This window comes from Ascidiella aspersa, chromosome 2 (assembly GCF_963924565.1).
Source record: "Ascidiella aspersa chromosome 2, kaAscAspe10.2, whole genome shotgun sequence".
Taxonomy (NCBI): domain Eukaryota; kingdom Metazoa; phylum Chordata; class Ascidiacea; order Phlebobranchia; family Ascidiidae; genus Ascidiella; species Ascidiella aspersa.
In genome coordinates, this window is record NC_139448.1 from 30,701,735 (window position 1) to 30,757,419 (window position 55,685).

Genomic DNA, 55,685 nt, shown 5'->3' on the forward strand with positions numbered 1-55,685 from the left:
AATCACATGTATCATTTTCATACGCACATTTATCCGCTTAGCGTTTGTCATCCGCACAAGTGCGTGACTTTATTTTTTTCTTATTGACTTTAATAACGAAATTTCTTATTTGTAGAGGCCACAGTTCTTCCTTGAATTGATGCCAGTTACCCAAACATACTTTTATGGATTATAAAAAACAGTGTTGTAAACAAGTCATTTTGAAATGACTTAAGTCCCAGTCAAGTCATTCGTAAAATAACTTAAGTACAAGTCAAGTCTTTTTGAATAAATAACAAGTCAAGTTCCAGTCAAGTCACAATTAGAGCACGCCACCATTCAAGTCCAGCCCTTGTCAAAAAAATAAAACTTTAAATTATGAAAACCGGCAAACTCCTCCGATTATTATGAGCAACTCAAGTAAAAAATAGCATAAACGCAGAATATAACAAGCAAATTATTTTAAGTGCAAAGATTGGGCTAAATAACACAATTTTATAATTAATTGCTTAATTAAAACAAATTTATTTTAACCCAAAAAGTATTTGAGTCAAGTCTTTTTGCCCAAAAGACTTAGGTCAAGTCAAGTCATTTAAAAACAGTGACTTAAGTGCACTTAAGTCATTACAACACTGATAAAAAGTGCTTCGTGTTTTTTGGCGACAGCTTGAATGCGTTTACTATTGCGACAGCTTGATTGCGTTTAATGACTCAGCAAAAATACATTTTACCGGACTTCACTATAACCTTACAAAAATTGTACCTTAAATCACTCCCGATAGTTGCATTAAATTCCTCAGGAAAATCTCGACAAATCTGACTAACTTTTGCTGAAGACGATTTAGCTTGCTTAGGCATTTTTTGTATTACAGAATATCAGTAGGCAGGGGCGGATCTAGGGGGGGCGATATGGCCATGGCCTCCTCCCCCAAAACTAAAAAATATGTACATTTTTTCACTTAATAGGCAGCTTATTTTCGCGGTTCCCTAAGTTTTATGGCCTATTTACGCCAAAATAAGACATATTTTTAAGCTTTGTAGTGGTGTACGAGCTTATGGCGCCATACAATGATTATTTCAAAAAAATGGTAAATTCGTTTCGCCCACTCGCGCAAAGCGGCGTTTTTCAGATTTGCAGAGACGGCTTAAGTGACCGTACGCTGACCTCGACTATATAATAACTAACTTAAATCCAAGTACAATTAAAAGCTGTTTTGTTGTTAATGCAAATCTGCATCAGAACCAGCCTGCCAATATACTTCATCCGGCCCGCCGCCTCTTTGACAAATTAGACACGAGTCCATTTTAAATACTTTTTGACTATTTTCAGTTTGTGTAAATGCAAAAATTTTCGCGCTTCGCGCTAATGATCTTTATACATCCAGTGTGTTTACGTTTTTATGCTCTTTTTGAACTAAATCAGCGCTTCTTTACTGTTGCGCCGTGAAAAACTGCCAAGAGCGTCACGGACAAACGAAAAACGTCTTAAAACATAATCGACAAATATTTTTTTAACCATTTTTTTTTAAATGTAACAAAAACAAGAAATTTAAAAGAAATACCGGAATACCAAAAAAATCGCGCTCGCTGAGCTCGCCAGGTCTGCCCCAAATGGTTAACAAACACTAAAATAGATTAACTATAAAATTTATCGCGTTTTCTCAAAGTAGTTTATTACACTTTTTTAATAGTAGTAGGGGGATGGCGACGTGTGGACTCGAATTTTAAACCAAGTATACGCTTTTTTAGCGAATTTGCGCCAAGACTTTACTGCCTCCTTAAAAGTAATTATAAACAATCCGAGGCCCACCTGATTCACAATTGTTATAAAGTTGTAATAACACAAAATCTCATTAACATATGTTGTGCGGCCCGCAGAGACCTTTCTGAGTTTGGTTTTGGCCCGCGACTACTGCACAAAGGTTGCCAACCCTTGTGTAAGGAGTTGAATAACCTGTCCAATGTTATGATTAACTCTGCATAGAGTTTTGAGTTTTGCTCATTTCAGCAACCTTATTTGGCAAAAAAAAAATTGAGAGAAGTGTCATGAAAGGACCACTGCTGACCGCAGCAGACAACGCTATGGTTTTATTGCGACGTGGCCTCGGCGCTTTTTCGGTGGCATGTGCGGTTGCTCTCGCCTTTTCGGGAAAAAGCAAGATGTGTAGACAATAGACATGGTAGCGTCTTTCAGCGATATTCTTCATACCGGGTCAAACTAGGAAACCGGCCCACTGTAGAGGCTAACCTTATTACTTTTTCGTGCTTTCAAAAGGTCTGTTTTTCGCGTTATTTTGCAGGAGTTACTTTATTCGGCCAGCCGATGTTATTTTTACCTGAATTATGACGTCACACAATGGACGTCATATCTGAAAAAACTCATGGCCCTCCCCAAACTGAAATCCTAGATCCGCGCCTGTCAGTAGGCTATTCCTAAAATCCAAACTGTTGATCTTCGAATAGACCACCTTTTTCGAAAACGAAGTGTTTTAAAAGAATTATTAAAATACGTAACAATGAATAAACAGTAGACAATTTGCAATAAAACTTACTGCTGATCCAAGTGGGCATTGTGACATATTTCCTGCTTGTAGGCCTATGAGTTAATATGGTTTAATTGTGTCGCAGTTCCCGATTTACAATGCTTTCACGACGATTTTTTCGAAAATTACTCTCAAGAAACACAGAAACTATGTCAAAAGCCATAGTTTGGCAAATTTTGACTTTAGTTAAATTTTGACTTTAACTTTCTGAAAACAGTCCCCTGGGTGCTAAAAACAACTTTATATTGGTGAAAAGACGAGGTCCTTTGACTTCATTGACTTTTGCGGGCCCTGATAATAATTATGACAAAGAGTGTGTTTGTGTTGTAGGAACCAAAAGGCCTCATGTTCGCCATTTGCCTCGCTGTACCCTGCTCCGCTGTCGTATAACGGTTAAAGTGTTTGCGGCGAATCGACTAATCGCTACAAATGATTGTCACGGCTGAGTTCAAGCCTAAATCGTGATGGGTAAAATAAGCAGATTTTTGTTTGTTGCGGCACGTTTTAGTTACTACACTGACACTGCAGTCAGTCGAATTAACTTCACAGTTGATGGGACTGATGGCATACGATAAAAGGCTACTTTAGTTTCGCTTGACAATTACGAAATAAGCTGACTGAATGGGTGAACTTGGAATTGCTGTTTAGTAGAGAATTATTTTCAGTTTATTGTATTAATTCTGCAAAGTTATTTATTCTGGGTAAAGTGATAGAGTATCTACTCAAAAACCCTAAACAAAGATCGTTAAATGTAAAAGTTATAGTATTGACTCCAATTCGAAACAGTTTTCTACGAGGGTTGTAAGATTGTTAAGACCAAGTGTTTTAATGAGCAATTCGAAATCGTACAAAGTAAAGCAAATAAGGAAAAAGGTCAAAAAAGTTGATAAAGTGTCACCTATTGTGACGCTACAAAACTTTACTCAATTTGTAGCTATACTTCTGTTTCCATGTGCAGGCAAGCCATTGTTTTTAACAAACAAATATAATTATTATTGTTTAAGTAGACTGTAGAACAACGGAATAGCACAAATCTAACCAAACATTTCCGCAAGTAGGCAACGAATAAGTTTTTTGGTTTGTTGAGAAGTCACACTGCAAGCTTGATATGCAGCCAGGGCATGAGCGCCCGCACGGAGGGCAAGGGGGGGGGCACTTGCCCACCCCTGGAATTTCAAAATGCGATTATTAGTATTATTTGTAAGTGTATTATGTATCACTTATGAATTAAAAAAATATTATACATTATCCATTAAAAAATATTATACATTATCCATCACCTACAGTGGCGTATCCAGGGGAGCGTGAGTTATTACCCCCTCTTTTTGTAAGTGATATTATCGTTTTTTGTTCGATTTTGTCGTGGTTTAACAAACTGCTAGAAGCGGCGTGCCGCTAATATGCTATGTTGGTGTAACATCGACATTTGTTTAACTGAAGCAGATTCTTAAAAGGAGGTACAATGGTGACTGTCGTGCGCGTTTCAAAGTTTCCACTTTTATGTAATGATGGTTAACGCAAAATTATACTCTTTAAGCATATTTTGAGACCACGTGCTAAGTGTGCAATGGACTTTTTTCCCCTCAACCACAGCTTGTAATTTAGCTGACTTGGTACACAGCTCGGCGCAATTGTTGCGCTAAACGTGGCATGATAACAACCGGGAAAACCGATCTTCGTTTAGTATTGCAGGTGGTGAAAAGCGTGCTTGTAATTCAGCGCTAGTTCCGTTCATGGAACTTGAAAACTGTGCTGCTGATAGTCCAATTATGTATGATTCTACCACAATTAATCAAACATATTTCACGGTCTTGGTTTATTTTTTCACCTGAAGTTAACGATTGCACACTGTGGTTTCGCAGCTGGCACCTGACAGGAATGTTAACGACGCACGTGGTCGCTTTGCTGGACGCATTTGGCTGTTTCTGATTAGTTTTTTTACGACGTCTTGCAATCACCGCTCTATGACGTCATACTGTCACTGTTTGATGACGTCATTATTCATTAATGTCAGACGAAAAATAGGGGAATTACCTAAGTTGAAAATTCATGACCCTCCTTTTTGATTTTCTGGTTACGCCACTGATAGCCCACCCTTGAAAATTTTCTGCGGGCGCCCCTGAGCCAGGGATAGAATTTTTTACAATTTTTTCAGCAAAGTTGGTCTCAAATAAACCCTCAGCCAACTTTAAACGTTTACTTTTCTTTATAAGAACAATTACGTAGCAATATTGACAGAAAAGCTATATACTTTGAAAACGTAACGGATATTTGTAGTCCAAACTTTACAACACTTGTCATTATAGTTTGTGTAAATTTGTGGCAAACACTACATTACTGCATACATTACAGTCGCTATTCTTTAAGCAGACATGAGCTGTTTTAAATTGTCATTTGGTGGTATTCGTACCAACAGGAAATTTGCTTTTCCTATACGCATAGTATTCGAAAATAATTGTTGTGTGCTATATTTCTGCGCTAAATTAATAATGTAACGTCATGTCAGTAGGGCTATAGAATTGGTGACGCCTTCTTGATGTTATAACTTGCAACACTTAACTTGGAAAAATTTACTATTTTATTGCAATTCGTTTGAACTAGGAACCATTTCCAGGCCAAGCTTGTATATTTGTGCTAGTGTTTTCCACCTAATGGCCGAGTCATGCAAATAAATATTAGTGTAAAGTTGACTGGTTGAGTTGTCGAAATTCACATGCGAGTTTGGGCATGCCCGAGATGGCACAAAAGCGTGAAATGTTTAAACATAACTTTGCGTTTCGTAAATCGTTTGTTTCAACGAAATATCTAACAGGCCAAGGCGTTTGATTTATGCCGCTGTATTCCACTGCACGGCCGGTTTCGTGTTTTTAACAATTGTTTTCCTTCACTGAAAAAGCTTATTTATTGATAAATTTAACTTGATCACCTTTTGTCAATCTGTTGTGCTAGATATATATGGAAAGTCACATAGCGCCGCGATATATAAGTTTACATATTCGTCGTAATACCATGACTGTTTTTTATTTGGTTGAAGGTGTTGATTGTTTAGGGACATTTTGGAATATGGGCGAAAGGAATTGCAACCTAAAATATCTTTGTGATTGAACTATGGTTCATAGTAAACAATTTAAAATAGCTTGGGTTTTATAAGATGTGTCGATTACTACAAACGAACTGTTTTAATGGTGTCACTGAGTATGCAAATTGTTATTCTAGTATGCAAATTATTTTTCTATATTTCAAATGGTAATACTTAGTTTGAAATTGCTAACAGTATAGTAAATTACTTTTTGCAATCACTTTGTGAATGTATGTCTTGAGTTCTCGGATTTCATACGCAGATCTTTACATGTACACTCCGGTAGACAGTATAGACTTCTTACAGTTAAAGGGTATAACAAACCAGGCTAATACATGCGCCCAATAATGTTAGCTGCAATTACGAAAGTGTGCACCAAGCATTTCGGATTGTTGGCGAATATTTAATACTTAGTATAGAAATGATTTAGTAGCAACAAAATCTCTCTCAAAATGTCAGATTGTGGAAAAGTTAGTTTGAATAAAAAAATAAAATTAGCTTTATGTGGTGTTTAGGATTTCTTTTAAGAATTACGTCACAAAATTACGACATAACGTGACGTTATAATTAGCGAAACTTAAAAAAGGACAGGCGACACATTAGGTACAACAATATTTGCATATGGCTCGAAATAACGCAATTAATAGTCGTAACTTTTGAACATTTTCATTCCTTTACAAAGAAAATCCTAGATCTGTCCAGCTACAAAATTTCATGCAACCTAGCATGTATATATGTATCATGCTGACGTAGGCATTGGAAAAACTGTTTCGATATTTGGCTATTAGTTTCGCGAAGATAATCGAAAATTATCGTAATTCAATCCCATAACTGCTGAACAAAAGCTGTTTTGCAAAGCAAAATATTTGTATTGGAATCTTAATTGGCCTTGAAATGGTCTTATAAAATTAAAAAAATCTGATGCCACCGAAACACTGTATTCGTGGTTAACACCTTAGATTTGTTATTAGATTTTAATTATATGTAAAAGCAAACGTTACCAAAAAGTGATGTCGATTGAATTGACAAATGAAAGCGTTCAAGGTTGGAAGTCAATCACAGCAACCTTAAACTTGGTTGAAGAGCACTACAGATGCAAACTCGACGAATACAAGCAATACCTGCACGCTCTGCGGTCGAACACTCCAAAACCAGTCGAACGAAATGGTCATTATCTGTTTCCCGGTTCTGAATTTGACACAGCCCAGTACGCATACGACGAATTGGAACTCGGTAAAGGCGATGTAGTTGTGGTGACCTACCCAAAGACAGGTTAGTGATATTGGATTTTATCGGGTGCTACTGTTGCAAAAATTGGGTGTTTTCAGTAAACTGTTTTCAGTACACGCACAAGTACCCCTGTAAACCCCTGTAAAGCAGGGGTGGGCAACGTGCGGCCCGCGGGCCGCATGCGGCCTTTTTTCATTTTTGTGTAGCCCTTCACCTCCTTACAGCTATTTTTCCCTAAATAAGGCTATGAGTGTGCACCATGTTGGGACTTTTGCTCTATCAGTTTCCTGTTTGAAGTGCGATGTAACCCATATGCTACACCGCTACATTAATGCAGTCGAACTCAAGTAGCATCTATTACAAAACAATCTTTCATTCATAAAGTTTTTTACATGTTGTGTTTAACAGCTGGTGTTGAATTAAGGCTGTTAATTAAATGCCTTCATGTAAGCATTGCATTTCCTTACTGGCCTTTGTGTTAAAAAAGGTTGCCCACCCCGGCTGTAAAGCATGTTGTATTGGTCCGTAAGCCTTAAGACCCCAATGTATTATCTCTTTTTACAGGTTGTCTAATCTATTCGAGGAAACCCACGCTTTCTTTCAGCGAGTCTTAATCGAAATGTATTAGTTATTTTAGTCGCCTTGTGAAATATATTCTGCAGTTGGCAGAAACAGATCTAAGCAGACCAAAGGGCATCAGGCCATTAGACCATGGTCCGGTTCCTAATGTAGGCCTATATTTTGTCAACGTTAACTTTGGAAATCCTAAATAAATATATTTTAGAACATTTTGACGACAGAGTTTTGCTGAGTCAATTTTCAAGCAAGCGAAAATCTATTTCACTGAATCACCCTTCTGATTCTCGATATTTATGCAGATAAAAAGCGGTTGTTCTTGTGTGTCATAAAAGTACTTCAGTATATATGTTGCGACCAAAAATCAGTGTTGTAAACAAGTCATTTTGAAATAACTTAAGTCCAAGTTAAGTCTTTTGCAAAAATAACAAGTCAAGTCCCAGTCCAAGTCATCGGTTGCCCAAGTCAAGTCCCAGTCAAGTCATTATGAGAGCAAGTCAATTTTAAGTCATGTCATTGACATAAAAGTAAATTGTTAAACTATTAAAATTGGTAAACTCGTCCGATTACAAGCAACAATTTAACTAAAAAAACACACAAACGCAATATACAGTAATAAGAGTGTTAAATGTGCAAAACTTGAGATAAATTTAAATGAAAAACACTTAATTTACTCCCAAGTTATTTGACAAAATGACTTAAGTCCAAGTCAAGTCATTTGTCCAAAATACTTAAGTCAAGTCAAGTCATTTTGGTCAAAGAACTTAAGTCAAGTCAAGTCATTTGAAAACAGTGACTTAAGTGCACTTAATTCAAGTCAATGACTTAAGTCATTACAACACTACCAAAAATTAAAGCCTTTATTACGGGTCACATATTCTTCAACCGGGTTTAGGGGACCAAACCTTTACAACAAAATAAATATAAAACATAATAAAATTAAACTAGGCTACTTATACAAAATATTAATGAGGACGCATTAATAGAAGTGTTTCTTGGATTAAATAGTTTGATAAAATAAAAAGTTTAAACAAAAATATTATCCGAATTTTACAAAATCCTAAAAAAAATGATTTTATTCGCCAGTACCTAACAAAACACTGTTCACGTTTAACCTAAAAACAAAACAAGATTTTTTACAAAAGATAGCCTAACCATATCTGCCTACGACTTTTAGACTATAGTCACGCCTACTACAGCTTATTCATTACAAGCAGGAACCCACTGGGTCATGGAGATCGTCAGGAGCATATTTGGTCGGAAAGATGCGGAACTACAGCAGAAATACTCCTCACTGCATTACATATTTACCTTTTTGGAATGTGGACCAGGTTTGTCAAACACTGTGCACCCCTATATCTGTATTGTCACTTGAGGTTACGATTGACAAAATCGCCCTCTACTTATGTCTCTAACTCTTACCCTACACTTCCTCCGAATGTTTCTCCAACTATACCCTCCGAATCGTACATCAACACTTTTCCCGACTCTTCTTCCGACATTTCTTTCACCAATCCTGCCTTTCAATCTTTCTCCAAACTACAACTCTTACTATAATTCCTTCACCCCTTTCTCCAATTTTTCGACCAATGCCTCTGCGACTTTCTCCAAACTTTCTGACTCTTTCTCCAAGTTCTAACTTAAACTCTAATTCGAACTCACATTTTTAAAGTTGTTTAAGATGTGCGCACATTCTGAATAAAGTGCGCACATTTTTTTGAGCACTCTGTGCAAAACAACGGCACGTCCCGTGCTGCGCAATGTAATAAGTTGGAACAAAGTCAGTTTAATGCCGCGTGCTACTTTCAGAGATGCATTTCTGAAAACAGCCAGTTGGCAGGTTTACTATGAATTTGAACAAAAGAGTAAAAATGTAAGCATAACTAAAGCAATTTCATACCAGCTTGAGAAACTTTTTTAGGATAGCATTACATAAATAAAGAAACGGCCATAACTTAAAAAAGAAACTACCAGAACTAAAAAATAAGATACCTTGCTTTCTAAGCTTTGTGACTAATGCAATTTTCTATAATTTTTTTAGACTTGTGTTTCTGATTTGTTGCTAGTTTGCAAGCACATCGTAATGGAAAACCTTCCCTTCAAACGAAACGTTTTTGTAACTCATCTTCCGCCATCTCTCATTAACCTGAAGAAGTACCGGGAAAGTGGGGTAAACGTAAATAGGAAATTATGTGTAGGATATGTATTCTACCGGCTTAGCTTGAGCACATTTGGCATATTCTGTTATTAGTCAACCCTTCACTGGTAGAAATATGGGTAAAACAAAAAATATTTGTCTTCCTTTGAGGTGATTTACGTGATCCGCAATCCAAAGGACCAAGCTGTATCGTGGTACAACTACGTAAAAAAACGACCGGTGTGGCAGAGCGCAAACTGGAAACATATTTATCCTCAAGAAGAAAAGCGATTTTATGATCTCTACATTGCTGGTAAGTATTTGCAGTCTGAAACCTGCTGCTATACTAACTGCACGAAAAGTTTTATCTTAAACGTCACAACGTTAACATTTTATAATTTCGCAGGAAAGACTCTTTTACATTCCAAAGAGGGCGAGGGGTATTTGGAACACGTTCGCGCTTGGTACGAACACAAAATCGATTCCAATCTGCTTTGGCTGGCATACGAAGATCTAAAGAAAGTAAACATGAATAAACATGAATTTTAAGATAAAACAACAAAAGTATTCTGGGCCACTTTTATTAATAACGATGACAATAGCAGTGCACCTCTTTTTTAGGCTGGGAATAAAACACGATACAGATTCAACAAATCAATGGGTTTCTTTTTGTTTGGAATTACGACATTGATCGCACCCTAATCCAACTGCTTACTTTTTTCATTAAAGTTTTAATCTCATTGCATTTACGCGGATTTTGTCAACAATCTCGCAACTATTTATAAAACAGCATAACTCCCAAACTACATTTTTTTTACCTTTAGAAGCCTGAAGAGGAAATCAGCAAGCTGGCAGAGTTTATTGGGGAATACCCGACCGCAAATGAGCTTGATTGGATCGTTAAGAAGACTTCGTTTATTTCTATGAAAAAGGAAGCGGAGAATTGTCATTTGATGAAAACGATTGTCGGAAAAGGTAAGCATTCAGTTATGTATCAACCAAATACGAAAATACCAAATAAACCAAGTAAGATTTTTTCAGGTGAAGTAGGAGATTGGCGGAATCATTTAAGCGATGAACAAAGCGCAGCGATTGATCGAAAAGTCGAAGAAATACTTGGAACAACCGACATCAAGTTTACTTACGAATAAACATGAAACTAGAAAACCAAAATTTTTAAATATTCAGTTTATTTAAAAACGCTCGTGATGTGTCCGATCAAACCTTGATAAAACATTTATTTCTGTTAATACCATGTTCACTTTGTTCAGTGTATACGCATCTTAGACTTGTTTTCTACAGTTATATACAATTAATATTGCCTACAAATATCTGTACATTTTTGCGTTTTTAGCAAATATTGTATTAGGCTATAATATTTTGCTCCTAATTTTGTTTGGAGTTGCTAGGAAAGTTGTCAGACTTGACGTCATATTGTGACGTAATAAAACGAAACCTTTAAATCTGTTCACTCTGCCCTGTATAATTTGTACGCTATTGTTAATGGCTATAAATCGCAAATATAATTTTTGCAGCACAGTGCTGTACACAATAAATCTTAGAGGCAATAAAATTGGGTCAAATATAATTCTAATATATTTTTGTCATGTTCTTTCGATGTGCTGCATCTCCCCCATATTTGATATGTTCTCCACCAAGCTGCTGAATAAAATACATATTTTGTTTTGAAATATACAGTTCAAATAGGCACTTAGCCTAAGTATTACTACAACTTTAAAGGAAGAAATAAATTTTTATAGTAACGGATTTCAATGTCATGTGCATTTTTATTACTGCTATGCATTTATAAATACAAAAAGCCTAAACCCACTGATCTAATAACTACACGAAAAAACTTATTTTTTGACAATACAAAACAACCCAAATTAGCCGATTCTTTTGAATTACACTTTTACAAAGATGACTATATTTGTGTTGTAGGAACTAAAAGGCTTCATATTCGTCATTTGCCTCGCTGTACCCTGCTCCGCTGTCATATAACGGTTAAAGTGTTTGCGGCGAATCGACTAATCGCTACAAATCTGACACTGCAGTCAGTCGAATTAACTTCACAGTTGATGGGACTGATGGCATACGATAAAAGGCTACTTTAGTTTCGCTTGACAATTACGAAATAAGCTAACTGAATGGGTGAACTTGGAATTGCTGTTTAGTAGAGAATTATTTTCAGTTTATTGTATTAATTCTGCAAAGTTATTTATTCTGGGTAAAGTGATAGAGTATCTACTCAAAAACCCTAAACAAAGATCGTTAAATGTAAAAGTTAGTATTGACTCCAATTCGAAACAGTTTTCTACGAGGGTTGTAAGATTGTTAAGACCAAGTGTTTTAATGAGCAATTCGAAATCGTACAAAGTAAAGCAAATAAGGAAAAGGGTCAAAAAAGTTGATAAAGTGTCACCTATTGTGACGCTACAAAACTTTACTCAATTTGTAGCTATACTTCTGTTTCCATGTGCAGGCAAGCCATTGTTTTTAACAAACAAATATAATTATTATTGTTTAAGTAGATTGTAGAACAACGGAATAGCACAAATCTAACCAAACATTTCCGCAAGTAGGCAACGAATAAGTTTTTTGGTTTGTTGAGAAGTCACACTGCAAGCTTGATATGCAGCCAGGGCATGGGCGTCCGCACGGAGGGCAAGGGGGGGGAGGCACTTGCAATTGTTGCGCTAAACGTGGCATGATAACAACCGGGAAAACCGATCTTCGTTTAGTATTGCAGGTGGTGAAAAGCGTGCTTGTAATTCAGCGCTAGTTCCGTTCATGGAACTTGAAAACTGTGCTGCTGATAGTCCAATTATGTATGATTCTACCACAATTAATCAAACATATTTCACGGTCTTGGTTTATTTTTTCACCTGAAGTTAACGATTGCACACTGTGGTTTCGCAGCTGGCACCTGACAGGAATGTTAACGACGCACGTGGTCGCTTTGCTGGACGCATTTGGCTGTTTCTGATTAGTTTTTTTACGACGTCTTGCAATCACCGCTCTATGACGTCATACTGTCACTGTTTGATGACGTCATTATTCATTAATGTCAGACGAAAAATAGGGGAATTACCTAAGTTGAAAATTCATGACCCTCCTTTTTGATTTTCTGGTTACGCCACTGATAGCCCACCCTTGAAAATTTTCTGCGGGCGGCCCTGAGCCAGGGATAGAATTTTTTACAATTTTTCAGCAAAGTTGGTCTCAAATAAACCCTCAGCCAACTTTAAACGTTTACTTTTCTTTATAAGAAAAATTACGTAGCAATATTGACAGAAAAGCTATATACTTTGAAAACGTAACGGATATTTGTAGTCCAAACTTTACAACACTTGTCATTATAGTTTGTGTAAATTTGTGGCAAACACTACATTACTGCATACATTACAGTCGCTATTCTTTAAGCAGACATGAGCTGTTTTAAATTGTCATTTGGTGGTATTCGTACCAACAGGAAATTTGCTTTTCCTATACGCATAGTATTCGAAAATAATTGTTGTGTGCTATATTTCTGCGCTAAATTAATAATGTAACGTCATGTCAGTAGGGCTATAGAATTGGTGACGCCTTCTTGATGTTATAACTTGCAACACTTAACTTGGAAAAATTTACTATTTTATTGCAATTCGTTTGAACTAGGAACCATTTCCAGGCCAAGCTTGTATATTTGTGCTAGTGTTTTCCACCTAATGGCCGAGTCATACAAATAAATATTAGTGTAAAGTTGACTGGTTGAGTTGTCGAAATTCCCATGCGAGTTTGGGCATGCCCGAGATGGCACAAAAGCGTGAAATGTTTAAACATGACTTTGCGTTTCGTAAATCGTTTGTTTCAACGAAATATCTAACAGGCCAAGGCGTTTGATTTATGCCGCTGTATTCCACTGCACGGCCGGTTTCGTGTTTTTAACAATTGTTTTCCTTCACTGAAAAAGCTTATTTATTGATAAATTTAACTTGATCACCTTTTGTCAATCTGTTGTGCTAGATATATATGGAAAGTCACATAGCGCCGCGATATATAAGTTTACATATTCGTCGTAATACCATGAATGTTTTTTATTTGGTTGAAGGTGTTGATTGTTTAGGGACATGTTTGGAATATGGGCGAAAGGAATTGCAACCTAAAATATCTTTGTGATTGAACTATGGTTCATAGTAAACAATTTAAAATAGCTTGGGTTTTATAAGATGTGTCGATTACTACAAACGAACTGTTTTAATGGTGTCACTGAGTATGCAAATTGTTATTCTAGTATGCAAATTATTTTTCTATATTTCAAATGGTAATACTTAGTTTGAAATTGCTAACAGTATAGTAAATTACTTTTTGCAATCACTTTGTGAATGTATGTCTTGAGTTCTCGGATTTCATACGCAGATTTTTACATGTACACTCCGGTAGACAGTATAGACTTCTTACAGTTAAAGGGTATAACAAACCAGGCTAATACATGCGCCCAATAATGTTAGCTGCAATTAAGTGTGCACCAAGCATTTCGGATTGTTGGCGAATATTTAATACTTACTATAAAAATGATTTAGTAGCAACAAAATCTCTCTCAAAATGTCAGATTGTGGAAAAGTTAGTTTGAATAAAAAAATAAAATTAGCTTTATGTGGTGTTTAGGATTTCTTTTAAGAATTACGTCACAAAATTACGACATAACGTGACGTTATAATTAGCGAAACTTAAAAAAGGACAGGCGACACATTAGGTACAACAATATTTGCATATGGCTCGAAATAACGCAATTAATAGTCGTAACTTTTGAACATTTTCATTCCTTTACAAAGAAAATCCTAGATCTGTCCAGCTACAAAATTTCATGCAACCTAGCATGTATATATGTATCATGCTGACGTAGGCATTGGAAAAACTGTTTCGATATTTGGCTATTAGTTTCGCGAAGATAATCGAAAATTATCGTAATTCAATCCCATAACTGCTGAACAAAAGCTGTTTTGCAAAGCAAAATATTTGTATTGGAATCCTAATTGGCCTTGAAATGGTCTTATAAAATTAAAAAAATCTGATGCCACCGAAACACTGTATTCGTGGTTAACACCTTAGATTTGTTATTAGATTTTAATTATATGTAAAAGCAAACGTTACCAAAAAGTGATGTCGATTGAATTGACAAATGAAAGCGTTCAAGGTTGGAAGTCAATCACAGCAACCTTAAACTTGGTTGAAGAGCACTACAGATGCAAACTCGACGAATACAAGCAATACCTGCACGCTCTGCGGTCGAACACTCCAAAACCAGTCGAACGAAATGGTCATTATCTGTTTCCCGGTTCTGAATTTGACACAGCCCAGTACGCATACGACGAATTGGAACTCGGTAAAGGCGATGTAGTTGTGGTGACCTACCCAAAGACAGGTTAGTGATATTGGATTTTATCGGGTGCTACTGTTGCAAAAATTGGGTGTTTTCAGTAAACTGTTTTCAGTACACGCACAAGTACCCCTGTAAACCCCTGTAAAGCAGGGGTGGGCAACGTGCGGCCCGCGGGCCGCATGCGGCCTTTTTTCATTTTTGTGTAGCCCTTCACCTCCTTACAGCTATTTTTCCCTAAATAAGGCTATGAGTGTGCACCATGTTGGGACTTTTGCTCTATCAGTTTCCTGTTTGAAGTGCGATGTAACCCATATGCTACACCGCTACATTAATGCAGTCGAACTCAAGTAGCATCTATTACAAAACAATCTTTCATTCATAAAGTTTTTTACATGTTGTGTTTAACAGCTGGTGTTGAATTAAGGCTGTTAATTAAATGCCTTCCTGTAAGCATTGCATTTCCTTACTGGCCCTTGTGTTAAAAAAGGTTGCCCACCCCGGCTGTAAAGCATGCTGTATTGGTCCGTAAGCCTTAAGACCCCAATGTATTATCTCTTTTTACAGGTTGTCTAATCTATTCGAGGAAACCCACGCTTTCTTTCAGCGAGTCTTAATCGAAATGTATTAGTTATTTTAGTCGCCTTGTGAAATATATTCTGCAGTTGGCAGAAACAGATCTAAGCAGACCAAAGGGCATCAGGCCATTAGACCATGGTCCGGTTCCTAATGTAGGCCTATATTTTGTCAACGTTAACTTTGGAAATCCTAAATAAATATATTTTAGAACATTTTGACGACAGAGTTTTGCTGAGTCAATTTTCAAGCAAGCGAAAATCTATTTCACTGAATCACCCTTCTGATTCTCGATATTTATGCAGATAAAAAGCGGTTGTTCTTGTGTGTCATAAAAGTACTTCAGTATATATGTTGCGACCAAAAATCAGTGTTGTAAACAAGTCATTTTGAAATAACTTAAGTCCAAGTTAAGTCTTTTGCAAAACTAACAAGTCAAGTCCCAGTCCAAGTCATCGGTTGCCCAAGTCAAGTCCCAGTCAAGTCATTATGAGAGCAAGTCAATTTTAAGTCATGTCATTGACATAAAAGTAAATTGTTAAACTATTAAAATTGGTAAACTCGTCCGATTACAAGCAACAATTTAACTAAAAAAACACACAAACGCAATATACAGTAATAAGAGTGTTAAATGTGCAAAACTTGAGATAAATTTAAATGAAAAACACTTAATTTACTCCCAAGTTATTTGACAAAATGACTTAAGTCCAAGTCAAGTCATTTGAAAACAGTGACTTAAGTGCACTTAAGTCAAGTCAATGACTTAAGTCATTACAACACTACCAAAAATTAAAGCCTTTATTACGGGTCACATATTCTTCAACCGGGTTTAGGGGACCAAACCTTTACAACAAAATAAATATAAAACATAATAAAATTAAACTAGGCTACTTATACAGAATATTAATGAGGACGCATTAATAGAAGTGTTTCTTGGATTAAATAGTTTGATAAAATAAAAAGTTTAAACAAAAATATTATCCGAATTTTACAAAATCCTAAAAAAAATGATTTTATTCGCCAGTACCTAACAAAACACTGTTCACGTTTAACCTAAAAACAAAACAAGATTTTTTACAAAAGATAGCCTAACCATATCTGCCTACGACTTTTAGACTATAGTCACGCCTACTACAGCTTATGCATTACAAGCAGGAACCCACTGGGTCATGGAGATCGTCAGGAGCATATTTGGTCGGAAAGATGCGGAACTACAGCAGAAATACTCCTCACTGCATTACATATTTACCTTTTTGGAGTGTGGACCAGGTTTGTCTAACACTGTGCACCCCTATAACTGTATTGTCACTTGAGATTATGATTGACAAAATCGTCCTCTACTTATGTCTCTAACTCTTACCCTACTCTTCCTCCGAATGTTTCTCCAACTATACCCTCCGAATCGTACATCAACACTTTTCCCGACTCTTCTTCCGACATTTCTTTCACCAATCCTGCCTTTCAATCTTTCTCCAAACTACAACTCTTACTATAATTCCTTCACCCCTTTCTCCAATGTTTCGACCAATGCCTCTGTGACTTTCTCCAAACTCTCTGACTCTTTCTCCAAGTTCTAACTTAAACTCTAATTCTAACTTAAACTCCGAACTCACATTTTTAAGGTTGTTTAAGATGTGCGCACATTCTGAATAAAGTGCGCACATTTTTTTGTGCACTCTGTGCAAAACAACGGCACGTCCCCTGCTTCGCAATGTAATAAGTTGGAACAAAGTCAGTTTAATGCCGCGTGCTACTTTCAGAGATGCATTTCTGAAAACAGCCAGTTGGCAGGTTTACTATGAATTTGAACAAAAGAGTAAAAATGTAAGCATAACTAAAGCAATTTCATACCAGCTTGAGAAACTTTTTTAGGATAGCATTACATAAATGAAGAAAGGGCCATAACTTAATAAAGAAACTACCAGAACTAAAAAAATAAGATACCTTGCTTTCTAAGCTTTGTGACTAATGCAATTTTCTAAAAATTTTTTAAACTTGTGTTTCTTATTTGTTGCTAGTTTGCAAGCACATCGTAATGGAAAACCTTCCCTTCAAACGAAACGTTTTTGTAACTCATCTTCCGCCATCTCTCATTAACCTGAAGAAGTACCGGGAAAGTGGGGTAAAGGTAAATAGGAAATTATGTGTAGGATATGTATTCTACCGGCTTAACGTGAGCACATTTGGCATATTCTGTTATTAGTCAACCCTTCACTGGTAGAAATATGGGTAAAACAAAAAATATTTGTCTTCCTTTTAGGTGATTTACGTGATCCGCAATCCAAAGGACCAAGCTGTATCGTGGTACAACTACGTAAAAAAACGTCCGGTGTGGAAAAGCGCAAACTGGAAACATATTTATCCTCAAGAAGAAAAGCGATTTTATGATCTCTACATTGCTGGTAGGTATTTGCAGTCTGAAACCTGCAACTATACTAACTGCACGAAACGTTTGATCTTAAACGGCATACCAACGTTAACCTTTTATAATTTCGCAGGAAAGACTCTTTTACATTCCAAAGAGGGCGAGGGGTATTTGGAACACGTTCGCGCTTGGTACGAACACAAAAACGATTCCAATCTGCTTTGGCTGGCATACGAAGATCTAAAGAAAGTAACGTTGACATGAATTTTGACATAAAACAACAAAAATATTCTGGGCCACTTTTATTAATAACACCTCTTTTTTAGGCTGGTAATAAAACACGATACAGATTCAACAAACCAATGGGTTTCTTTTTGTTTGTAGTTACGACATTGATCGCATCCTAATCCAACTGCTTACTTTTTTCATTAAAGTTTTAATCTCATTACATTTACGCGGATTTTGTCAACAATCTCGTAACTATTTATAAAACAGCAATTACTCTCAAACTACATTTTTTTACCTTTAGAAGCCTGAAGAGCAAATCAGCAAGCTGGCAGAATTCCTCGGGGAATACCCGACTGAAAATGAGCTTGATGGGATCGTTAAGAAGACTTCGTTTATTTCTATGAAAAAGGAAGCGGAGAATTGTCATTTGATGAAAACGATTGTCGGAAAAGGTAAGCGCCAGCATTTTTTTAGTTATGTATCAACTAAGTACGAAAAGTACCAATTGACCAAGTACGATTTTTTCAGGTGAGGTAGGAGATTGGCGGAATCATTTAAGCGATGAACAAAGCGCAGCGATTGATCGAAAAGTCGAAGAAATACTTGGAAACACCGACATCAAGTTTACTTACGAATAAACATGAAACTAGAAAAACAAAATTTTTAAATATTCAGTTTATTTAAATGTGTCCGATCAAACATTGATAAAACATTTATTTCATAAGGGACGCCGGAGCGATTTCAGGGCAAGGGGGCGACTTTTTTGGTAAGGGCAACATAGACCGCAGGCGAGCGTAGCGAGCCTACATATTGGGGGGTCTGGGGGTCCTCGGAAACTCCCCCGGAAACAACACTGCTTTATGATTTCCGTCGCATAATATTTAACGTTGTGAAAGCAATATATTATTTTTCATGAAAACGGCACTTTTGCACCCGCCTTTCCCCCCTTAGCAAAGGGCAGAAGGGGCGCTTGTAATAAAACGAAAACCTTTAAATCTGTTCACTTTGCCCTGTATAATTTGTACGCTATTGTTAATGGCTATAAATCGCAAATATAATTTTTGCAACACAGTGCTGTACATAATAAATGTTAGAGGTTATAAAATTGGATCAAATATTATTCTAATATATTTTTGTCATGTTCCTTCGATGTGCCGCATCTCCCCCATATTTGATATGTTCTCCACCAAGCTGCTGATATAATACATAATTTGTTTTGAAATATACAGTTCAAATAGGCAAAACTCAAGTATTACTACAACTTTAAAGAAAGAAAGAAATTTTTGTAGTAACGGATTTGTATGTCATATGCATTTTTCTTACTGCTATGTATTTACAAATACCAAAAGCCAAACCCACTAATAACTACACGGAAAAACTAATTTTTTGACAATAATAAACAACCAAAATTAGCCGCCTCTTTTGAATTGCACTTCCTCAAAGATGACTATAGCTACAATTTAATTAATAAATAATAACTATAACGAAGAGTGTATTTGTGTTGTAGGAAATATAAGGCTTCATATTCGTCATTTGCCTGGCTGTACCCTGATCTGCTGTCATATAACGGTTAAAGTGTTTGCGGCGAATCGACTAATCGCTACAAATGATTGTCACGCCTGACTTCAAGCCTAAATCGTGATGGGTAAAATAAGCACATTTCTGTTTGTTGTGGCACGTTTTAGTGATACACTCACACAGCAGTCAGTGGAATTAACTTCACAGTTGATGGGACTGGTGGCATACGAGAACATGCTACTTTAGTTTCGCCCGACAAGGCAACTGAATGGGTGAACTTGGAATTGTTGTTTAGTGACGAATTATTTTCAGTTGATTGTAATTTTGCAAAGTTAAAGAGATAGAGTATCTACACAAATACCCAAAACAAAGATTGTTAAATGTGAAAGTCAGTATTTACGTCAATTCGAAACAGTTTTCTACGAGGGTTGTAAGATTGTTAAGATCAAGTGTTTTAATGAGTAATTAGAATTTGTACAAAGTAAAGCAAACAAGAAAAGGGCCAAAAAGGTTGATAAAGTGTCACCTAGTGTGACGCTACAAAATTTTACTCAATTTGTAGTTATATTTTTTTCCATGTGCAGGCAAGCCATTGTTTTTTACAAACAAATATGATTATTATTGTTTATGTAGATTGTAGAACAACGGAATAGCACAACCCTAACCCAATATTTCCGCATGTAGGCAACGAATAAGTTTGTTGGTTTGTTGAGAAGTCAGACTACAAGCTTAATATGCAGCCAGGGATAGCATTTTTTACAATTTTTTCAGCAAAGTTGGATTCAAATAAACCCTCAACCAACTTTAAACGTTTACTTTTCTTTAAAACAACAATTACGATATTGACAGAACGGCTATAGACTTTGAAACCGTAGCGTATTTTTGTAATCCAAACTTAACAACACTTGTCATTAAAGTTTGCGTATAAATCCTGATATCTTAATAAAGGTTATTACGGTACTTTTACATTTTCTATTGGAAATAACTAATATCTTAACTTTACATCGCAAAGATGTCAACTGAAGCAAATAAATACATCATTGAAGGTTGGAAACCAATCACAGCAACCGTTAATATGGTGAAAGCACAATACAGAAGCAACTTGGAAGAATATAAAAAATACTGGCACAATCTAATGTTTACACAAGTGGACACCGTGAAACCAGTTGAACGGAATGGTTATTATTTGTTGCCTGGGTTCGAATTTGATACGGCCCAGTACGCTTACGACAGGTTGGAACTTAGTGAGGGCGATGTAATTGTGGCAAACTATCCAAAAACAGGTATATTCTCATATTTATTTGAGGCATGTACCTTCAACATTACTTATGTTGCATATAACTTCGAAGTCGGTTAGATTACAGCACTTTTCTTTCAAAAAGGAACGACGTGGACAACTTCGATTGTTGCAAACTTGTTTGCTCGGAATAAACCGGAAATGGAGCAAAACTATGCAACTGTGGATAGAATGTTCAAGTATTTGGAATGTGGTCCAGGTTTGCCAGAACATCAAAACAACATGTCGATATTCTACCATGTTAACCAAACAGCAATAACGTTTACGTTCTTTATATTATTTGTAATTTTGCAGTTAGTAAATTCGTCGTGAGTGAAAATCTTCCCTTTAAACGAAGAATTTTTGGAACTCATTTACCATCCACTCTTCTCAACTTGAAGAAGTACCGGGAAAATGGAGTAAAGGTAAACAAAAATAAGCTGTTCTTGCAGAATAGCAAACCGCGGTTTAAGGATTGCATAACCTCTTTGCCTCAACACTGGGTTCCACCCCTGGTTATCAACTGCTTTGCTTGAATAATGCTTACTTCCATGATATATATAGTGCAATGCTGCTATAGAATACAGCATGCCAAACTATGAGGATGGTATCTACCCTTTGTTGGATCCAGGGTCTTACCAAATAGTTTAAGCCTAAGGAAAATTAAAAATTCGTAGAATATTTTTTTTTTTCAAATCAAAAATACAGACAAAGTCAAGTAAAATAATAAGTATATATAATGGCACTCTATCAGGTGATTTACGTGATTCGAAACCCAAAGGACCAGATTGTGTCGTGGTACAACTTCACAAAGACACTCCCGTTGGCACGAGCTGCCCATTGGAAACATACTTACCCACAAGACGAAGCGCTATTTTACGATATCTCTATCGCCGGTGAGACCATGCATTTTTTTACCCTCTTTTCGCAATTTAACGTGGTTTGATCGCTGGTCCGGTCATTGGTAATTTACTTGTTCGCTACTTGTGTTTTCAACAAAACAATCCTAGACAACTCTTAAAGTCATCAAGAACGATCCAGAATCGGTCTATTAACTTTGCTTATGGCGGAACATTGTGTCGTAAATCTATTCTACATACCCACGCTTCTAGTCGGCAATCAAGTATATGGGCCATATAATTAATTAGTCTCGTTCAGTACGTTACTTTCCTTTTCACCTGTATCACAAAAAGTACAAGAAATAGTCGGCGGCATACCGACAAACAATTATCTAAATTACAATAGTCACACCAGAAAACATACAAATTGCGTAGCACGGCTAGCATATAGCTTCTTTTAACCCACCCAAGTTTGTTAGGTGTGTTTAGCTATGATCTGCTTCTAAATACGCAGGAAAGCATCTTCTATTTTCCAAAGAAGGCGAGGGGTATTTGGAACACGTTCGCGCTTGGTACGAACACAAAAACGACCCAAATTTGCTTTGGCTGGTGTACGAGGATCTAAAAAAGGTAATGCTTTCATACCGTGGTAATATAGCATTTAAAGAAAGCCATAAAACTATTCTTGACCAGTGGTGTCATGCATAATGAAGTAAATTACGCCGCCTCACTCTAATAGGGGGTGTGGCGTTTTTTTATTGCACATTTTTCGTCAAAATATATGCACGTTCAAATGTGCCAACATTACTTCATATGTGATCATTACAAAATGTGCACTTTAAATTAAGATAGGTAGAGTTAGATCGTTATCTAAAACATAATGACAGTCTCAATAAGTCCGAATATTACTTGCTTTAAAGTGGGCATTTTTAATAGGTGAGCAAATTATGTTTTTTAAACCCAGTTCCAATTTTTGCACATATATGGCTTTATGCGATTCAGTTACTCAGTCCAACTCTAACCAGTAACGAAACTTCACAACTATCAAAACCCTATATTTTATATTGTACAATAATCAGAGTTTTTTCGGAGACCAAAATTCCAGTTTTTATCGCGTGTTATGACATTTATTTCATACACTAACCAGTATACGCTCCAAAACTAAAAATTTATTGTACTTAGAAACCTAAAGAGGGAATCCTCAAGTTGGCAGAATTCCTCGGGGAATACCCTAGCGAAGAAGAGCTTGAGCGGATCTTGGATAAAACTTCTTTCAGCTCCATGAAAAAGAGAGTAGAAGATAAGCCTTTGGAGAAGATATTTATTAGAAAAGGTAACTGTTGAGATTTGTTTTTTCTTTATTTTGCAGAGGCTACTCGCTGTATAGGCACATTGTTCTTACAGGTAAAATGTACAGTTTAGTAGCGCGTGAGTAAAAATTCATCTAAAATTTCACAGTAATATTAAATTGCATTAAAAAGCATTTTAGTTTAGCTATTAAAATTTATTGCTATTGATCTGCTTGTTCTCTTATTTACGCCCCCTTTAAAATTGAGCTTTTACCTTCGGCCCTGATGCTAACAAAGATTGAGAACCACTAGCTGCTATATAAGCAAGTTGTTTTTACAGGTGAAATAGGAGATTGGCGGAACCATTTAAGCGATGAGCAAAGCAAGGCGATTGATAGAAAAGTCGACAAAGTACTTGGAGACACCGACATCAAGTTTACTTACGAATAATCGCAAAACTAGTTTTTTTTAAACTAGTTTTTATAATGTTTAGTGATTTACATAGAAAAAACTTTTAACTTTTGTCTTGCTTTAAGATTTACTAAGTTTAACTCGATGATTTCCGGACGCTTGACTCTGCCTGACGGCGAGGTAAAAATTCCGGAAAATTTAATTTTGATTGGGATGAAATGCATATATTAATATTTTAAAAACATCTTACTTAACGATAAGTATATTTTAACCAGGTCTAGTATATGCACCAAAGCCATTGATGTTGTCAGTTAATTCATAATGATCGCTGTTTTTTTAGACTTTTAGGCTGTTATATTAAAAAACAAAAATCTATCTGGAAAATAATTTTTAAAAAGAAATGTTACTCGTCAATAAAACTTTGATAATAAAACGATAATTGTAGATACTTCGGTTCACATAATTTGCTGTACGTTAATATTGCTTGAAACAATGTTTTCCCAAACCTAGAAAAATTCATAGGAAATTAGTCCAATTGTTGTTTGAGAAATCTTTATGTTTTAGGTCAAAAAATAATTATCACAGCTATGAATTAAAACAACACAATTCTATTAGCAAATACTGGTACATATAATTGAATTAACCACGAGTGTATAAAAAGGGGAATTGAGAAAATTGTAATTGCAAAATATAACAAAACGAAACACTATGTACATTTCTACCGAGATTCTGCATTCGTGTCACCAATGCCTTAAGTAGCCAAATCTTGCAGAGATTAACTGAAGCACAAGAATGCTAAGGTTGAGTTGCAAACTTAACCGTGACGGAAAAAATGCGTTTGTTCGTTTTGCGTTGCACGTTGCCAAATACGGCTTGTTTCAACGCACACTTTCCGTGAGACAGTATAGATTTCTTAAAGGGTATAACAAACTGCAGTGGAAAAGCGTGCACAAAGCATTACGGTTTGGTCGCGAATATTTAAGATTAGTTATAGAGATGATTTAGTAGTCACATAATATCTTAAACATGGATCAGGTTGTGGAAAGTTTAGTTTGGACAAAAAAATAAATTAGGTTTATTTGATGTTCAGGACAGATTCAGGATTTTTGTTCGGGGGGCCATGAGTTTTTTTAAGAATGACGTCACAAAGTTTCGTCGTAACGTGATGTCATAAATACAAAAAAGGGTTTATTTGATTTTAATTGGCGAGACTTTTAACAAAGGACAGGTGACGCATTATTCACAATAATGACATTCACATATGGCTTGAACCAGTGTTCCCTCTAAGGTGCGCAACTGCGCAATTGCGCAGCCACACCAGGCAAAAGTAAAATTTGCTTTTGCGCACTTACATCATTCCCAATTCAAAACTAAAATATCTTCACAATTTTGTCACAACAGTTTGGGCATTTTTCGGTTTCATTATCCATGCTGTGTATGTATTTTTTTTTAACTCGCACAGAATTAAATGTCTTCTCAGGAAAATAAAGCTTAAAGAATAATTGAGTTTAGAACAGTGCCGAACACAGCAGTGGAGTCTTTGACAATAATTCGGGATCAATAAACCGAAATTCATACTTAAATTTTTACCACAAGTGCAGTTTTTACACGATTTCTGTGCAGATACAAGTTATCTTGATCAATGCAAATGAGCAAATATATCGCAAAAAAACAAAAAAAATACATCACGCAAAATTGAACCCGAATGTTCAGATATTTTTCGCGCGACCGCTTTGTTGTCATATCTCTGAACGTATTTAACAGAATTGCAGTTGCACATTCAAGTTTATTGAAAATAGTTGTTTCATAACGTCACGCTTTGTGACGTCATGTCAAAAATATTTACGTCCTCGCCCCAATACAAAAACATTGATCTGCCGCGTGCCCCTGCCAACGCAGCCTTAAAATATTCTTAAATATTTTCGCAGTAAAAAATTTCTTAGAGGTAACACTGGCTCGAATGGATTTATGTTTTAATGTAACAGAAATTTACTTAAAAAAAAATTTTGCCAATTTCAACCAAATTTAAGCTTCTTTGTGCGCGATCAGTTCGCTAAAAAACACCAGGTTTCAAAAGTTTTTAAGATTATCTGTTATATGAAGTAGCGTTGTGACGTCACTTTTGAGAGTTTTTATGCCTCCACGAACAAAAGTTTTGGATCCGCCCCTGGTACAAGGTCTTACAAAATTTCATGACACGTATATAGCATGCATGTGTGTATCATGCTGAAGTAGCCATTAGGCAAACTGTTTTACAATTTTGCATAATAGTAGCACGTTTCTGCTGTCTGCAGAAATGTTTTGAAATTTACAAGGTTTAATTAGGATATTTTGTCATTAGTTTCGCGAAGTAATCGAAAATCGGTAATTCAATCCCATAACTAACGAACAAAATCTGTTTTGCAAATCAGAATATTTCTATTGCAGTCCCAACGGACTCCAGCCATAAGACCGAGATAAGAACAACACCAACTTTAGAATACAATTCGGAATAAGGCAAAAATAGCACTAATACCCAGTGGTGGGATTCAGCCGGTTCGCACCGGTTCCATAGAACCGTCTCATGAAATTTTATGAGATCAGCGAACCGGTGAGCATTGCTGGTTACTGTTTTAGGATTTTTGCATCTTATCTCATACATTGATTTTTGAGATCCCAGTAGCTCACGTGATTGTTTTTTCAAATGTTCCATGGTAAAGGTCGCACGTAACACTAACAGTCATACAGTGTGTTCATTTTTATAATTTTATAACTTTCCTATTGTAATTGTTTGTCTGAAAGTCTAATTTTTGCGTCATAAGTACAAGTCAAGAGACGACTGCTGCTTTTTAGTGTGGTTGTTAGCAGTAATGGGATTCAGCCGGTTGGCAGTTCGTAACATTCGTTGGAACCTGGGGTTGCATCCTGTTCTTGCAACTACATTAGTTATTTGCTGAAAAATATGACATTTTGTAAGAGAACCGGCTGAAATATATGACTTTTGTGATAGAACCGGCTGACATAAAAATTAAATCCCACCACTGCTAATGGTATTAGTACCGTCTAAATCGAAATAAGTCCTAAATTCGTCGGAATAAAATCTAAAAGGTCAGAATAAGGCCTCAACAACATTTTAACTATCCCAACCCCACCCCTAAGTACATCACTAACTCCTCTAATAATTTCAACACTAACTCTTTTTCCAACCCCACCCATTTCCCACCGATAAACCCAAACAAGAGCAAAAATCCGGTGCCCAAACAGCGGCGACCTGACGGCGCCCGTCAGACTAGGGCGTCCATAAGGTAGTCACCAAATCGCCCGATGCCAGATCGATCGCCCCATACCTTCCACCCACAGGTTCGGGCGTTATTTTGGCAATTCTTATGTCATCAAAAACTATGTGTTCGGTTAATACCCATTTTGTTATTATAGAATTAATTGTAAAAGCAAACGTTACCAAAGGGCGATGTCAACCGAATTTAAGAATGAAGGTATTCAAGCTTTGGACTTACTCACAGCAACCTTAAACATGGTTGAAGTGCAATATAGATGCAAACTGGACGAATACAAGCAATACTTGGATACTTGGCGGTGGAACATTCCCAAACCAGTCGAACGAAATGGTTATTATTTGTTCCCCGGGTTTGAATTTGATACAGCCCAGTACGCATACGACGAATTTGAACTCGGTAAAGGCGATGTAGTTGTGGCCAACTACTCAAAGACAGGTGAGGTATTATATACGCTGTTGCTACCAGGCATAGAATACTAAAAATAAGTTTTTTCTGGTATATATTTGTTTGTCCAACGTTTCGGCTAACTATTCAGAAAGCCTTCACCAGGGAAAACGCGTGGTGAGTTACCACAGTTGCAAAAAAGTGTTTCCTTAAACTGTTGTTAAACACGCACAAGCCCCTGTAAAGCATGTTGGATTGGAACGTAACCCTTACGACCCCAATATTATATACGTTTTTACAGGTCGTATATTCTTTTTAAGTAAACCCATGCTTCCTTTCAGAAAGTGTTCATCAAATTGTATTAGATGTCTTGAATGCCTTGTGAAAACTGGCAGAAGCAGAGACAGACAGATCAAGGGCTACCGGGCCGTTTGACTATAATCCCGGTTCCTATAATGTATACTCAAAATAATATTTTCAAAACATTTTGACGACATGAGTTTTTCTGAGGCAATTTTTAAGTAAGCGAAAACCTATTGAGCACAATCACCCATTTGCTTCTCTATACTTATGCAGATAAAAACGTGTTTTCTTCAATGTGTCATAAAACTACTTCAGTAATTAGGTCGCGGCCGACATTTAAAGCTTTTTGCCGGCCACGTATTCTCCAAACGGCTGAAACCTGCACACACCTGGTGAACGTTCTAACAACAAAATTAATATAAAACATACCGGTAATAAAAATAAACTTTTAAGGATGCTTTAATAGAAGTGTTCTAGGATATAATAGTTTGGTAATAAAGTATAAATAAAAAACAATTAACTAAAGTTTACAAAATCCTTAAAAAATAGATTTTATTCACCCGAGCCTAACTATACACAGTTCACGTTTAAACTATAACACAAAACAGTTTTTTTCACGAGAGACATAGCCTAACCACATGCATGCGACTTTGAAACTATTGCCAGATATGCTAAACTTATGCATTACAAGCAGGAACCCATTGGATGCTGGAGATTGTCCGGAGCATATTTGGTCGAAAAGATGCGGAACTGCTGCAGAAATACTCCTCCCTACATTACATGTTCACCTTTCTGGAATATGGACCAGGTTTATCAAACGTTTGTGAAACCGTGTACATCCCTATAACTGTAATGATACTGCGTGTTATGATGGACAAAATCCATCCAGAATAGTCGTCCAGGTTAAACAAGGTGCTAAGTAGTGGGACGCATAAAACAGCCAAAACGAACTTTGCTAAGCGTCAATCTTATCCTACGCATTGAATATATTTTCGTTTCCGATGTTTTGTAGGACAATGAAACGCAAAGCAAATTGCTGAATGTTCTTTAATAAGCGGAAGAGCAACTTGCCTATGTCCGAGCAATGCGAGACAGAGATGCGACTATTTTTTTGCAAAATGTGTGCAAAAATGTGCAAAAAATGTGCACACATTTTAAATTCAGTTAAAATATCTCACTTCAAGATATTAATGCGGGCACCATTTGAAGCCTCTTATTCTAACTGTTTTCCTCTTAGTCTTCATCCTTAAACTTTACTCGTTTAACTCTTCTCCACTAACTGTACTTCTCTAAATCTTCTTCTGCAAATCTTCTTCTCCTAATCCCCTCCTCTAACCCTAGTCCTAACTACTACCCAACTCTTTCAACTACTTTTTCACCAAGTCATATTTTTTCTCCAAACTTCAACTCTAACTCTCATTCCTTTAACTCTTCTTCCAACTCTTTAACCAACTCTAACTCTGATTCTTTCGCCAAACTCTAACTTTGACTCGCACATTCTAGAATAAGTGCGGGGATTTTTGAAGGCATTTTAACATTTGCGCATATTCTGAACTAAACGAACATTTTTAAAACCATTTTAAAAGTGCGCACATTGTGCAAAACAACGCCACGTCCCCTGTTGTGCAACGCCGTCTCGGCCACAAAAGATACTGCTAAAGTTGGAACAAAGTCAGTATAATACCACGTGCTACTTTCGACGATGCATTTTTAAAGGCAGCCGGTGGCAGATTGACTGACAAACAAGTAAAAATGTTCAAACATAACTAAAGCAACTAAATACGCCTTGTGAAAAACTTTTTCAAGATAACATTTCGTAACTAAAGAAACGGCCACAATTTAAAAGATAAACGACCATAACTGAAAAATACATTGCTTTCAAGCTTTTTGACTATAGATGTTTTATAATTTCCTTTAAAACTAATTTTTCTTACATGTTGGTAGTTTGCAAGCACATCGTAAGTGAACCCCTTCCCTTCAAACGAAACGTTTTTGTAACTCATCTTCCGCCATCTCTCATTAACCTGAAGAAGTACCGGGAAAGTGGGGTAAAGGTAAATATGAAATTATGTGTATACTTTATACTTTACAGGCCTAGCGTGAGCACATTTGGCATAGTCTATGATTAATCAATCCATTAATGGTAGAAAAAAATTGACATTCTATCAGGTGATTTACTTGATCCGCAATCCAAAGGACCAAGCTGTATCGTGGTACAACTTCGTAAAAAAACGTCCGGTGTGGAAAAGCGCAAACTGGAAACATATTTATCCTCAATAAGAAAGGCGATTTTATGATCTCTACATTGCTGGTAAGTCCTCGCAGTCTAAGACCTGTAACTATACTAACTATGGAAACCCTCTAAAAGAGCGTATATTTATGGAATCCAAAACAATTGGCAGCAGGTTTCTGCTTGTCGATCACTGTTCCGCTGACGCGTATATCAAGAATAAAACTCAAAGTTTAACAACTAGAGTAAAACCAGCATCAGACATTTTTTGGAACATACTGTATAGTTTGCATGTACTGGAATTGTCAGTTCATGAAATTAAAGTAAAATACATAAAACAGCAGAACAGATTAGGTAAAACGTTTAAAAATAGTTTGTGCAGCTGTAAGAGTGGCACTGAACCCTAAAGAAACCATTAAAATCACTGCAAAAAATTGAAATATTAAAGTAGAGCTCACGCCCCAATGCCTAACAAATAAAAGTCGGGTCATATGACCGAAAAAAAGTCATTTTACGTAATGGCTTATGTCAAGTAAAGAAGTTTGTAAACAGAGACTGAGTACACTTAACAGTGTCGTCTGGAATAATTTGTTATTTCTAACGAATAGATATGTAGGCCTGAGATAAGAACATTAGCTTAGAATACAAATTGATAGCCATTCTATTCTTCACTGGCCAAAGGTAAGATGGTAGCAAATAACGTCAGGAAACTTGGTAACATGGCCTTAAGAAATCCCTCTCTATAATTGTCAGTAAGTAATCATAAGTGACTTAAACCCAAGTCAATTCGTTCGCAAAATACATTCAGCCCAAGTAACCTCATTTTTAATTCAAAGCGAGCTTACGAAGTTACAAAGGCATAGCGAATCAACCAATTTAAGTCATTGCATCAAGTTCAATTCAGAAGCTTTTGAACATGTGCACGTTGGATCAATCTCACAATAGATGCACAGTCGCATAGAAACACGTGGCCGGCGTTTTCACACAGCACAGTCATTACAACACTGTTTCTGTATAAGTTTGTTAGATGTGTTTATTGGACAATGGACATGGTACTAATTTCGTAGGAAAGCCTCCTTTGTATTCAAAAGAGGGCGAAGGGTATTTGGAACACGTTCGCGCTTGGTACGAACATAAAAACGATTCGAATCTGCTTTGGCTGGCATACGAAGATCTAAAGAAGGTAAAGTTGATATGAGATAAAACATCAAACGTACTCTTGTCCACTTTTATCAATAATAATGACGATAGATATATACCTCTTGTATAGGCTGGAAATGAAACAAGATGCAGATTCAACAAACAATTTATTTTTGTTTGTAGTTCCGACATCGATCGCACCATAAGCCAACTGCTTACGTTTTCCATTAAAGCTCCAATCTGTTTAAAATTACGTGGATTTTGTCAATAACTTCGCACGTTTTTATAAAAACAACAATATAGTTTCTCAAACTACAATTTGTTTTCACTTCAGAAGCCTAGAGAGGAAATCGGCAAGCTGGCAGAGTTTATCGGAGAATATCCGACTGAGAATGAGCTGGATTGGATCGTTAAGAAGACTTCGTTTATTTCCATGAAAAAGGAAGCGGAGAACAATCATTTGATGAAAACGATTGTCAGAAAAGGTACTCGTCCGGATTTTTTTTTACTTCTGCATCAATCGATTTTTTTTAGTTTCTGTATTTTTTTGAATTTCTGTATCAAAGTACGAAAAGTATCCATTAACCAAGTACGATTTATTTTCAGGTGAAATAGGAGATTGGCGGAATCATTTAAGCAAAGAACAAAGCGAAACCATTGATCGAAAAGTCAACGAAATACTTGGAGACACCGACATCAAGTTTACTTACGAATGAACAACTTATTTCGAAAAGTTTTAAGAATTCAGTTTAGAAAAAAACGCACGTGATGTAGACCAAACCCTGACAAACCATTTATTTCTGTTAAAACCATGTTCAGGGTATAGCCTAATCTTCTTAACTTTGTTCTATACAGTTATTATAGAATTAATATTGCATAAAAATATATGTGCAATATGGCTTTCTCACATTTTGTTGTATTATAATATTTTGCTCCAACTTTGTGTTTAGAGAGGACAGTTATCAGACTTGACTTCTTATTGTGACGTATTAAAACGAAACCTTTAAATCTGTTGAATTTGCCCCTGTCTAACTTGTACGCGTTTGCTAATGATCTATAAATCACAATCATAATTTTTGCAACACAGTCCTGCACCTTTTTGACAAATAAAAAACAACCAAAATTAACCGCCTTTTTTAAATTACACTTCTTTGAAAATGAATAGCAATAATTTAATACAGTGCTTTTCAACCTTTAAAATTTCCATCCGCACTTTTTGATTGCGAAAAATTTCCATCCGCACGGAACAAGCACAGTAAGTTTGCAAACTATAGCTTTATTTGTGAAATGTACCTAAGCCTTGACCGATATAAAATAGATAGCTTAATCTGCAATGAACCACTATGCGAGACTATATTACTGTAACTGTAACGGGTGCCATAGCTTATTTGATTACTGTATTACACCTACTAAAAACTAATCACATGTATCATTTTCATACGCACATTTATCCGCTTAGCGTTTGTCATCCGCACAAGTGCGTGAATTTATTTTTTTCTTATTGACTTTAATAACGAAATTTCTTATTTGTAGAGGCAACAGTTCTTTCTTGAATTGATGCCAGTTCTCCAAACATACTTTTATGGATTATAAAAAGCAGTGTTGTAAACAAGTCATTTTGAAATGACTTAAGTCCCAGTCAAGTCATTCGTAAAATAACTTAAGTACAAGTCAAGTCTTTTTGAATAAATAACAAGTCAAGTCCCAGTCAAGTCATAATTAGAGCATGCCACCTTCAAGTCCAGCCCTTGTCAAAAAAATAAAACTTTAAATTATGAAAACCGGCAAACTCCTCCGATTATTATGAGCAACTCAAGTCAAAAATAGCATAAACGCAGAATATAACAAGCAAATTATTTTAAGTGCAAAGATTGGGCTAAATAACACAATTTTATAATTAATTGCTTAATTAAAACAAATTTATTTTCACCCAAGTCATTTGTCCAAATGACTTAAGTCAAGTCAAGTAATTTGCCCAAAAGACTTGAGTCAAGTCAAGTCTTTTTGCCCAAAAGACTTAGGTCAAGTCAAGTCATTTAAAAACAGTGACTTAAGTGCACTTAAGTCATTACAACACTGATAAAAAGTGCTTCGTGTTTTTTGGCGACAGCTTGATTGCGTTTACTATTGCGACAGCTTGATTGCGTTTAATGACTCAGCAAAAATACATTTTACCGGACTTCACTATAACCTTACAAATATTGTACCTTAAATCACTCCCGAGAGTTGCATTAAATTCCTCAGGAAAATCTCGACAAATCTGACTAACTTTTGCTGAAGACGATTTAGCTTGCTTAGGCATTTTTTGTATTACAGAATATCAGTAGGCAGGGGCGGATCTAGGGGGGGGGGGGGCGATATGGCCATGCCCCCCCCCAAAAAAACTAAAAAATATGTACATTTTTTCACTTAATAGGCAGCTTATTTTCGCGGTTCCCTAAGTATTATGGCCTATTTACGCCAAAATAAGACATATTTTTAAGCTTTGTTGTGGTGTACGAGCTTATGGCGCCATACAATGATTATTTCAAAAAAATGGTAAATTCGTTTCGCGCACTCGCGCAAAGCGGCGTTTTTCAGATTTGCAGAGACGGCTTAAGTGACCGTACGCTGACCTCGACTATATAATAACTAACTTAAATCCAAGTACAATTAAAAGCTGTTTTGTTGTTAATGCAAATCTGTATCAGAACCAGCCTGCCAATATACTTCATCCGGCCCGCCGCCTCCTTGACAAATTATACACGAGTCCATTTTAAATACTTTTTGACTATTTTAAGTGTGTAAATGCAAAAATTTTCGCGCTTCGCGCTAATGATCTTTATACATCCAGTGTGTTTACGTTTTTATGCTCTTTTTGAACTAGATCAGCGCTTCTTTACTGTTGCGCCGTGAAAAACTGCCAAGAGCGTCACGGACAAACGAAAAACGTCTTAAAACATAATCGACAAATATTTTTTTAACCATTTTTTTTTTAATGTAACAAAAACAAGAAATTTAAAAGAAATACCGGAATACCAAAAAAATCGCGCTCGCTGAGCTCGCCAGGTCTGCCCCAAATGGTTAACAAACACTATGTTGTGCGGCCCGCAGAGACCTTTCTGAGTTTGGTTTTGGCCCGCGACTACTACACAAAGGTTGCCGACCCTTGTGTAAGGATTTGAATAACCTGTCCAATGTTATGATTAACTCTGCATAGAGTTTTGCTCAATTCAGCAACCTTATTTGGCAAAAACCAACTACAGTAACTTAAAAATGGAGAGAAGTGTCATGAAAGAACCACAGCTAACCGCAGCAGACAACGCTATGGTTTTATTGCGACGTGGCCTCGGCGCTTTTTCGGTGGCATGTGCGGTTGCTCTCGCCTTTTCGGGAAAAAGCAAGATGTGTAGACAATAGACATGGTAGCGTCTTTCAGCGATATTCTTCATACCGGGTCAAACTAGGAAACCGGCCCACTGTAGAGGCTAACCTTATTACTTTTTCGTGCTTTCAAAAGGTCTGTTTTTCGCGTTATTTTGCAGGAGTTACTTTATTCGGCCAGCCGATGTCATTTTTACCTGAATTATGACGTCACACAATGGTATACTATTGTGACGTCATTTCTGAAAAAATTCATGGCCCTCCTCAAACTGAAATCCTAGATCCGCGCCTGTCAGTAGGCTATTCCTAAAATCCAAACTGTTGATCTTCGAATAGACCATATTTTTCGAAAACGAAGTGTTTTAAAAGAATTATTAAAATACGTAACAATGAATAAACAGTAGACAATTTGCAATAAAACTTACTGCTGATCCAAGTGGGCATTGTGACATATTTCCTGCTTGTAGGCCTATGAGTTAATATGGTTTAATTGTGTCGCAGTTCCCGATTTACAATGCTTTCACGACGATTTTTTCGAAAATTACTCTCAAGAAACACAGAAACTATATGTCAAAAGCCATAGTTTGGCAAATTTTGACTTTAGTTAAATTTTGACTTTAACTTTCTGAAAACAGTCCCCTGGGTGCTAAAAACAACTTTATATTGGTGAAAAGACGAGGTCCTTTGACTTCATTGACTTTTGCGGGCCCTGATAATAATTATGACAAAGAGTGTGTTTGTGTTGTAGGAACCAAAAGGCCTCATGTTCGCCATTTGCCTCGCTGTACCCTGCTCCGCTGTCGTATAACGGTTAAAGTGTTTGCGGCGAATCGACTAATCGCTACAAATGATTGTCACGGCTGAGTTCAAGCCTAAATCGTGATGGGTAAAATAAGCAGATTTTTGTTTGTTGCGGCACGTTTTAGTTACTACACTGACACTGCAGTCAGTCGAATTAACTTCACAGTTGATGGGACTGATGGCATACGATAAAAGGCTACTTTAGTTTCGCTTGACAATTACGAAATAAGCTGACTGAATGGGTGAACTTGGAATTGCTGTTTAGTAGAGAATTATTTTCAGTTTATTGTATTAATTCTGCAAAGTTATTTATTCTGGGTAAAGTGATAGAGTATCTACTCAAAAACCCTAAACAAAGATCGTTAAATGTAAAAGTTATAGTATTGACTCCAATTCGAAACAGTTTTCTACGAGGGTTTCAAGATTGTTAAGACCAAGTGTTTTAATGAGCAATTCGAAATCGTACAAAGTAAAGCAAATAAGGAAAAAGGTCAAAAAAGTTGATAAAGTGTCACCTATTGTGACGCTACAAAACTTTACTCAATTTGTAGCTATACTTCTGTTTCCATGTGCAGGCAAGCCATTGTTTTTAACAAACAAATATAATTATTATTGTTTAAGTAGATTGTAGAACAACGGAATAGCACAAATCTAACCAAACATTTCCGCAAGTAGGCAACGAATAAGTTTTTTGGTTTGTTGAGAAGTCACACTGCAAGCTTGATATGCAGCCAGGGCATGAGCGCCCGCACGGAGGGCAAGGGGGGGGCACTTGCCCACCCCTGGAATTTCAAAATGCGATTATTAGTATTATTTGTAAGTGTATTATGTATCACTTATGAATTAAAAAAATATTATACATTATCCATTAAAAAATATTATACATTATCCATCACCTACAGTGGCGTATCCAGGGGAGCGTGAGTTATTACCCCCTCTTTTTGTAAGTGATATTATCGTTTTTTGTTCGATTTTGTCGTGGTTTAACAAACTGCTAGAAGCGGCGTGCCGCTAATATGCTATGTTGGTGTAACATCGACATTTGTTTAACTGAAGCAGATTCTTAAAAGGAGGTACAATGGTGACTGTCGTGCGCGTTTCAAAGTTTCCACTTTTATGTAATGATGGTTAACGCAAAATTATACTCTTTAAGCATATTTTGAGACCACGTGCTAAGTGTGCAATGGACTTTTTTCCCCTCAACCACAGCTTGTAATTTAGCTGACTTGGTACACAGCTCGGCGCAATTGTTGCGCTAAACGTGGCATGATAACAACCGGGAAAACCGATCTTCGTTTAGTATTGCAGGTGGTGAAAAGCGTGCTTGTAATTCAGCGCTAGTTCCGTTCATGGAACTTGAAAACTGTGCTGCTGATAGTCCAATTATGTATGATTCTACCACAATTAATCAAACATATTTCACGGTCTTGGTTTATTTTTTCACCTGAAGTTAACGATTGCACACTGTGGTTTCGCAGCTGGCACCTGACAGGAATGTTAACGACGCACGTGGTCGCTTTGCTGGACGCATTTGGCTGTTTCTGATTAGTTTTTTTACGACGTCTTGCAATCACCGCTCTATGACGTCATACTGTCACTGTTTGATGACGTCATTATTCATTAATGTCAGACGAAAAATAGGGGAATTACCTAAGTTGAAAATTCATGACCCTCCTTTTTGATTTTCTGGTTACGCCACTGATAGCCCACCCTTGAAAATTTTCTGCGGGCGCCCCTGAGCCAGGGATAGAATTTTTTACAATTTTTTCAGCAAAGTTGGTCTCAAATAAACCCTCAGCCAACTTTAAACGTTTACTTTTCTTTATAAGAACAATTACGTAGCAATATTGACAGAAAAGCTATATACTTTGAAAACGTAACGGATATTTGTAGTCCAAACTTTACAACACTTGTATTATAGTTTGTGTAAATTTGTGGCAAACACTACATTACTGCATACATTACAGTCGCTATTCTTTACGCAGACATGAGCTGTCTTAAATTGTCATTTGGTGGTATTCGTACCAACAGGAAATTTGCTTTTCCTATACGCATAGTATTCGAAAATAATTGTTGTGTGCTATATTTCTGCGCTAAATTAATAATGTAACGTCATGCGAGTAGGGCTATAGAATTGGTGACGCCTTCTTGATGTTATAACTTGCAACACTTAACTTGGAAAAATTTACTATTTTATTGCAATTCGTTTGAACTAGGAACCATTTCCAGGCCAAGCTTGTATATTTGTGCTAGTGTTTTCCACCTAATGGCCGAGTCATGCAAATAAATATTAGTGTAAAGTTGACTGGTTGAGTTGTCGAAATTCCCATGCGAGTTTGGGCATGCCCGAGATGGCACAAAAGCGTGAAATGTTTAAACATAACTTTGCGTTTCGTAAATCGTTTGTTTCAACGAAATATCTAACAGGCCAAGGCGTTTGATTTATGCCGCTGTATTCCACTGCACGGCCGGTTTCTTTTTTTAACAATTGTTTTCCTTCACTGAAAAAGCTTATTTATTGATAAATTTAACTTGATCACCTTTTGTCAATCTGTTGTGCTAGATATATATGGAAAGTCACATAGCGCCGCGATATATAAGTTTACATATTCGTCGTAATACCATGACTGTTTTTTATTTGGTTGAAGGTGTTGATTGTTTAGGGACATGTTTGGAATATGGGCGAAAGGAATTGCAACCTAAAATATCTTTGTGATTGAACTATGGTTCATAGTAAACAACTTAAAATAGCTTGGGTTTTATAAGATGTGTCGATTACTACAAACGAACTGTTTTAATGGTGTCACTGAGTATGCAAATTGTTATTCTAGTATGCAAATTATTTTTCTATATTTCAAATGGTAATACTTAGTTTGAAATTGCTAACAGTATAGTAAATTACTTTTTGCAATCACTTTGTGAATGTATGTCTTGAGTTCTCGGATTTCATACGCAGATCTTTACATGTACACTCCGGTAGACAGTATAGACTTCTTACAGTTAAAGGGTATAGCAAACCAGGCTAATACATGCGCCCAATAATGTTAGCTGCAATTACAAAAGTGTGCACCAAGCATTTCGGTTTGTTGGCGAATATTTAATACTTACTATAAAAATGATTTAGTAGCAACAAAATCTCTCTCAAAATGTCAGATTGTGAAAAAGTTAGTTTGAATAAAAAAATAAAATTAGGTTTATGTGGTGTTTAGGATTTCTTTTAAGAATTACGTCACAAAATTACGACATAACGTGACGTTATAATTAGCGAAACTTAAAAAAGGACAGGCGACACATTAGGTACAACAATATTTGCATATGGCTCGAAATAACGCAATTAATAGTCGTAACTTTTGAACATTTTCATTCCTTTACAAAGAAAATCCTAGATCTGTCCAGCTACAAAATTTCATGCAACCTAGCATGTATATATGTATCATGCTGACGTAGGCATTGGAAAAACTGTTTCGATATTTGGCTATTAGTTTCGCGAAGATAATCGAAAATTATCGTAATTCAATCCCATAACTGCTGAACAAAAGCTGTTTTGCAAAGCAAAATATTTGTATTGGAATCCTAATTGGCCTTGAAATGGTCTTATAAAATTAAAAAAATCTGATGCCACCGAAACACTGTATTCGTGGTTAACACCTTAGATTTGTTATTAGATTTTAATTATATGTAAAAGCAAACGTTACCAAAAAGTGATGTCGATTGAATTGACAAATGAAAGCGTTCAAGGTTGGAAGTCAATCACAGCAACCTTAAACTTGGTTGAAGAGCAATACAGATGCAAACTCGACGAATACAAGCAATACCTGCACGATCTGCGGTCGAACACTCCAAAACCAGTCGAACGAAATGGTCATTATCTGTTTCCCGGTTCTGAATTTGACACAGCCCAGTACGCATACGACGAATTGGAACTCGGTAAAGGCGATGTAGTTGTGGTGACCTACCCAAAGACAGGTTAGTGATATTGGATTTTATCGGGTGCTTCTGTTGCAAAAATTGGGTGTTTTCAGTAAACTGTTTTCAGTACACTCACAATTACCCCTGTAAACCACTGTAAAGCAGGGGTGGGCAACGTGCGGCCCGCGGGCCGCATGCGGCCTTTTTTCATTTTTGTGTAGCCCTTCACCTCCTTACAGCTATTTTTCCCTAAATAAGGCTATGAGTGTGCACCATGTTGGGACTTTTGCTCTATCAGTTTCCTGTTTGAAGTGCGATGTAACCCATATGCTACACCGCTACATTAATGCAGTCGAACTCAAGTAGCATCTATTACAAAACAATCTTTCATTCATAAAGTTTTTTACATGTTGTGTTTAACAGCTGGTGTTGAATTAAGGCTGTTAATTAAATGCCTTCCTGTAAGCATTGCATTTCCTTACTGGCCCTTGTGTTAAAAAAGGTTGCCCACCCCGGCTGTAAAGCATGTTGTATTGGTCCGTAAGCCTTAAGACCCCAATGTATTATCTCTTTTTACAGGTTGTCTAATCTATTCGAGGAAACCCACGCTTTCTTTCAGCGAGTCTTAATCGAAATGTATTAGTTATTTTAGTCGCCTTGTGAAATATATTCTGCAGTTGGCAGAAACAGATCTAAGCAGACCAAAGGGCATCAGGCCATTGGACCATGGTCTGGTTCCTAATGTAGGCCTATATTTTGTCAACGTTAACTTTGGAAATCCTAAATAAATATATTTTAGAACATTTTGACGACAGAGTTTTGCTGAGTCAATTTTCAAGCAAGCGAAAATCTATTTCACTGAATCACCCTTTTGATTCTCGATATTTATGCAGATAAAAAGCGGTTGTTCTTGTGTGTCATAAAAGTACTTCAGTATATATGTTGCGACCAAAAATCAGTGTTGTAAACAAGTCATTTTGAAATAACTTAAGTCCAAGTCAAGTCATTTGAAAAATAACTTAAGTCCAAGTCAAGTCTTTTGCAAAAATAACAAGTCAAGTCCCAGTCCAAGTCATCGGTTGCCCAAGTCAAGTCCCAGTCAAGTCATTATGAATTTCAAGTCATGTCATTGACATAAAAGTAAATTGTTAAACTATTAAAATTGGTAAACTCGACCGATTACAAGCAACAATTTAACTAAAAAAACACACAAACGCAATATACAGTAATAAGAGTGTTAAATGTGCAAAACTTGAGATAAATTTAAATGAAAAACACTTAATTTACTCCCAAGTTATTTGACAAAATGACTTAAGTCCAAGTCAAGTCATTTGTCCAAAAGACTTAAGTCAAGTCAAGTCATTTTGGTCAAAGGACTTAAGTCAAGTCAAGTCATTTGAAAACAGTGACTTAAGTGCACTTAAGTCAAGTCAATGACTTAAGTCATTACAACACTACCAAAAATTAAAGCCTTTATTACGGGTCACATATTCTTCAACCGGGTTTAGGGGACCAAACCTTTACAACAAAATAAATATAAAACATAATAAAATTAAACTAGGCTACTTATACAGAATATTAATGAGGACGCATTAATAGAAGTGTTTCTTGGATTAAATAGTTTGATAAAATAAAAAGTTTAAACAAAAATATTATCCGAATTTTACAAAATCCTAAAAAAAATGATTTTATTCGCCAGTACCTAACAAAACACTGTTCACGTTTAACCTAAAAACAAAACAAGATTTTTTTCAAAAGATAGCCTAACCATATCTGCCTACGACTTTTAGACTATAGTCACGCCTACTACAGCTTATGCATTACAAGCAGGAACCCACTGGGTCATGGAGATCGTCAGGAGCATATTTGGTCGTAAAGATGCGGAACTACAGCAGAAATACTCCTCACTGCATTACATATTTACCTTTTTGGAATGTGGACCAGGTTTGTCAAACACTGTGCACCCCTATAACTGTATTGTCACTTGAGGTTACGATTGACAAAATCGCCCTCTACTTATGTCTCTAACTCTTACCCTACTCTTCCTCCGAATGTTTCTCCAACTATACCCTCCGAATCGTACATCAACACTTTTCCCGACTCTTCCGACATTTCTTTCACCAATCCTGCCTTTCAATCTTTCTCCAAACTACAACTCTTACTATAATTCCTTCACCCCTTTCTCCAATTTTTCGACCAATGCCTCTGTGACTTTCTCCAAACTCTCTGACTCTTTTTCCAAGTTCTAACTTAAACTCTAATTCGAACTCACATTTTTAAAGTTGTTTAAGATGTGCGCACATTCTGAATAAAGTGCGCACATTTTTTTGAGCACTCTGTGCAAAACAACGGCACGTCCCGTGCTGCGCAATGTAATAAGTTGGAACAAAGTCAGTTTAATGCCGCGTGCTACTTTCAGAGATGCATTTCTGAAAACAGCCAGTTGGCAGGTTTACTATGAATTTGAACAAAAGAGTAAAAATGTAAGCATAACTAAAGCAATTTCATACCAGCTTGAGAAACTTTTTTAGGATAGCATTACATAAATGAAGAAACGGCCATAACTTAAAAAAGAAACTACCAGAACTAAAAAATAAGATACCTTGCTTTCTAAGCTTTGTGACTAATGCAATTTTCTATAATTTTTTTAAACTTGTGTTTCTTACATGTTGGTAGTTTGCAAGCACATCGTAATGGAAAACCTTCCCTTCAAACGAAACGTTTTTGTAACTCATCTTCCGCCATCTCTCATTAACCTGAAGAAGTACCGGGAAAGTGGGGTAAAGGTAAATAGGAAATTATGTGTAGGATATGTATTCTACCGGCTTAGCTTGAGCACATTTGGCATATTCTGTTATTAGTCAACCCTTCACTGGTAGAAATATGGGTAAAACACAAAATATTTGTCTTCCTTTGAGGTGATTTACGTGATCCGCAATCCAAAGGACCAAGCTGTATCGTGGTACAACTACGTAAAAAAACGACCGGTGTGGCAGAGCGCAAACTGGAAACATATTTATCCTCAAGAAGAAAAGCGATTTTATGATCTCTACATTGCTGGTAAGTATTTGCAGTCTGAAACCTGCTGCTATACTAACTGCACGAAAAGTTTTATCTTAAACGTCACAACGTTAACCTTTTATAATTTCGCAGGAAAGACTCCTTTACATTCCAAAGAGGGCGAGGGGTATTTGGAACACGTTCGCGCTTGGTACGAACACAAAAACGATTCCAATCTGCTTTGGCTGGCATACGAAGATCTAAAGAAAGTAACGTTGACATGAATTTTGACATAAAACAACAAAAATATTCTGGGCCACTTTTATTAATAACACCTCTTTTTTAGGCTGGTAATAAAACACGATACAGATTCAACAAACCAATGGGTTTCTTTTTGTTTGTAGTTACGACATTGATCGCATCCTAATCCAACTGCTTACTTTTTTCATTAAAGTTTTAATCTCATTACATTTACGCGGATTTTGTCAACAATCTCGTAACTATTTATAAAACAGCAATTACTCTCAAACTACATTTTTTTACCTTTAGAAGCCTGAAGAGCAAATCAGCAAGCTGGCAGAATTCCTCGGGGAATACCCGACTGAAAATGAGCTTGATGGGATCGTTAAGAAGACTTCGTTTATTTCTATGAAAAAGGAAGCGGAGAATTGTCATTTGATGAAAACGATTGTCGGAAAAGGTAAGCGCCAGCATTTTTTTAGTTATGTATCAACTAAGTACGAAAAGTACCAATTAACCAAGTACGATGTTTTCAGGTGAAGTAGGAGATTGGCGGAATCATTTAAGCGATGAACAAAGCGCAGCGATTGATCGAAAAGTCGAAGAAATACTTGGAAACACCGACATCAAGTTTACTTACGAATAAACATGAAACTAGAAAACCAAAATTTTTAAATATTCAGTTTATTTAAATGTGTCCGATCAAACATTGATAAAACATTTATTTCATAAGGGACGCCGGAGCAATTTCAGGGCAAGGGGGCGACTTTTTTGGTAAGGGCAACATAGACCGCAGGCGAGCGTAGCGAGCCTACATATTGGGGGTCTGGGGGTCCTCGGAAACTCCCCCGGAAACAACACTGCTTTATGATTTCCGTCGCATAATATTTAACGTTGTGAAAGCAATATATAATTTTGCATGAAAACGGCACTTTTGCACCCCCCTTTCCCCCCTTAGCAAAGGGCAGAAGGGGCGCTTGTAATAAAACGAAAACCTTTAAATCTGTTCACTTTGCCCTGTATAATTTGTACGCTATTGTTAATGGCTATAAATCGCAAATATAATTTTTGCAACACAGTGCTGTACATAATAAATGTTAGAGGTTATAAAATTGGATCAAATATTATTCTAATATATTTTTGTCATGTTCCTTCGATGTGCCGCATCTCCCCCATATTTGATATGTTCTCCACCAAGCTGCTGATATAATACATAATTTGTTTTGAAATATACACTTCAAATAGGCAAAACTCAAGTATTACTACAACTTTAAAGAAAGAAAGAAATTTTTGTAGTAACGGATTTGTATGTCATATGCATTTTTCTTACTGCTATGTATTTACAAATACCAAAAGCCAAACCCACTAATAACTACACGGAAAAACTAATTTTTTGACAATAAAAAACAACCAAAATTAGCCGCCTCTTTTGAATTGCACTTCCTCAAAGATGACTATAGCTACAATTTAATTAATAAATAATAACTATAACGAAGAGTGTATTTGTGTTGTAGGAAATAAAAGGCTTCATATTCGTCATTTGCCTCGCTGTACCCTGCTCCGCTGTCATATAACGGTTAAAGTGTTTGCGGCGAATCGACTAATCGCTACAAATGATTGTCACGGCTGACTTCAAGCCTAAATCGTGATGGGTAAATTAAGCACATTTTGTTTGTTGCGGCACGTTTTAGTGATACACTGACACAGCAGTCAGTGGAATTAACTTCTCAGTTGATGGGATTGATGGCATACGAGAACAGGCTACTTTAGTTTCGCCCGACAAGGCAACTGAATGGGTGAACTTGGAATTCCTGTTTAGTGACGAATTATTTTCAGTTGATTGTAATTTTGCAAAGTTAAAGGGATAGAGTATCTACACAAATACCCAAAACAAAGATTGTTAAATGTGAAAGTCAGTATTTACGTCAATTCGAAACAGTTTTCTACGAGGGTTGTAAGATTGTTAAGATCAAGTGTTTTAATGAGTAATTAGAATTCGTACAAAGAAAAGCAAACAAGAAAAGGGCCAAAAAGGTTGATAAAGTGTCACCTAGTGTGACGCTACAAAATTTTACTCAATTTGTAGTTATATTTTTTTCCATGTGCAGGCAAGCCATTGTTTTTCACAAACAAATATGATTATTATTGTTTATGTAGATTGTAGAACAACGGAATAGCACAACCCTAACCCAATATTTCCGCAAGTAGGCAACGAATAAGTTTGTTGGTTTGTTGAGAAGTCACACTGCAAGCTTAATATGCAGCCAGGGATAGCATTTTTTACAATTTTTTCAGCAAAGTTGGTTTCAAATAAACCCTCAACCAACTTTAAACGTTTACTTTTCTTTAAAACAACAATTACGTAGCTATATTGACAGAAAGGCTATAGACTTTGAAAGCGTAGCGTATATTTGTTATTCAAACTTAACACTTGTCAACACTTGTCATTAAAGTTTGCGTATAAATCCTGATATCTTAATAAAGGTTAATACGGTACTTTTACATTTTCTATTAGAAATAACCTATATCTTAACGATACATCGCAAAGATGTCAACTGAAGCAAATAAATACATCATTGAAGGTTGGAAACCAATCACAGCAACCGTTAATATGGTGAAAGCACAGTACAGAAGCAACTTGGAAGAATATAAAAAATACTGGCACAATCTAATGTTTACACAAGTGGACACCGTGAAACCAGTTGAAAGGAATGGTTATTATTTGTTGCCTGGGTTCGAATTTGATACGGCCCAGTATGCTTACGACAAGTTGGAACTAAGTGAGAGGGATGTTATTGTGGCAAACTATCCAAAAACAGGTATTTTGTCATATTTAATTGAGGCATGTAACGTTACTTATGTTGCATATAACTTCGAAGTCAGTTAGATTACAATGCTTTTCTTTTAAAAGGAACGACGTGGACAACTTCGATTGTTGCAAACTTGTTTGCTCGGAATAAACCCGAAATGGAGCAAAACTATGCAACTGTGGATAGAATGTTCAAGTATTTGGAATGTGGTCCAGGTTTGCCAAAACATCAAAACAACATGTCGATATTCTACCATGTTAACCAAACAGCAATAACGTTTACGTTCTTTATATTATTTGTTATTTTGCAGTTAGTAAATTCGTCGTGAGTGAAAATCTTCCCTTTAAACGAAGAATTTTTGGAACTCATTTACCATCCACTCTTCTCAACTTGAAAAAGTACCGGGAAAATGGAGTAAAGGTAAACAAAGATAAGCTGTTCTTGCAGAAAAGCAAACCGCGGTTAAAGGATTGCATAACCTCTTTGCCTCCACACTGGGGTTCCACCCCTGCATGGTTATCAACTGCTTTGCTTGAATAATGCTTACTTCCATGATATAGCCTATATAGTGCAATGCTGCTATAGAATACAGCATGCCAAACTACGAGTATGGTGTCTACCCTTTGTTGGATCCAGGGTTTTACCAAATAGTTTAAGCCTAAGGAAAATTAAAAATTCGTAGAATATTTTTTTTTTCAAGTCAAAAATACAGACAAAGTCAAGTGAAATTTTAAGTATATATAATGGCACTCTATCAGGTGATTTACGTGATTCGAAACCCAAAGGACCAGGTTGTGTCGTGGTACAACTTCACAAAGACACTCCCGCTGGCACGAGCTGCCCATTGGAAACATACTTACCCAAAAGACGAAGCACTATTTTACGATATCTCTATCGCGGGTGAGACCATGCATTTTTTTACCCTCTTTTCGCAATTTAACGTGGTTTGATCGCTGGTCCGGTCATTGGTAATTTATTTGTTCGCTACTTGTGTTTTCAACAAAACAATCCTAGACAACTCTTAAAGTCATCAAGAACGATCCAGAATCGGTCCATTAACTTTGCTTATGGCGGAACATTGTGTCGTAAATCTATTCTACATACCCCCACTTCTAGTCGGCAATCAAGTATATGGGCCATATAATAAGTTAGTCTCGTACAGTACGTTACTTTCCTTTTCACCTGTGTCACAAAAAGTACAAGAAGTAGTCGGCGGCATACCGACAAACAATTATCTAAATTACAATAGTCACACCAGAAAACATACAAATTGCGTTGCACGGCTAGCATATAGCTTCTTTTAACCCACCCAAGTTGGTTAGGTGTGTTTAGCTATAATCTGCTTCTAAATACGCAGGAAAGCATCTTCTATTTTCCAAAGAAGGCGAGGGGTATTTGGAACACGTTCGCGCTTGGTACGAACACAAAAACGACCCAAATTTGCTTTGGCTGGTATACGAAGATCTAAAAAAGGTAATGCTTTCATACCGTGGTAATATAGCATTTAAAGAAAGTCATAAAACTATTCTTGACCAGTGTCATGCATAATGAAGTAAATTACGCCGCATCACTCTAATAGGGGATGTGGCGTTTTTTTTATTGCACATTTTTCGTCAAAATATATGCACGTTCAAATGTGCCAACATTACTTCATATGTGATCATTACAAAATTTGCACTTTAAATTAAGTTAGGTAGAGTTAGATCGTTATCTAAAACATAATGACAGTCTCAATAAGTCCGAATATTACTTGCTTTAAAGTGGGCATTTTTAATAGGTGCGCAAATTATGTTTTTTAAACCCAGTTCCAATTTTTGCACATATATGGCTTTATGCGATTCAGTTACTCAGTCCAACTCTAACCAGTAACGAAACTTCACAACTATCAAAACCCTATATTTTATATTGTACAATAATCAGAGTTTTTTTCGGAGACCAAAATTCCAGTTTTTATCGCGTGTTATGACATTTATTTCATACACTAACCAGTATACGCTCCAAAACTAAAAATTTATTGTACTTAGAAACCTAAAGAGGGAATCCTCAAGTTGGCAGAATTCCTCGGGGAATACCCTAGCGAAGATGAGCTTGAGCGGATCTTGGATAAAACTTCTTTCAGCTCCATGAAAAAGAGAGTAGAAGATAAGCCTTTGGAGAATATATTTATTAGAAAAGGTAACTGTTGAGATTTGTTTTTTCTTTATCTTGCAGAGGCTACTCGCTGTATAGGCACATTGTTCTTACAGGTAAAATGTACAGTTTAGTAGCGCGTGAGTAAAAATTCATCTAAAATTTCACAGTAATATTAAATTGCATTAAAAAGCATTTTAGTTTAGCTATTAAAATTTATTGCTATTGATCTGCTTGTTCTCTTTTTTACGCCCCCTTTAAAATTGAGCTTTTACCTTCGGCCCTGATGCTAACAAAGATTGAGAACCACTAGCTGTTATATAAGCAAGTTGTTTTTACAGGTGAAATAGGAGATTGGCGGAACCATTTAAGCGATGAGCAAAGCAAGGCGATTGATAGAAAAGTCGACAAAGTACTTGGAGACACCGACATTAACTTTACTTACGAATAATCGCAAAACTAGTTTTTTTTAAACTAGTTTTTATAATGTTTAGTGATTTACATAGAAAAAACTTTTAACTTTTGTCTTGCTTTAAGAATTACAAAGTTTAACTCGATGATTTCCGGACGCTTGACTCTGCCTGACGGCGAGGTAAAAATTCCGGAAAATTTAATTTTGATTCGGATGAAATGCATATATTAATATTTTAAAAACATCATACTTAACGATAAGTATATTTTAACCAAGTCTAGAATATGCACCAAAGCCATTCATGTTGTCAGTTAATTCATAATGATCGCTGTTTTTTTAGACTTTTAGGCTGCTATATTGAAAAACAAAAATCTATCTGGAAATTAATTTTTAAAAAGAAATGTTACTCGTCAATAAAACTTTGATAATAAAACGATAATTGTAGATACTTCGGTTCACATAATTTGCTGTACGTTAATATTGCTTAAAGCAATGTTTTCCCAAACCTAGAGAAATTCATAGGAAATTAGTCCAATTGTTGTTTGAGAAATCTTTATGTTTTAGGTCAAAAAATAATTATCACAGCTATGAATTAAAACAACACAATTCTATTAGCAAATACTGGTACATATAATTGAATTAACCACGAGTGTATAAAAAGGGGAATTGATAAAATTGTAATTGCAAAATATAACAAAACGAAACACTATGTACATTTCTACTGAGATTCTGCATTCGTGTCACCAATGCCTTAAGTAGCCAAATCTTGCAGAGATTAACTGAAGCACAAGAATGCTAAGGTTGAGTTGCAAACTTAACCGTGACGGAAAAAATGCGTTTGTTCGTTTTGCGTTGCACGTTGCCAAATACGGCTTGTTTCAACGCACACTTTCCGTGAGACAGTATAGATTTCTTAAAGGGTATAACAAACTGCAGTGGAAAAGCGTGCACAAAGCATTACGGTTTGGTCGCGAATATTTAAGATTAGTTATAGAGATGATTTAGTAGTCACATAATATCTTAAACATGGATCAGGTTGTGGAAAGTTTAGTTTGGACAAAAAAATAAATTAGGTTTATTTGATGTTCAGGACAGATTCAGGATTTTTGTTCGGGGGGCCATGAGTTTTTTTAAGAATGACGTCACAAAGTTTCGTCGTAACGTGATGTCATAAATACAAAAAAGGGTTTATTTGATTTTAATTGGCGAGACTTTTAACAAAGGACAGGTGACGCATTATTCACAATAATGACATTCACATATGGCTTGAACCAGTGTTCCCTCTAAGGTGCGCAACTGCGCAATTGCGCAGCCACACCAGGCAAAAGTAAAATTTGCTTTTGCGCACTTACATCATTCCCAATTCAAAACTAAAATATCTTCACAATTTTGTCACAACAGTTTGGGCATTTTTCGGTTTCATTATCCATGCTGTGTATGTATTTTTTTTTAACTCGCACAGAATTAAATGTCTTCTCAGGAAAATAAAGCTTAAAGAATAATTGAGTTTAGAACAGTGCCGAACACAGCAGTGGAGTCTTTGACAATAATTCGGGATCAATAAACCGAAATTCATACTTAAATTTTTACCACAAGTGCAGTTTTTACACGATTTCTGTGCAGATACAAGTTATCTTGATCAATGCAAATGAGCAAATATATCGCAAAAAAACAAAAAAAATACATCACGCAAAATTGAACCCGAATGTTCAGATATTTTTCGCGCGACCGCTTTGTTGTCATATCTCTGAACGTATTTAACAGAATTGCAGTTGCACATTCAAGTTTATTGAAAATAGTTGTTTCATAACGTCACGCTTTGTGACGTCATGTCAAAAATATTTACGTCCTCGCCCCAATACAAAAACATTGATCTGCCGCGTGCCCCTGCCAACGCAGCCTTAAAATATTCTTAAATATTTTCGCAGTAAAAAATTTCTTAGAGGTAACACTGGCTCGAATGGATTTATGTTTTAATGTAACAGAAATTTACTTAAAAAAAAATTTTGCCAATTTCAACCAAATTTAAGCTTCTTTGTGCGCGATCAGTTCGCTAAAAAACACCAGGTTTCAAAAGTTTTTAAGATTATCTGTTATATGAAGTAGCGTTGTGACGTCACTTTTGAGAGTTTTTATGCCTCCACGAACAAAAGTTTTGGATCCGCCCCTGGTACAAGGTCTTACAAAATTTCATGACACGTATATAGCATGCATGTGTGTATCATGCTGAAGTAGCCATTAGGCAAACTGTTTTACAATTTTGCATAATAGTAGCACGTTTCTGCTGTCTGCAGAAATGTTCTGTTACAAATTTACAAGGTTTAATTAGGATATTTTGTCATTAGTTTCGCGAAGTAATCGAAAATCGGTAATTCAATCCCATAACTAACGAACAAAATCTGTTTTGCAAATCAGAATATTTCTATTGCAGTCCCAACGGACTCCAGCCATAAGACCGAGATAAGAACAACACCAACTTTAGAATAAAACACAATTCGGAATAAGGCAAAAATAGCACTAATACCCAGTGGTGGGATTCAGCCGGTTCGCACCGGTTCCATAGAACCGTCTCATGAAATTTTATGAGATCAGCGAACCGGTGAGCATTGCTGGTTACTGTTTTAGGATTTTTGCATCTTATCTCATACATTGATTTTTGAGATCCCAGTAGCTCACGTGATTGTTTTTTCAAATGTTCCATGGTAAAGGTCGCACGTAACACTAACAGTCATACAGTGTGTTCATTTTTATAATTTTATAACTTTCCTATTGTAATTGTTTGTCTGAAAGTCTAATTTTTGCGTCATAAGTACAAGTCAAGAGACGACTGCTGCTTTTTAGTGTGGTTGTTAGCAGTAATGGGATTCAGCCGGTTGGCAGTTCGTAACATTCGTTGGAACCTGGGGTTGCATCCTGTTCTTGCAACTACATTAGTTATTTGCTGAAAAATATGACATTTTGTAAGAGAACCGGCTGAAATATATGACTTTTGTGATAGAACCGGCTGACATAAAAATTAAATCCCACCACTGCTAATGGTATTAGTACCGTCTAAATCGAAATAAGTCCTAAATTCGTCGGAATAAAATCTAAAAGGTCAGAATAAGGCCTCAACAACATTTTAACTATCCCAACCCCACCCCTAAGTACATCACTAACTCCTCTAATAATTTCAACACTAACTCTTTTTCCAACCCCACCCATTTCCCACCGATAAACCCAAACAAGAGCAAAAATCCGGTGCCCAAACAGCGGCGACCTGACGGCGCCCGTCAGACTAGGGCGTCCATAAGGTAGTCACCAAATCGCCCGATGCCAGATCGATCGCCCCATACCTTCCACCCACAGGTTCGGGCGTTATTTTGGCAATTCTTATGTCATCAAAAACTATGTGTTCGGTTAATACCCATTTTGTTATTATAGAATTAATTGTAAAAGCAAACGTTACCAAAGGGCGATGTCAACCGAATTTAAGAATGAAGGTATTCAAGCTTTGGACTTACTCACAGCAACCTTAAACATGGTTGAAGTGCAATATAGATGCAAACTGGACGAATACAAGCAATACTTGGATACTTGGCGGTGGAACATTCCCAAACCAGTCGAGCGAAATGGTTATTATTTGTTCCCCGGGTTTGAATTTGATACAGCCCAGTACGCATACGACGAATTTGAACTCGGTAAAGGCGATGTAGTTGTGGCCAACTACTCAAAGACAGGTGAGGTATTATATACGCTGTTGCTACCAGGCATAGAATACTAAAAATAAGTTTTTTCTGGTATATATTTGTTTGTCCAACGTTTCGGCTAACTATTCAGAAAGCCACTTCACCAGGGAAAACGCGTGGTGAGTTACTACAGTTGCAAAAAAGTGTTTCCTTAAACTGTTGTTAAACACGCACAAGCCCCTGTAAAGCATGTTGGATTGGAACGTAGGCCTTACGACCCCAATATTATATACGTTTTTACAGGTCGTATATTCTTTTTAAGGAAACCCATGCTTCCTTTCAGAAAGTGTTCATCAAATTGTATTAGATGTCTTGAATGCCTTGTGAAAACTGGCAGAAGCAGAGACAGGGAGATCAAGGGCTACCGGGCCATGGGACTATAATCCCGGTTCCTATAATCGTATAACGTATACTTTTTCAACTTTACCTTTGCAAATACAAAAATAATATTTTCAAAACTTTTTGACGACATAAGTTTTTCTAAGGCAATTTTCAAGCAAGCGAAAACCTATTGAGCACAATCACCCCTTTGCTTCTCTATACTTATGCAGATAAAATCGTGTTTTCTTCAATGTGTCATAAAACTACTTCAGTAATTAGGTCGCGACCGACAATTAAAGCTTTTTGTCGGCCACGTATTCTCCAAACGGCTGAAACCTGCACACACCTGGTGAAGGTTCTAACAACAAAATTAATATAAAACATACCGGTAATAAAAATAAACTTCTTGTACAGAATATTAGTAAGGATGCTTTAATAGAAGTGTTCTAGGATATAATAGTTTGGTAATAAAGTATAAATAAAAAACAATTAACTAAAGTTTACAAAATCCTTAAAAATTGATTTTATTCACCCGAGCCTAACTATACACAGTTCACGTTTAAACTATAACACAAAACCGGTTTTTTAACAAGAGACATAGCCTAACCATCTGCCTGCGACTTTGAAACTATTGCCAGATATGCTAAACTTATGCATTACAAGCAGGAACCCATTGGATGCTGGAGATTGTCCGGAGCATATTTGGTCGGAAAGATGCGGAACTGCTGCAGAAATACTCCTCCCTACATTACATGTTCACCTTTCTGGAATATGGACCAGGTTTGTCAAACGTTTGTGAAACCGTGTACATCCCTATAACTGTAATGATACTGCGTGTTATGATGGACAAAATCCATCCAGAATAGTCGTCCAGGTTAAACAAGGTGCTAAGCAGTGGGACGCATAAAACAGCCAAAACGAACTTTGCTAAGCGTCAATCTTATCCTACGCATTGAATATATTTTCGTTTCCGATGTTTTGTATGACAATGAAACGCAAAGCAAATTGCTGAATGTTCTTTAATGAGCGGAAGAGCAACTGGCCTATGTCCGCGCAATGCGAGACAGAGATGCGACTATTTTTTTGCAAAATGTGTCCAAAAATGTGCAAAAAATGTGCACACATTTTAAATTCAGTTAAAAATATCACACTTCAAGATATTAATGCGGGCACCATTTGAAGCCTCTTATTCTAACTGTTTTCCTCTTATTCTTCATCCTTAAACTTTACTCGTTTGACTCTTCTCCACTAACTGTACTTCTCTAAATCTTCTTCTGCAAATCTTCTTTTCCTAATCCCCTACTCTAACCCTACTCCTAACTACTACCCAACTCTTTCAACGACTTTTTCACCAAGTCATCTTTTTTCTCCAAACTTCAACTCTAACTCTCATTCCTTTAACTCTTCTTCCAACTCTTTAACCAACTCTAACTCTGATTCTTTCGCCAAACTCTAACTTTGACTCGCACATTCTAGAATAAGTGCGGGGATTTTTGAAGGCATTTTAAAAGTGCGCACATTGTGCAAAACAACGCCACGTCCCCTATTGTGCAACGCCGTCTCGGCCACAAAAGATACTGCTAAAGTTGGAACAAAGTCAGTATAATACCACGTGCTACTTTCGACGATGCATTTTTAAAGGCAGCCGGTGGCAGATTGACTGACAATGTGAACAAACAAGTAAAAATGTTCAAACATAACTAAAGCAACTAAATACGCCTTGTGAAAAACTTTTTTAAGATAACATTTCGTAAATAAAGAAACGGCCACAATTTAAAAGATAAACGACCATAACTGAAAAATACATTGCTTTCAAGCTTTTTGACTATAGATGTTTTATAATTTCCTTTAAAACTAATTTTTCTTACATGTTGGTAGTTTGCAAGCACATCGTAAGTGAAAACCTTCCCTTCAAACGAAACGTTTTTGTAACTCATCTTCCGCCATCTCTCATTAACCTGAAGAAGTACCGGGAAAGGGGGGTGAAGGTAAATACGAAATTATGTGTAGACTTTATACCTTACAGGCCTAGCGTTAGCACATTTGGCATAGTCTATGATTAATCAATCCAATGGTAGAAAAAAATTGACATTCTATCAGGTGATTTACTTGATCCGCAATCCAAAGGACCAAGCTGTATCGTGGTACAACTTCGTAAAAAAACGTCCGGTGTGGAAAAGCGCAAACTGGAAACATATTTATCCACAAGAAGAAAGGCGATTTTATGATCTCTACATTGCTGGTAAGTCCTCGCAGTCTAAGACCTGTAACTATACTAACTATGGAAACCCTCTAAAAGAGCGTATATTTATGGAATCCAAAACAATTGGCAGCAGGTTTCTGCTTGTCGATCACTGTTCCGCTGACGCGTATATCAAGAATAAAACTCAAAGTTTAACAACTAGAGTAAAACCAGCATCAGACATTTTTTGGAACATACTGTATATTTTGCATGTACTGGAATTGTCAGTTCATGAAATTAAAGTAAAATACATAAAACAGCAGAACAGATTAGGTAAAACGTTTAAAAATAGTTTGTGCAGCTGTAAGAGTGGCACTGAACCCTAAAGAAACCATTAAAATCACTGCAAAAAATTGAAATATTAAAGTAGAGCTCACGCCCCAATGCCTAACAAATAAAAGTCGGGTCATATGACCGAAAAAAAGTCATTTTACGTAATGGCTTATGTCAAGTAAAGAAGTTTGTAAACAGAGACTGAGTACACTTAACAGTGTCGTCTGGAATGATTTGTTATTTCTAACGAATAGATATGTAGGCCTGAGATAAGAACATTAGCTTAGAATACAAATTGATAGCCATTCTATTCTTCACTGGCCAAAGGTAAGATGGTAGCAAATAACGTCAGGAAACTTGGTAACATGGCCTTAAGAAATCCCTCTCTATAATTGTCAGTAAGTAATCATAAGTGACTTAAACCCAAGTCAATTCGTTCGCAAAATACATTCAGCCCAAGTAACCTCATTTTTAATTCAAAGCGAGCTTACGAAGTTACAAAGGCATAGCGAATCAACCAATTTAAGTCATTGCATCAAGTTCAATTCAGAAGCTTTTGAACATGTGCACGTTGGATCAATCTCACAATAGATGCACAGTCGCATAGAAACACGTGGCCGGCGTTTTTACACAGCACAGTCATTACAACACTGTTTCTGTATAAGTTTGTTAGATGTGTTTATTGGACAATGGACATGGTACTAATTTCGTAGGAAAGCCTCCTTTGTATTCAAAAGAGGGCGAAGGGTATTTGGAACACGTTCGCGCTTGGTACGAACATAAAAACGATTCGAATCTGCTTTGGCTGGCATACGAAGATCTAAAGAAGGTAAAGTTGATATGAGATAAAACATCAAACGTACTCTTGTCCACTTTTATCAATAATAATGACGATAGATATATACCTCTTGTATAGGCTGGAAATGAAACAAGATGCAGATTCAACAAACAATTTATTTTTGTTTGTAGTTCCGACATCGATCGCACCATAAGCCAACTGCTTACGTTTTCCATTAAAGTTCCAATCTGTTTAAAATTACGTGGATTTTGTCAATAACTTCGCACGTTTTTATAAAAACAACAATATAGTTTCTCAAACTACAATTTGTTTTCACTTCAGAAGCCTAGAGAGGAAATCGGCAAGCTGGCAGAGTTTATCGGAGAATATCCGACTGAGAATGAGCTGGATTGGATCGTTAAGAAGACTTCGTTTATTTCCATGAAAAAGGAAGCGGAGAACAATCATTTGATGAAAACGATTGTCAGAAAAGGTACTCGTCCGGATTTTTTTTTACTTCTGCATCAATCGATTTTTTTTAGTTTCTGTATTTTTTTGAATTTCTGTATCAAAGTACGAAAAGTATCCATTAACCAAGTACGATTTATTTTCAGGTGAAATAGGAGATTGGCGGAATCATTTAAGCAAAGAACAAAGCGAAACCATTGATCGAAAAGTCAACGAAATACTTGGAGACACCGACATCAAGTTTACTTACGAATGAACAACTTATTTCGAAAAGTTTTAAGAATTCAGTTTAGAAAAAAACGCACGTGATGTAGACCAAACCCTGACAAACCATTTATTTCTGTTAAAACCATGTTCAGCGTATAGCCTAATCTTCTTAACTTTGTTCTATACAGTTATTATAGAATTAATATTGCATAAAAATATATGTGCAATATGGCTTTCTCACATTTTGTTGTATTATAATATTTTGC

The 55,685-nt window shown here is 36.3% G+C and overlaps 6 protein-coding genes across 6 annotated transcripts; all 6 read left to right on the top strand.

Annotated features, from left to right (window-relative positions):
• The first annotated feature begins 6,611 nt into the window (after positions 1-6,611).
• On the top strand, positions 6,612-10,695 carry LOC146164851 (amine sulfotransferase-like). Its single transcript, XM_083380855.1, has 7 exons — positions 6,612-6,873; positions 8,625-8,738; positions 9,474-9,583; positions 9,716-9,857; positions 9,951-10,066; positions 10,369-10,519; positions 10,586-10,695. The coding sequence occupies exons 1-7, from the start codon at positions 6,612-6,614 to the stop codon at positions 10,693-10,695; spliced, it is 1,005 nt and encodes a 334-aa protein (XP_083236981.1).
• Positions 10,696-14,686: 3,991 nt separating this feature from the next.
• On the top strand, positions 14,687-18,710 carry LOC146164852 (amine sulfotransferase-like). Its single transcript, XM_083380856.1, has 7 exons — positions 14,687-14,948; positions 16,635-16,748; positions 17,498-17,607; positions 17,740-17,887; positions 17,993-18,093; positions 18,374-18,524; positions 18,601-18,710. Exons 1-7 carry the CDS (start codon positions 14,687-14,689, stop codon positions 18,708-18,710), a joined length of 996 nt encoding a protein of 331 aa, XP_083236982.1.
• A 1,955-nt stretch (positions 18,711-20,665) lies between these two features.
• Positions 20,666-31,453, top strand: LOC146164853 (amine sulfotransferase-like). The gene is made up of 6 exons (XM_083380857.1): positions 20,666-20,873; positions 21,182-21,291; positions 21,621-21,762; positions 22,220-22,335; positions 22,888-23,038; positions 31,344-31,453. The coding sequence occupies exons 1-6, from the start codon at positions 20,666-20,668 to the stop codon at positions 31,451-31,453; spliced, it is 837 nt and encodes a 278-aa protein (XP_083236983.1).
• A 7,152-nt stretch (positions 31,454-38,605) lies between these two features.
• On the top strand, positions 38,606-42,696 carry LOC146164854 (amine sulfotransferase-like). Its single transcript, XM_083380858.1, has 7 exons — positions 38,606-38,867; positions 40,641-40,754; positions 41,487-41,596; positions 41,729-41,870; positions 41,964-42,079; positions 42,360-42,510; positions 42,587-42,696. Exons 1-7 carry the CDS (start codon positions 38,606-38,608, stop codon positions 42,694-42,696), a joined length of 1,005 nt encoding a protein of 334 aa, XP_083236984.1.
• Positions 42,697-44,653: 1,957 nt separating this feature from the next.
• Positions 44,654-47,441, top strand: LOC146164855 (amine sulfotransferase-like). The gene is made up of 7 exons (XM_083380860.1): positions 44,654-44,869; positions 44,962-45,075; positions 45,171-45,280; positions 45,619-45,760; positions 46,218-46,333; positions 46,885-47,035; positions 47,332-47,441. The coding sequence occupies exons 1-7, from the start codon at positions 44,662-44,664 to the stop codon at positions 47,439-47,441; spliced, it is 951 nt and encodes a 316-aa protein (XP_083236986.1). The 5' UTR covers positions 44,654-44,661.
• A 3,481-nt stretch (positions 47,442-50,922) lies between these two features.
• On the top strand, positions 50,923-55,468 carry LOC146164856 (amine sulfotransferase-like). The gene is made up of 7 exons (XM_083380861.1): positions 50,923-51,121; positions 52,118-52,231; positions 53,330-53,439; positions 53,552-53,693; positions 54,680-54,795; positions 55,087-55,237; positions 55,359-55,468. The coding sequence occupies exons 1-7, from the start codon at positions 50,923-50,925 to the stop codon at positions 55,466-55,468; spliced, it is 942 nt and encodes a 313-aa protein (XP_083236987.1).
• The last annotated feature ends 217 nt before the right edge of the window (positions 55,469-55,685 follow it).

Excerpts from the sequence above, each read along its gene's own strand:
- LOC146164856 (XM_083380861.1), top strand. The coding sequence starts at position 50,923 with ATGGTTGAAGTGCAATATAGATGCAAACTGGACGAATACAAGCAATAC. Across the intron at positions 51,122-52,117 it reads GGCCAACTACTCAAAGACAG|GAACCCATTGGATGCTGGAG; the intron begins GTGAGGTATTAT and ends CATTACAAGCAG. Across the intron at positions 54,796-55,086 it reads CATACGAAGATCTAAAGAAG|AAGCCTAGAGAGGAAATCGG; the intron begins GTAAAGTTGATA and ends TTTTCACTTCAG.
- LOC146164855 (XM_083380860.1), top strand. The coding sequence starts at position 44,662 with ATGGTGAAAGCACAGTACAGAAGCAACTTGGAAGAATATAAAAAATAC. Across the intron at positions 44,870-44,961 it reads GGCAAACTATCCAAAAACAG|GAACGACGTGGACAACTTCG; the intron begins GTATTTTGTCAT and ends TTCTTTTAAAAG. Across the intron at positions 47,036-47,331 it reads GAATATATTTATTAGAAAAG|GTGAAATAGGAGATTGGCGG; the intron begins GTAACTGTTGAG and ends TTGTTTTTACAG.
- LOC146164851 (XM_083380855.1), top strand. The coding sequence starts at position 6,612 with ATGTCGATTGAATTGACAAATGAAAGCGTTCAAGGTTGGAAGTCAATC. Across the intron at positions 6,874-8,624 it reads GGTGACCTACCCAAAGACAG|GAACCCACTGGGTCATGGAG; the intron begins GTTAGTGATATT and ends CATTACAAGCAG. Across the intron at positions 9,858-9,950 it reads TTATGATCTCTACATTGCTG|GAAAGACTCTTTTACATTCC; the intron begins GTAAGTATTTGC and ends ATAATTTCGCAG.
- LOC146164854 (XM_083380858.1), top strand. The coding sequence starts at position 38,606 with ATGTCGATTGAATTGACAAATGAAAGCGTTCAAGGTTGGAAGTCAATC. Across the intron at positions 38,868-40,640 it reads GGTGACCTACCCAAAGACAG|GAACCCACTGGGTCATGGAG; the intron begins GTTAGTGATATT and ends CATTACAAGCAG. Across the intron at positions 42,511-42,586 it reads GAAAACGATTGTCGGAAAAG|GTGAAGTAGGAGATTGGCGG; the intron begins GTAAGCGCCAGC and ends CGATGTTTTCAG.
- LOC146164852 (XM_083380856.1), top strand. The coding sequence starts at position 14,687 with ATGTCGATTGAATTGACAAATGAAAGCGTTCAAGGTTGGAAGTCAATC. Across the intron at positions 16,749-17,497 it reads CTTTTTGGAGTGTGGACCAG|TTTGCAAGCACATCGTAATG; the intron begins GTTTGTCTAACA and ends ATTTGTTGCTAG. Across the intron at positions 17,608-17,739 it reads ACCGGGAAAGTGGGGTAAAG|GTGATTTACGTGATCCGCAA; the intron begins GTAAATAGGAAA and ends TCTTCCTTTTAG.
- LOC146164853 (XM_083380857.1), top strand. The coding sequence starts at position 20,666 with ATGGTGAAAGCACAATACAGAAGCAACTTGGAAGAATATAAAAAATAC. Across the intron at positions 21,763-22,219 it reads TTACGATATCTCTATCGCCG|GAAAGCATCTTCTATTTTCC; the intron begins GTGAGACCATGC and ends CTAAATACGCAG. Across the intron at positions 23,039-31,343 it reads GAAGATATTTATTAGAAAAG|GTGAAATAGGAGATTGGCGG; the intron begins GTAACTGTTGAG and ends ATTTATTTTCAG.